Raw genomic sequence first — 57,914 nt, 5'->3', positions numbered from 1 at the left:
TTTATTTATTTATTTGAATTATTTGACAGGGACATTGTAGTTTACATAGTCACAAAAGTTAGTATCTGATGCCATGCAAACAGAGGTTTAAGCCAGAGTTAATTTTCAACTCTTGTCCCTGGTTGGGCCTTTCTACACTAAACTAAATTAAAATAAAATGATATATTACGAAATCTATATAAAACTCACCTATACATACAATACAAAATCTATAATTCATTCACACATACATACAGTGCTATTTATAAATGGGTAAAGTTTTGGTTTGTTTTCAGCCAAGACTTAAGCCTAGAGGTGACGGTTTTAAACTCAGATATGGTCTTGAGTTGATAATATAAATCAGAGTAATCTGTGTAGCTGTGATAAGCTGCATTTCTGCCATGTCTGATTTGACAAACAGGGAGTATTTGAACAGCAGCAGTCCTAGAATGAAGCCCTACTGGACAAAGCTCCATTATCATCACCATATAATATATCTGCCTTCAGGGGATGATCTGAACTAAATGACAACCAGAGCAAATGATTAAATCTAGTATAATGTAGTATTTTATAGTCCTGGAAACTGATGCTGTTTGTCCTAAAGTCCAGTTACATTTAAAAAGTGGTATCAAGACATCTTTCTCAATAGGCTTTTTCAGTTGAAACTACAGGATTAGAGGATCCAGGCTGTTTAGAGGGATTTGAACAGCAGCTTTTAGTGATTCTGGAAAAATGTCAGGTAGGAGTGAACCAAAGACAGCTGTCAGCATACTGTGTATTAATTATATTATATTGTATTAATTCATTCAGTGTGAGAAATATTGCGAACTGCATGTCAAAAGTTTCATTTAGGTTGAAATGGACTATAGAAATATAACAGATTTATCCCTATATTTAGTTACTGTGACAATTGATGATGTCTCAACATTTAAATGGCAATATTTGGTCAAGGTGGACTTATAGGCCTATGAACGTTTTGGATTCATAGACTCATTCTATTTGTTTTCTTTTTTACATGTGATTAAAAATATAAAAGAGTGTCTTTGTAACATTATAAGTCAAATTTGGCACCATTTTCCTCTCAAATGTTGTTGACTGAAACCAATAAATAAAATAAATATAAATACCTCTAAACAATACCTGAGTTAATTTATTACTCTAAATGACTAATATTAATATCTTTATTGGATATTGAGGGAAATGAGACTGTTCGTTCTGCAGAAGGAGGAGAGGGAGGAGACTGATTTGGCCAGATGAGATGGAGGAGGAGGAAGAGGAGTAGTGGGAGGAACTTGTAGAGTTGCCTGTAGATTTCATTGAGAAGTCGAAGGCAGCAGGTTAACATCTATGAACTGAGAGTCTTGTTGAAGACTTTCACTCTCTTCTATCGCTGCTGGATTTACCCTTTTCATTAAAACTAAGGATTTCTATTTCAAGCCAACATCTGGAGTTTCAAACTGCGGATCTATGCGAGTCAACCACATTTGTGAAGTTGAAGAGGAGGAATGTATCGTTTCTTAGTGAAACTAACATTTCTGATTCCAGCAATCGTCCTCTCACAAGGTAAATCATCTTAAATTATTAAATAGATAAAAAAAATGACTGGGGAAAATAGTAATGCAAGATTAACACAGGGAAACTTGAAAAATGACTTTACAGAACTGAATAAATAATTGGTAAAATCAAATAAAGCTGACTTATAGGACTCTTATAATATATTGGCATAATAATAAATGTAGTGGGTAGAGAGTCTTGAAGGTAGTTGCCTGGCAAATCTTGTTTGAAGACTCTTTCTTGATCGTGGGAAAGGCTACTCATAAAGCCACAAACTGCTGAGCTGCGCTGGCCTCTTGACTTCCCCTGTAGTCTCTGAAAGACATTAAACACAGCAAGCAGACCTGATTCTGGTGGAAAGTGACTCATCATTTTAGTGCAAAAATTTATTTACAGCTTAATTATTAACTACTAATAGAGTGTAATTTTTGTTGATATAATTTTTAAGTAACAAAAATGAAAGGACCTGTTTAAAATGGTCGTGCCAGTTGGTTTTAAACAAGATCAGAGATAATGGAAGTTTGGTGCCTGTGTAAACGCAGGGGGACGCGAAGTGGGGTGGAAGGGGGAGGGGGTCCAACTTTTGTCTGCAAGTGTGGGAGTGTTGTGTGTGCCGGGGGGGCTGTGTTATCCCCGTCTGCCGGTAAACAATGCCTGAGGAGAGTGTTTTATGGCTCGTGCTGCCCTCTGATTTCTTTTGTTCCGCATCTGAGCCCCGCAGCTGCCGCGCTCTCCCCACGCAAAAGCGTGCGCCCCCAAAGCCACGCACCACGCGCTCTGGCCTCACCAGTGTCCACAACAGGCTCCACAAGAGTATCCCCCACGGACAGTCGTATAAAAAAATTAAATAAAAGATCAGAATATGCAAGATTAAAGATGTATGCAATGTCTAAGATGAATAACGTCTCACTAATAATTTCAACACAGCCTAATCCTTGGTGATACCAAGAGTTTATGTTGAGTTGAGAATGTGTTAAATGTTTTTTCCTGCACTCCACAGGTCTAAAATGCTCCCTGCCCACTGAGTCGTGCCTAAATGGAGGAAGGTGTGAATCTACTCTAAATGGCAATGGAGAATGCAAGTAAGTAACAACATAAAAGAAGTGTAAAAAGCAGCAACAAGTGATGCACCAGATGTTGCACTGCATACCAAACCAACACACTAATATTAGCTACTACTTTTGTGTGTTATATGAAATGTGTATAGTCTTAGCAGTGGGACCTTTTGGTCCTTAAAAGTGCTTTTGGGTTGGAAAGAAAAGGGGCCACATATCCTCCCCCTTTCATTCCAGCCTTTTGAGCGGGTCTTGTGCCCAGCAACCAGAGGCCCTTAAGTTTCTTCTGGGCTGGTGTGCTTCTGTCTCCTTCCAGGAGCCACATTGCTCCACTTTTACATTCTCTAAAATGAGAAGACTTTTTAGAAGTGGAGAAATAAAAAAAGAGTATAGACCCAGAATGTTGGAGAGGTGATGGAGGGGTAGCTGGACAAAAGCCCACCTCCCAACAGCAGCCCGTTAATGAATGCAAGACCCCCTCGCCAGCGAAATGAGAGGACGCGTCCAGTCCTAAATCTTGTTGTTCTGCTCTTTCATGGACGACAGCTGGGGCTCGCCCGCCGCCCGTCACCCATTGTCCAGCAGTCAGAATAATGCTGTGTGACTAATCTGAGTGGGGCTTCCCATCATGCCACAGCCACCACAACACACACCAAACCCCTGCCATAACCCCCTAAAAAAAGGCTTGTCTCCTTCATTTTGAATGGAAACCCCCCCTTTCAATCACAACCCCCCCCCCACCTTACTGCTTGTGATTCTCATTTGAAAGCCAGATGGCTGTGAAATGTAATTGGATTGGATGTCGAGAGTGAGATTAATTGGAATAAAGTGCAGAAATTTGGGGGCAAACAAGTGGGAACAGACACACAGAAGCAGAGTGTGGGCTGTTTGGGTAGACTGTGGAGTGAAGTTAAGTTTAGGTATGAGACACCGAATATCCCACATACCCTCATGTCAGTCTGAGTTTTCTGATTCAGTCTTGAATTTTTTTTGTAAGATGACAAAAGAAAAGAGAAGATGATTTGGGTTTTACCCTGAGGCTGAAATAGATGCTGAAACAGATGCATTCTGAATGTGGTAAATTTGTATTGTGCTTTCCAGTTGTGGCATCATTTTTGTCTCCATCTGTAGAGAAACTCAGAGGTGGCCTGGTTTACCCTGAAGGCATGTAGTCATGGCAGGCGCTTCTCTGGTCTGTGGGGACAAGGGGGTGCTATTGAAGAGCCTATGCTACTAGCCCAGGGCCACCAATCCACAATCTGCACACTTTATACACATACACACACATACATAGACCTCAGCACGTGTGGACACACTGGCACACAGAAACACTCCCCCCCACCCCCACAAAGCTCTTTTTGTGGTCCCCATCTCTGCTTAGTCCAATTAAAAACAGACAGGATGAGGGCATCACTTCACCCACCCACACTCTCTCTCTTCCTCCTTGCTTTCCTCTCATTAATCATTCATTCTTGCCAAGCCAAGCAGCTCTTAGTCCTGGGGTGCGCAGGGAGAATCAGGGGTCGGGGTGCAGCGTCTGCAGCAGGGAGGGGTTTCCAACAATGGTCCAAACAGTCTTAGTAATGTCACAAATTTGTAATTTCGTGCCTGCTTCATCACTGGCAGGTTAGTTTTCAGTTCGTATTGATGACATTATGGGAAAGTCCACCTGTGGTTAAGAAAGACAGAGACAGGAACAATGAAGGCAGCACTCTAGATTCATATGAAGGTTGATGTGTACAGTTCCCATCACACCATGTTAAAAAAAGTCTTAAGACGTTTTCAAAACCCCCACTCACTTAACTTTTTATATAATGTGTGACTTGTGTTGTGCATTATGGTTATGCTGCTATGTGTAAGCATATGGTGACACAGATTTAAGTGGTAAGATAGATTTAAATTCTCCTCCAGCACAGTTCCCACGGGTGCAGGAGTCATGTCACATGTTGGCATAGAGAATAAGGTTAGGATTGGTGTAAACTGTGATAATCAGATACTATATGCATGGATTTGCAAGGATATTGTTGAGACAAACTTGGTACCCCCTCAGTGCTTTCCTCACTTTCTGGTTAAACTTAAAACTTTTAGTAGCCTACCATTACTTTTTTTTTTAAGAAACAAGCACGGTACTTGACCTATTTATTTTTTGTTGTTGTTTTCAACCTTTGTTTACAGCTGCTTTCATTATTTACAAAGCAATAATAGCAGTGCTTGCCAAAGTTATCAAGAAAAATACAACTCATATTGTCTTCATGCTGTGCAAGACAACCGGAAAGTTATGTACATACCTCATATAAATACACGATGCAAATAAATACGCGACTCAGCCACAAATCAAGAATTCCTCTACGTCAGAAGCTCAGGACATAGATCTGACAGCTGCACTTTTACTTTCTGTGGTTGGGTGTAAGCACTGTCTTATTTATATATGAAGTAAAACAAATTGAGTGACTGATTTATTACAAGGTTAAGTTAGCTTTTTGCCAAAAGTAGCAATGACCAGCTCAACCGGTCTCTGACAATATACATTAAAGTTTGGTTTGGCTTAAATTTACAATGTTTTAGTCATTTAAATATGTACTGTATGTACCAACACCACATTTTTGGCCACTTTATGGGGCAGCATTCTAAGAAATTTGTAGAGAAAATAGAAATACTCAGAAGGTTCAGACAGTGAACATTAGCACAGTTTAAATTCCCCAAACTTGAATGGGAAAACTAACTTTATTTCCTTAGTGTAACACCCTTCTTACAGTTGCAAATTGAGTAAAGAAAATCTTCAAGAAGGGATGGTTTAAATATTGTCTGTACAAAAACATTTTGTGGTGGTAGACTACCAGACCCACACACAACAAGAAGCATCTGTAATGGAAAAGCACTTGGTAAGGACTCTGTGAAGTTAGAGGTTATCTGAAGGTCTGGGGCTTCTTGTTTCCCATGAAGCTGTAGCTGCCTTCTTATGTGGGCAGCTAGAAAGCATGCAAGGAAGGGCGCACTGTCGTGTGAGTCAAATTTAGTTCCATTTGTGGGACAGTAATGAGGGCATAGTCAGGTTGAAAGGTTGATGACCTGAAATGAGCTTTTGCATGACTGATGCTGCTTTGGTAAGAGCTAACTGTTAATAATAAACTCAGGAAACATCTTAACTCTCTCCCTACATGTCTCAAGTACTGCAAAATGTCTTACAGAAATAGACTAGAAAGAGAGAATTGGCTTAAAGTCTGTAGTGGTTGGTGTGATCAGACCTCTGTGACCTTACACAGAGCTGTCTGGTGTGGCATATCAATGATAAAATGTCTCACCCAAAAAGTCCAGTTAAAAGCGATGAAACACTCTCCCTCAAGGAATGCTGCTCTTCATTTGTCCTCCTATAGGATTACCAGACAGGTTTCTTTAGAGGGTCAGGCTAAGCGAATCAGAAGCATGTAAGTGCATGACAGGGTTAAGTGTGCCTGCTGATGTTGGGCTTAAAGCTGAGGCTGCCACTCCCCTGGTTGGGCTCATTCCCCAGATGCCAGGGCTCCTCAGATCCAGCCTGGAACAAGGCTTTTGATATGCTGTGGTGAAATTCCAATCCTCTTTACCCTACTTGGAAGCAAATCAATATGACACAATACTTGTGAAGATACTGTAAAGATACTTATTCAAGTGTGCAGTCACATATTTCCCACATTTTTGGTTGGGGTGGCCTCTGGGTAGACTCATCTGGAGATCCTCAAAGTGGAACAATCAAAACTGTGCTGTCAGAGCAAACAGATAAGAGGCTATTTTGCTGTAGTGGGTGCTGAAAGTTCACATTCACCAGCACAAGTCGTCAAATGTTTTTGATTATTTTCATGAGCATTTAGATTCCAGCTATAAATGTGATTGGATAGGACTATTACTTACCTCTCATCATCGCTTATGTCAATACACGAATTGGTATTTCTGTTAAAAGACACAAGAAAGACAGGGAAGAACCATTAAATGCTTCCAGATTGAGGATGTATCCCCACCTGGATGATGGTAATCTGACTAATGGACTTTAGGTTACAGGTTATCTGATAACTGTCATAACAGTAGCAGTAGCGGTCAGGTGTATATCCTGTTTTTATTGGAAAAAAGATGTGTTCACAGATGTGTTTTGTAGATGAACACATGCTCAGTTTTGCTCCAGGAGCTATAAATGAAATAGCTAAATTCTGGGCTTTTTAGTTTCATAAACCTGCAAGAAAAGATACATTTAAAACACATCTCTGTGCGTTTGCTAGTTTTAGATGTACAACGTGTTATTGATGAAGTTTTTCTTACTGTTGATTCTAATATTGTGAGGTAAAGTCATTGTAGTTAAGAGTTTAAAGCCCTCCAGATCCCGTTCATTTCTCATTTTCCTTTGCTAAGCTACATTGTTCTGTTCTTGGTCTTAGTAACAGATGTGGACCGCAGGGGTCAGATCTTGGCTAATGATTAGACAAATTTAAGAGAACACAAGTTAACCCAACAAAATGAATAAAGATGAGAGGACAGAAACAAATATATAAGAAAGAAAAAGAGGGAGAATGAGAGTTAGGAATGGAAGATTAAAAAAAATAAAACTATATATATATATATATATATATATATATATATATATATTGTGATACTTTTCAAGGGGCATGAAGGGAAACACCAAAAGTGTAAACCTTGTGCACATATGCCTGGTTACTGTATGTCACCCCCAATCTTTTCATGTAACTTTTTCCACAGCGGTGGCATTTCCACTGCACAGTAGGGTTGGTTTTATGTTGGAGGTTAAAGTCGCCCCCAGAGTGACAGATGGTAGATCAGGCTCAGTGGGGAGAGAGGAGAGAGGGGAAAGAAGGCAAAGAGGCCGTCCCACAGTCACAAAAGTGTTTAGGGTCAGAGGTCAGGGAAGCATCTGCTCTGGCCTGAGGGGACATTGCATTGCTGGGAGAGACCTGTTGCCGTGGTGTGTGCTGCTGGTCTTTTCAGCATGTGAGTGCATCTTTATCTCAAAATTGACCGACTTTAGCACAAAAAGAATTAGTGTGGCGGACATACACAGTTTTAAAACATCTTTGTTTTTTTTTTAGACCAAGTGACATATTGATATCACAACAGTGGTTTCTTTTTTATGATTATTCTGCATGTTTTCATAGTAAAGCAAAATAAGAAGCAGAGAAACTTCAAATCCCCCCCTCCAAAAAAAAAAAAAAGCCTTTACAAACTGCCAATTGCAACTGTATGGACTCCCTGTAGGGGCACATGGTACTGTTAAAACCCCATCGACTGGTCTCACCTAACTAAGTCAACAACTGAGTTTTCAGCAGTCCTGTGTGACATACAGGGAACGCTGTAAAAAGCAAACTGCTGGTAGCTGTAAAACATCCTCACAGAAGAAAAATGAGCAAACAGAGCACTGAAGAGCTGACCACTATCAGAAGCAGAGATACAGAGAAAGCTAGATGGAAAGAGGATGTGTTGAAACAAAACAGGAACAGGTAGGGAAGAGAGGAATTAACAATTGATGGGGGAGTTGAAGAGACAGAAGTTGCTACAGCTGACTTCACATGGGTTCTTTATGTCCCTAGAGGAGAGGTTGGCTTTTCAGCACCCCCATCTGAGAAGGGGACAGAAGGGGGGTTTGGGGGGGGGGGGGGGGGGGGGGGGGGGGTGAGGAAAGGAAGAAGAAGAAGGATAAGGCCAGAGGAGGAGGAGAAGGGAGGATGGGGGAGGAGGAGCCCTGCATAACAGCTGCCTTCATTAACATGCGCACCTGCTCCCTGTGGAACTACTCAGAGGCCAACAGATGCCCTTTCTTACACATAAACACTCATAGGCTTATGTGCACAACTGCACACTGTCACACAAGCCCCAATTCAAACATAAACACTTTTTTGCTGACTTTAAAGGCTCCTTTGCATGACAGATGGGACCTCACTGATACGTGTATGCTGCATGTCAAAAGAAGTCAGAAAAAGTCAGAAATCAAAATTGCTGAATTCTTTTTAATTGTCTTTTTCTAATCTAATTGTGATGCCAATTCTTCATCTATGTTCTGGCTTAAACTGCATTATACTAATACGCTTGTTGGAGCTATGCAACTGTAGCAGTAACTGTCCTTGTCTGGAGGGAAGGGTAACAACGGAGAGCTTAGGGCCTGAATGCACAGCTTCATATGGGGCATCCATAGGCGGCACAGTCCCCTTGATCTCTACCATCATTCAGGATGAATGTGGACAGCGTGGGGGCAAAAGGTAGATGGGAACAGGCTGTTACGGCTAGACTATTTTGTGGTGTCTGTTGTTCCAGCAGAATGTGTTTTCAAGGTTCTGAGAGAGTCTAATCCAGAGAGACACACTAGAACAACATACTGTCCCTGTCCCACTGCAGTGGGACTTTACTGGGCGGGAAAATTTCAGTCCCCTTCCACTCCCCCTATCTCCCTACTCCTGTTATTCTTCTTTTGTTTCTATAATTGCTCCCATGATTTAGAGAAACATAGACCATGGCTTTCTAATCATCACAGCTCCATCTCTTGATTGTCTTTTCCCAGGTGTCCCAGTGATTATGTAGGCAACCGGTGCCAGTATCCTAGCCCATGTAGTCCTTCACCCTGCCGCAACGATGGCGAATGTCGTGCCATTTCCCATGGCAACACATTTGAGTTCCACTGTGTGTGCCGCCCGGGCTTCACTGACAGACTATGCCTGACCCCGACCAACCATGCCTGCATGAGCTCCCCATGTCGCAATGGAGGAACGTGTGATCTGATTACTCTCAATTTTTTCCGCTGCCACTGTCCTCCAGGATGGTCAGGTATGTAGTTTTAACAGCCTCAGACTTTGACATGTTTATACTTATTCTCTTTCCAGTTTCACCAATAACCATTCTGATTAACTTTATTTTTTATGTAATTTTGCAGGCCAAACCTGCCAGATACCTAACCCATGTGCTTCCAATCCATGTGCAAATGGTGGCCAGTGCTCAGCCTTAGATTCCACGTATAAGTGCACCTGCCCGCCCAACTTCCACGGTCAAACATGCAAGCAAGACGTAAACGAGTGTGCCCAGACTCCCTCTCTATGTCTTAATGGTGGTGTATGCGTGAATGAGGTTGGCTCGTATCATTGCCGCTGTCCTCAAGACTTTACTGGCCATCACTGTGAGACCCCTTACATGCCATGCAGCCCCTCACCATGCCAAAATGGAGGTACCTGTGTCCAGAAGGGAGATACCACCTACGACTGTAGCTGCCTTCTAGGTAACATACAAACATGGATTTAAACACATAGCAGACTGAACTCTTTAAGTCTTTTTATACCACATGTGCAAGTTGTAGACAGCTGTCGTAGGGATAATTTTTTTTGTTTTCTTATTATATCAGTTGTTTTTGTGGTAAAATCTGCTTGGGAGGAGGAGGTAATATTCTCTGGTTACCCCACTCCCTTTTTGTTGCCAGCTTCCACTGGCAGGATGCAGTCACACAGACGTTTCCTCCTGATAATCACCATTGAGTCCACAAAGGGGCAGAGATACACACATAAACATAGATGTATAGATATACACACCCCATTTGTTAAGTCACAGACTCACAAAAATATCTTGTTTTCCCCCCAAATAACAGCCAGTTTGTCTATCTTTATTGTGTTGGTACACAAAGCTCCTTTTGCAGTGCTGCTGCTACTGCTGTTACAGCCAGAACACCAGCTTTACAGAAACCTTTCCCTTTCAAACCACTAAAAACTTTACTGTTTCTCAGTTTAAAAAAGGTTAAATAAGAAGGATTAAATGAAACAAATCTTTCAGTTGCTTGAGTTTTTGTATGATTGTCTGTTTATGTTCTCTGCAAAGCATATTTTTAAGATTTCCAGCTGAATGAGGGATATTGAGGGGCTGTGTGTTAAAGTTTAATCCATGCTGTGTGTCTCTCGTGGGTGTCTGCTGTGGAATGCGTTTAGATAGCGAAGCTGCACGAGCACCTGCAGAGCCCCGAGTTGATTGTTAATCACACTATCATGCTTGTAAAACACCCACTCAAGCCTTTGATGTTTGAGGAGGAGAAAGGCTGCACGGCCATGTACAAGGCATAAAAACAGTTTGCCACGAGGATATACAGACCTTATCGTTTTATGTGCACAGTGATAACACAAGGAAGGAAAGGTCTGATTATTAACGGAATCCAAGTGTTGCCAAATCTTTATCTTTATCTTTCTTACTACACTCTTTTTCAAATCTTATGGACTTGTTCTGTCTGTTCATCAGGCTTCACAGGCCAGCATTGTGAGCACAACATCGATGATTGTCCAAGTCACAACTGTCAGAATGGTGGTGTGTGCGTGGATGGGGTGAACACCTACAATTGCCAGTGCCCACCTCATTACACAGGTGATCTTTCACTTGGGGTTTTTCTTATAATTAACTTGATAGTTAAAAAAATAAAAATAAATAAAAACAGAAAAGAGACTAATTACTCCAAGTGTGATCATGCCCTTTTCTTTAAATTCTCTTCTAGGTCAATACTGCACAGAAAATGTGGATGAGTGTGAATTGATGCCCAATGCATGTCAGAATGGAGGAACATGCCACGACACACATGGCAGCTACCACTGTGTCTGTGTCAACGGGTGGACCGGAGACGACTGCAGTGAGAACATTGATGACTGTGCCAGTGCAGCTTGCTATCATGGCGCTACCTGCCACGACCGTGTGGCCTCATTCTTCTGCGAGTGCCCTCATGGACGCACAGGTACAACTATTTGCAGTTCCTCCAGAGACATTGTGTGAACAAATTATTTTCTTAAAGAAGAAACTAAATGTGGTATATTTGCAACTACAGGTTTACTTTGCCACCTTGATGATGCCTGCATCAGCAACCCATGTCAAAAGGGCTCTAACTGTGACACCAACCCAGTCAATGGAAAGGCAATATGCACCTGTCCCCCAGGTTACACAGGATCAGCCTGCAACTTGGATATTGATGAGTGCTCCCTTGGTAAGTTATCGAGTCAGCTCTTTTTTTAGGTTACAAGTAAAATCTTTCACATTTGTGAAAAATATTACCACACAGATATACGACAAGTTGTACATTTACTGTTGTAGGTGCCAACCCCTGTGAGCATGGTGGTCGCTGTCTCAACACAAAAGGCTCTTTCCAGTGCAAGTGTCTTCAAGGATATGAAGGTCCACGTTGCGAGATGGATGTAAATGAATGCATGTCCAATCCCTGCCATAATGATGCAACCTGTCTTGACCAGATTGGAGGGTTCCACTGCATCTGTATGCCAGGTCAGACAACTACACTAAAATAGATAATGGTCAAATACATGTAACCTTATTCATTTTTTTAACTATTTGAGATTTAGTTAAGGAGTTAAGTTTACATATTCATGTATTTTTTATTTTTGAGGGTCTCTGGGAATAGATTTCAGTGCTACAATGATGAAAAACACAAGGCATAGTCTGCCCTAAATGATCAATAATGGTGTGGTGCAGAAAGTTGCTCATTCTTTGAGTTGCTCCAAGCTGTTCAGTGGGCAGACTTATGTAAATGTATGACATGATGATGTCAACAAATACAGGAAGAGAGGTTAGACTATAAACGAGGCACTTTGTGTACTTCTCTATTACTGTCTTTTTTGGGAGAGAATAAAACTCTTTGTTTTTTAATTTGAAATATTGCAACCATTTTCTGTAGACAGAAATATTTGGAGCACAGTGAAGGAAGAAACCCAAAAAGCACTTTATAGTAATAGTATGTCACACTGAAGTCTTATGTCAGAGTGCAAAAAGAGAAGGTTGACTGTTTTTCTCCTATTTCAGGATATGAAGGTGTGTTCTGCCACATCAACACAGATGAGTGTGCCAGTCAGCCTTGTCTCAATAATGGCAAGTGCATAGACAAGATCAACTCCTTCCACTGCGAGTGCCCCAAAGGTGAGAGAATATCTGGAAATCTTTTGAATGATATAGCAAAAAGATTATTTTGAGGACCATTTGAACTCATTCAAACTCTTTTCAGCCAGACAATTGAAGCAGAGAAGGCTTGATAAAAGAGTAGATCATTAACCAATCTGTCAATGAGTATAGCACACATGGTTCACAGACTGAATAGTAATGATTTACCTCTTCTAGAATGTTTTAATGGGTGAACTAAACTAAAAAATGGACCAGGCTGCAGAAGCATTAGCATATTTGGCGGGCATGTGAAGTTTGTGTTAGAGCTTAGCGCCAAAATTGGGGGCAGGGATTGGTTTATAGCCGGTAAGCTGGAGGCCATTGTGTTGTGATTTGAAAGGAAGATTTCACTGAACAGTAAAAGCTGAGAAGGGGTGAGGCTGGAGGTAGTGTAGTGGAATGGTTTTGTAAGGACTTTCAGCGTCCTGTGGCCCCACTTCAAATGCAAATTAGTTTGCCTGTTCTCCAGGTTTGCATTATGCACACTGTAGATATGATCCACAGAATATCTTGAGCTGGGTCGATTTAGACACTTTAAAATATTTAATCTTCATTTTAAAGAAAGAAAGTTTTAATCTTTTTATTTTATCCTTTTATTGAATGCATCTGCAGGATTTTCAGGAAGCCTGTGTCAGGTTGATATTGATGAGTGTGCCAGCACCCCCTGCAAGAATGGAGCTAAATGTACTGATGGACCCAACAAGTATACTTGTGAATGTGCTGAAGGTATACTATAATGCAATTTCTAGAAATTTTAAATGTAATCTTTTGTGTTCCTTTCTTTATAAATGTGGCAGCTGCTGAATCTTTTCTCTTTCCTTCCAGGCTACACAGGGCAGCACTGTGAAATTGACATTAATGAGTGCTACTCTGATCCCTGCCACTATGGCACATGTAAAGATGGCCTGGCATCCTTCACCTGCTATTGCCGCCCTGGCTACACTGGTCGCTTGTGTGAGACCAACATCAATGAGTGTCTGAGCCAGCCTTGTAAGAACGGTGGCACTTGCCAGGACAGGGAGAACTCCTACATCTGCTCCTGCCCTGCAGGCACTGCTGGTGAGACTGGAGTTATCCTTGAAAACTCAGATTTTCCTCCCGAGAGGCTGTCTACATTTTTTCACATCTTCTTTTACTTATATTTGAATCAACAGGCTTTAACTGTGAGATTAACCTGGATGACTGCAAGAGCAAGCCCTGCGACTATGGGAGATGCATCGACAAAATCAATGGCTATGAGTGTGCATGTGAGCCCGGTTACACAGGTGAGCACTAGGAGGAGTTTACAGGTGCAGGGGAATGGTCCCCTGAGCTTTGGGAGGGGCAGGTAGGACAGGTGGCCAGCGGGTCCGCTTCTCCCGAACAGTGGTGTCAGATTCCCTGTGTGGGACAGGGAGGGCAGATAGAAAGAAACACAGCCCCCAAACCTGATACACACAAACACACACAAAGAACAGACTTTGTTTGCCTTTTGAAAAGACTGTGACGTTGAGCATGGAAAGACTCTGTAAGGTGATCCTTTAAAAGAAAACAAGACTGGCCTTTAATCACATATCAGATGTTTATTGGTGTGTAACTGCATGACAAATCCCACTGATAATCCAGATTTAAATCTTTTCATTCCACAACTTTCCAGGCATTTGTGTCCTTGTCATGTTTTAGAATGTAGAACTTTGCTGGTAAATTCTTATCTCTGCAAGTGGGCTTTTCTCATGTTTGTCCCTTTCATGGCTCAACAGAGCCAGTTCTAGCTGGTAGTTGCTGTGTGATTATTTCACAAAGGAAGCAGGAGCAAGGGAACAAGTGTGTGTGTGCAGGCTGCTGTGCATCCCCCCTCCTCTTCCTCCCCACCATCTTTTTGTGCTCATGGGGTTAGAGTGGAGGGAACAGCAGGACTGAGACACAGAGGGACAGAGGACTATTGTGACTGAAGATCAGGCAGTTGGGACCTCCCCTCCTGATTGATGAGGAGCATAGGAGGAGGGAGGTGGGTAGGAGATCAGAAGGGGGTTTGAATTGTTACTCGGCCGTGTGTGAAATGGGTCTGGCCTTCTGTCCCTGTAAACAGTCTTGGGTGAGGTTAGCTCTGGCAAGGGGGGTGGTGTGTGTGAATAGGGAGAGTAGCCACAACCCTTCTCCTCCCTCTCTCCTGGCAGCACCTCCCTTTCTCAGATCCAGCTGAAACTCTTCTTCTGCCTATTCAACAAGGCCCCATTGAATCTGTGGAGGTGAGGTAAAAGGGCCTCAAGGGGCCACCAGACCAGGCTCATATTAGAGCTGCACAGAGCACATCAGGTAGCTGTTTAAAAAGACTTAAACAATACAAAACCAGAGAGCAGCTATTTGGCTCCTATAATGGGTAGTGTAGATGTTTATCAAGGCACAGCTTTCAAAAGGAATGTTTGCTACACCGTCCTAAAATCCTTTTTCATTGTCTTGCAGGCACAATGTGTAACATTAACATCGACGACTGTGCCATCAATCCGTGTCATAATGGAGGAACATGTGTTGATGGCATCAACAGCTTCACATGCCTCTGCCCAGAGGGCTACAATGATGCCACCTGTTTGTCACAGGTGGACGAGTGTGGCAGCAACCCCTGTATCCATGGCCGATGTCAGGATCTCATTAATGGGTGAGCACCACACCAGCTTTAAGACAAAAGATTTGTTAAAATTACATAAAAAAAAAAAATCACTAATGTGTCTACAATTTCTTCCACAGCTACAAATGTACTTGTGACTCAGGCTGGAGCGGCCAAAACTGTGACATCAATAACAATGAATGTGAATCCAACCCCTGCATGAATGGGGGAACCTGCAAGGACATGACTAGTGGATACCACTGCACATGCAGAGCTGGCTTTACTGGTCAGTTCCATCCCTTCCTGTTGCTTTCTTTTTTATTGGCACAGAGTTTGACCTTTTGGCCTTATATCTAACCCAAGTGTGCTTTCTAATTTTGTGGCTGTAGGGCCTAACTGCCAAACTAACATCAATGAGTGTGCCTCCAACCCCTGCCTCAACCAGGGAACCTGCATCGATGATGTTGCTGGATACAAGTGCAACTGTTTGCTGCCTTACACTGGTAGGACATGACTTACTTAGATAATCAAACTATTCTCTGTATAGTTAATGTAGTTTGCTGCTGTCTCAGCTTTGCACACAGATCTAAAAAAATGCAAATACAGTTTTTCTGTTTACACATGAAAAGATTATCCTATCATGTCCTGTGTTGTTTGAGAAAACATCACCCAGCAACAACTAACAGGAGTGCTTGTTTTTGGCATCTCAGTGTGGAAAGATCTGCTTGGCTGTTTTGTGAGGATAACATACTATGTGTGTTTTGGAATAACATGCCACAGAGGCTAATAGAAGCTGTGGAGGTAGTTACTACTCCAAGCCCTATTCCCTCTTCCGCCATGTCCTGTTTCCTGTCTATGATCACACAATAGCAGGAAACTGGAAGGCCCTTCCTGTTTGGTTAACTGGTCATGGAAATGGATAAGGAAGTGAAGTGGAAAATGGGATTTAGAAGTTGATATTAACTAAAAAAGTATTGTAAAATGAGTGAAATAGGATTGATGTTAATGTTGTGAGGCTGAAAGAGTTGCTGAATGTTGTTAAACAAATGCTAACACTGATGTTCTGTTGTAAGGTGAAAACTGTGAGACCCTCTTGGCCCCCTGCAGCCCCCGACCCTGTAAAAATGGTGGAATATGTAAGGAGGCTGAAGATTATCAGAGCTTCTCCTGTATTTGCCCTGAGGGTTGGCAAGGTATGCATATGTGCATGGTTTCACTTGTGTTTACCTGTCCATTATTCTCTCAATCCTCTAGACTTTGAGAAAACTTTTCTGTGTCTTTTTCCTTAACAAAAGGCCAGACATGTGAGATTGATATCAATGAATGTGTGAAAAGCCCATGCCGCAACGGTGCCCTTTGCCTCAACACTATGGGTGGCTACCAGTGCAAGTGCCAACCAGGTTACACTGGCCAGAAGTGTGAGACAGACATTGATGACTGCAAACCAAGTAAGCAAAGATTTAAAGTCATGTCAGTTCCCATTTATAGTTTGAAACATTACTAGTTAACTATAATTTTACATTCTCTTTTTTGTGTTTCAGATCCATGCAGTAATGGAGGTTTGTGCCATGATGACATCAACAGTTTCAAATGTACCTGTCTACCTGGGTTTAGTGGCCGCAGGTGTGAGCAGGACATAAATGAGTGTGAGAGTAACCCTTGTAAGAATGGGGCCAACTGCACTGACTGCGTCAACAGCTACACCTGCACCTGCCCACCTGGTTTCAGTGGTATTAACTGTGAGATCAACACCAATGACTGCACTGAGAGGTGGTTTTATACTTCATTATTTTATATTTAACTCAGTTGCAATTATCAACCTGAAAGTAAACATAGTGACCACTAACTTTTTTGTCTTGTATTTCTGAAGCTCTTGCTTGAATGGCGGCACATGTGTGGATGGAATCAACGCCTTCACTTGCCTGTGTTTAACTGGATTCACTGGCAGCTACTGCCAATATGATATAAATGAGTGTGACTCCAAGCCATGCCTCAATGGAGGCACCTGCCTGGATGGTTATGGAACATACAAGTGCACCTGTCCCCACGGCTACACAGGAGTCAATTGTCAGGTAGGGGATTCACATGATCATGTAGGACATTGTAAGTCATGTACATGTCATGCAGGGCCTCTCGTTTATAGTCTTTGTCTTTGTTTCCTTTTTAGAATCTTGTGCGCTGGTGTGATTCTTCCCCCTGTAAAAATGGAGGGTCTTGCTGGCAGCAGGGTGCCTCTTACACCTGCCAGTGTCAGACTGGGTGGACTGGCCTGTACTGTGACATCCCAAGTGTGTCTTGTGAGGTTGCAGCCAAACAGCAAGGTACAACATCTTACATATTGTGCTGCAGCATGAATTTCTGAATACACTCAATCTAAGTCTGGTTTTGGATTGGTTTATTCCACATGCTTTCCTTTGTCATTGATTTCAGGTGTTGAAGTGGCTCAGTTGTGTAGGAATTCAGGCCAGTGTCTGGATGCTGGAAACACACATTACTGCCGCTGCCAAGCTGGATACACCGGAAGTTACTGCCAGGAACAGGTGGACGAGTGTTCACCCAATCCTTGCCAGAATGGAGCGACCTGCACTGACTATCTAGGAGGTTACAGTTGCGAGGTAAGATGAATTTGGTTCAGAAGTGTTAGCACTGTTATTGATTATTTTCCACCATGTAGACAACTGAATACATATTGTAAAGTTGTATATCAGGAGGCAGTTTATTTCTGTCTTTAAAGACTCTCTTATGTTTTACTAACACTCATTAATTCTGAAACCTCTATAAAATTTGAGTCATTACAAAATATATTTATGTTTTTCATCCCTCAGTGTGTCCCTGGTTACCATGGTGTGAACTGTTCAAAAGAGATCAATGAATGTCAGTCTCAGCCTTGCCAGAACGGAGGCACCTGCATCGACCTCATCAACACCTACAAATGCTCCTGTCCCAGAGGAACACAAGGTACAAACCTGCATATCAAATATCTGTTAATCAAATATGTAAAATACTGAAATAAAATGTGATATACATGTTGTCTAAGCCAATGCTTCTGCCTCCTGTAGGTGTGCACTGTGAGATTAATTTAGATGACTGCAACCCCTTCAGCGACCCACTAACCAATGAGCCCAAGTGCTTCAACAATGGCAAGTGTGTGGATCGCATTGGAGGCTACCAGTGTGTGTGTCCACCAGGTTACGTGGGCGAACGCTGTGAAGGTGATGTCAATGAGTGTTTGTCAGATCCATGTGACCCCAGAGGGTCCTACAACTGCATCCAGCTGACCAACAGCTATCGCTGTGAATGCCGTACTGGATATACAGGTACTGATGTACATCCAGTAGCAAATAAGAAGAGTCTAAATGTCCAAAAGAGTACTTACTTAATGCTTTTGCTCCACAGGTCAGCGCTGTGACAAGGTGTTTGATGGCTGCAAAGGAAGCCCCTGCAGAAATGGAGGGACGTGTGCTGTTGCTAGTAACACACCTCATGGCTTCATCTGTAAATGTCCACCTGTGAGTCTTGTTGCAAAACCGACTTAATTATAAAAAATAATTTATTGCCTCTGTTCATAACCACCAACATCACTAATAATTACTCATTTGTATGTCTCCAGGGCTTCACTGGCTCGTCTTGCGAGTATGATTCTCATTCCTGTGGAAGTCTGAATTGTAGGAATGGTGGTACATGTGTCTCAGGGCATCTGGGCCCACGCTGCCTGTGTCCCTCTGCCTTTACTGGGCCTGAGTGTCAAACCCCGACTGACAGCCTCTGCATCTCCAATCCCTGTTACAATGGTGGGACTTGCCACATCACTCCTGATGCTCCATTCTTCCAGTGTAGCTGTCCTAGCAACTTCAATGGCCTACTTTGCCACATACTGGACTACTCCTTTGTAGGGGGTTTTGGTCGAGACATCACTCCACCTCCAGAAGTGGAGGTGAGCTGTGAGCTTCCTCAGTGTGATGAGTGGGCGGGAAACCACATCTGCGACTCTCTGTGCAACAACCACGCCTGTGGTTGGGATGGAGGAGACTGCTCGCTTAATTTTGATGATCCCTGGCAAAACTGCTCTGCTGCTCTGCAGTGCTGGCGTTACTTCAATGATGGAAAGTGTGACGGCCAATGTAACAGCCCAGGGTGTCTCTATGATGGCTTTGACTGCCAAGGACAGGAAGGACAGTGCAAGTAAGTCAGGAGAAAATAACTTTTTGGGGGTCATTGTGTTTTTGTATCAGAATACTAATACAAATTTCTCCTCTCCTTTTTTTTCTCCCAGTCCTCTATATGATCAGTATTGTAAGGACCATTATGCTGATGGCCACTGCGACCAAGGCTGCAACAATGCAGAGTGTGAATGGGATGGCCTGGATTGTGCCAACAACATGCCAGAGAAGCTTGCAGACGGACATCTTGTGCTGGTGGTCCACATTCCCCCAGAGGAGCTTAAAAACCGTTCCTCATCCTTCCTCAGAGAGCTCAGCAGTGTTCTCCACACTAATGTGGTGTTCCGCCGTGATGCCAAAGGAGAGCCCATGATCCTTCCTTACTATGGCAATGAACAAGACTTGGTCAAACATAACGTGCTTAAACGATCTGCAGACAGCTGGCCCGAGTGGGCTTCGATGCCGGCCAATGTTTTTGACCAGGTGAAGGAGAGTGTGTCCTCCATGGTCAGCTCACGGAAACGCAGAGAGCTGGATTCTGTGCAAGTTAAAGGGTAAGATAGTATATCTTTTAACATTTTAAGCAATTACATTATTTAAAATAGAATTAATAGAAAAGTGTACAATTATAATGTTTCTACCCATTTCTGCTTATAGGTCTATTGTGTACCTGGAGATTGACAACCGTCAGTGTTACCAGCAGTCTACTGAATGCTTCCAGAGTGCTACAGATGTTGCTGCATTCCTTGGAGCACTGGCCAGCAGTGGGAATCTCAATGTCCCCTATATTGAAGCTGTCACAAGTAAGTCATCATATGCAGTGTTCTTTTGTATACACTATATATAAATAATCTAAAAAATACCTATCTCATTAAAATCATACATAATACTGTACATGGTGATTTTAACTATTTTTACCAGGTGTGAGACCACCTCCTCCCACTCAAGAGCTCTACCCTATGTATGTGGTCTTCCTGGGTTTGGCTGCCTTGGGATTTGTTTGCCTGGGTGTCCTGGTGTCTCGTAAGCGGCGACGGGAGCATGGTCAACTTTGGTTTCCCGAAGGATTCAAAGTGTCAGAGCCCAGTAAAAAGAAACGTAGAGAACCGTTGGGAGAGGATTCAGTGGGATTGAAGTGAGCAGACTTCAAATATGGAACCTTAAGGCAGCAATGCCTAAATTCTTTACACTATTTATGTATTGACTGTAGTAAAGGTGGTCTAATTAGCCTCCTGTTTTCATCTTTTCATCAGACCAATGAAAAACTCTGACATTAACCTAATGGATGACAATCAAAATGAATGGGGTGATGATGATCCTGAATGTAGGCGTTTTAGGGTAAGAAAAACTATTTGTTTCCCATTGTTGTGATAAATTAAATGTAACTATGTAATATGTCGTATGTGCCACTGATACTGACACTAGTTCATTTTGTATCCATCAGCTTGAGGAACAGGCCATGTTGGATTTGAGCGATCACACTGACCAGAGGAAATGGACCCAGCAACACCTGGATGCAGCTGACCTGAGGATTGCATCCATAGCGCCTACACCTCCTCAAGGAGAGATAGAGAATGACTGCATGGATGTCAATGTTAGAGGACCAGGTATGTGCACAAACAAAGTGTTACTAAGCATTGGATATTTTTTTTCCAAAATTATATTTTCTTTTTGTGTTTTGAAAACACAGATTGTGTAATTTCTTTTAAGTGGTTTCTCACTGTCTTCTGCTTTCTTTTTAGATGGTTTCACCCCCCTGATGATAGCCTCCTGCAGTGGCGGAGGCCTGGAGACTGGTAACAGTGAAGAAGAAGAGGACCCATCAGCAGAAATTATCTCTGACTTCATTTATCAGGGTGCCAACCTCCATAACCAGACTGATCGCACAGGTGAGACTGCCCTCCACCTGGCCGCCCGTTATGCCCGCTCAGATGCCGCCAAGCGTCTCCTAGAATCCAGCGCTGATGCCAATGTTCAGGACAACATGGGTCGCACTCCACTTCATGCTGCTGTCGCTGCAGATGCACAGGGAGTGTTTCAGGTATTTTCTCACACTTCTGGAGTCTCGCATCTGTTTTGCCCAGCATCTTTGGATAATTTAACTAAACAAGTTTGTCTCCTCACAGATCTTAATCCGAAATCGCGCCACTGATCTTGATGCCCGAATGCATGATGGAACAACGCCGCTAATCCTGGCTGCCCGATTGGCGGTTGAAGGCATGGTTGAAGAGCTTATCAACTGTCACGCTGATGCTAATGCCACTGATGATTCTGGTAGCTAACATTTAATCAATCTATCATCTTCACACATCCTAACACATGCCTCGTTGTACTGAGAGTTTAATAAACCTTTTCAATATGCAATCTCTGCAGGTAAATCTGCTCTTCACTGGGCTGCAGCTGTAAATAATGTGGAGGCTGCTGTGGTGCTGCTGAAAAATGGCGCCAACAAAGACATGCAAGATAACAAAGTATGTGAAAGGATCACTGTGATAACGCTAGGTGAGGAGGGTTATTGTATATTTTATTAACGTTGTCTTTTTGGGTTGTTCGTTTTCAGGAGGAGACACCACTGTTCCTTGCTGCCCGTGAAGGAAGTTTTGAGACTGCAAAGGTTCTTCTGGAGCACTTTGCCAACCGTGAGATCACCGACCATCTTGACCAGCTGCCCAGAGATATTGCCCAGGAACGTATGCATCATGATATTGTTCGGCTTCTGGATGAGTATAACGTGGTTAGAAGTCCTGGACTCCACAGTACCCCACTCAGCACGTCCACCCTTTCCCCTCCCCTCTGCTCCCCTAATGACTATCTCAGCAACCTCAAACCCAGTCACTCTGTCAAGAAGGTTCGAAAACTTAGCTCTGGTGGGAAAGGAGGCAAGGATGGTGCCAAAGACAACAGGATGAAGAAGAAAAAGTCTCTAGATGGAAAGAGTAACTTGTTAGACACATCAGCTGTTCTCTCTCCAGTTGATTCCCTCGAGTCACCCCATGGCTACCTTTCCGATGTGGCATCTCCTCCCATGCCTTCACCCTTCCAGCAGTCCCCGCCTATGTCTCTAAATCACTTACAAGGCAGTGGAGACTCCCATACGATCCAGATTAATATGGGTAAGGATATGAGCTGCATGGCTTTTGACCCTAACCCGCCTCGTCTTTCTCACCTGCCTGTGTCCAGTCCGAGCACTCAGGGGACGACATCCCTAGGTGGCAGCAGAGGAGGTCAATGCGACTGGGTCTCCAGAATGCATCCCAGTGTAGGCCAGCAAGGAAGCTTTACTCAAGGGCCACCTATGACACACAATATGATGGGTCCCCTACATGGTGTCAGTACTGCCACTTTGTCTCAGATAATGGGCTACCAGAACCTGCAGACCAGCCACCTTGGCTCATCTGCACACATGATGCAAGCTCACTCACGGCAGCTCCAGCACCAGAACTCCAACTCCACCACAGCTGGTCAAACCCTCAGCCAGAGTTTCCCAAATATTGAGCTGAATGGCTCTGACATGCAGCAAAACAGCGGCTCAGGTCGCTCTGTGACCATCCACACAGTGATGCCGCAGGAGACGCAGATGCTCGGCACCCAGTTTCTGACCCCTCCCTCCCAGCATAGCTATTCAGGCCCCATGGACAACACACCTAGTCATCAGCTACAGGTGCCTGACCACCCTTTTCTAACCCCCTCTCCTGGCTCCCCTGACCAGTGGTCCAGCTCATCCCCACATTCCAACATGTCTGATTGGTCAGAGGGCATCTCCAGCCCTCCTACAAGTATCCACTCACAAATGAATCTGATCCCAGACCAGTTTAAATAAAGACTTGTAACATCCACCGTACCCTCACATCGAACAGATATACAGTAAACACAAACTCTTATCACAAAGATGGTGACAAACTTGTCTCAAGACTGAAGATGGTCCTTTTTCTATCAGTTTTTAATACTAATAAGAGCAGTTTTAGTTATTTTGTATTTATTTATGTACCTTTTTTTACCTGAAAGAAAAAGATTATTTTATATTTATGCTTTAATTTTTTTGTTTTGTTTTGTTTTTGTTGTGTTGTGTATAAGAGCATTAGAAACTGTTGAAAAGGAGTGTGTATCAAAAAGAAAGCCTCCTTGATGTGTACACTGGTTATTTATTTGTCTTGTGTTGATATATTCACTGGATTTATTTTAATCTTTTGTCGCATCAGTTTTCACAAATTTGTTATTCTGCCGTTTTACGTTGCTTTATATTTGTACAGATTTTTTTTTTACTTTCATAGAATATTTTAAATGTTCAGTATTAAGTAATTATAATTTAACCTCCTTTTTTCTTTTTAAGTGACAAATTTTGTCACCGAACTACATTTCACTAAGTCTTATCACTGATTCTTTAGACATTGATTTAATATATTTATAAAAAGTGTCACCTTACAGAATATCACTTGTTACGCTGTCTTCTCTGAACAAAATGAAATAAACAGTAACTAAGAAAAGGTAGAACTGGAGATTTTGGACCTTAAAGCACAGAACAAATATCCCTTATATACTTTTTAGAGTTGAAAATCATCTATATAAAGCTGAGCCTGTTTTTAATTAATGAATTATGGTCTGGGCTGGTGCTGAGTAATCTGATTTGTGATCATTTGTGATGCAAGGATTGCCTCTTTGTTTCAGATTTCTTTACAAATCACTGATAATGGTTACTGTGTTTAACCTGTTAAGTGTTAAATTGCAGACATGTTGTGGAATGTTTGAATGTTACATTTGCCAGTTTTAAGACGTGCCAGTGTGATTTTTGTTTTTCTCATGAAAAGCAATACATTTCTGAGATTTCTTGTAAAAATGTCTTCACAGAGGAAAGCATTGTTTGTAAAAGAAATGGGGACCTTCATGTTTTTAAAGACATCACCTGCACTTTGTAAAGGAGTGTGGTTTAAGGTGTCAAAATGTCATGTTTTATAAACTAATCCAGAAGTAAAAATATGTTTTTAAGAAGTTAAAAAAGAGGATTTGAATTTTTCATGCACAGTTGTAGTTTGCAAAGAAATATTTCCTGATTAAAATGTTTTGTAAAGTTGTCATGATTCAATAAACAGCTACTGTTAAGCCTTACAATGCTTGTTTTCTTTCTTCATTTTAATTTTTTTTCTTTTGAGGTGTTGTGTTGACACAACAGTTTCCTCACTGAGGAACTAATAAAGGTTTTCTTGTGACCGCACAAATAATGCAACAATATTAGACAGGAATAAGTTGTGATGGCCTGAACTTTAGGTTAAAAACAAATGTATCAATGCCATCATCACTGTTTATGCCGAGTGTCTCAGTGATTCTGGTGAAGAAAATTCTGAAAAAGCAAATTCGACAAAGAAGTTCTACTTCCGCTCAATTCTGTGCATTACATGGCATTTTAAATGATTGCCAACAATATATTTCACTTTGATTCAATGCAGCTTTGTCCTTTATGGTTTTACATCACTTTGACTGAAAACAGGTTAAATCAAAACATAAGCTGTCTTGAATCTGTTTAGAGCCACTGTTTATTACACCGGTAAACTTTCCTTGGCTTTTTTTCTGACAGAAATCTGATAAATAAAAATAAGTCTCATGCAGTAAGTGCTCTTTGATGTTACTTGTCTGGTGGAAGCAACAAGAGCTGCATTAAATCAAACAAATTAATTAACCACTTATTTCTATTTATTTTAGCACTTAGTTAAAATTACAGTAACAATAATTGCCTGGCAAAAAGAAGTATCTGGTGAGATATTATAAGTACACAGCACCTTTACGGGGATCAACATGACAGCACAAGAATTTTCTGTTTAAATGTTGACTTTTCTTCTGTTTAAAAAAAATGCCATCATAGATATGAGTAGCATCATTACTCATATCTGCTGTTAGATGGTCAACATTAAAACTAATAGAAAATAATAAACCATAGGTAGTTTCCAACAAGGTGGGACATGTACAATGTTTGGACAAGGTACAAGGTAGTAATAGTGATTATTATCAGAGGTATCTGTTAATATAGACAAGTCATAACTTGTTTTTTGCATCTTTCCAAATGTGGAAAGTCTTACAGAATACGTTGAGGTTAGAAAGTATATTTAGTTTTTTTTTATATATATATATAAAATGAGATTTCCCTGTATTTCTGATCACCTGTCAAAAATAGGGGGATTAATCTGGCACCTGTGTGGCACCTGCAGATGTAAATTTAGAAATGTGCAATCAGAGTCCACTTTTATCAAGGAAAGGCTATAATGTTAGATGTAACTCAAAACATTCATCATCTCAAATCATTGCCTCGGATTCACCTTGTACCTTTTTAAGACAAGCTGAAGTTGTTTGTAGGTTTATGCAATTTTCACCAAGAAAAAACAAACAGCTTAGAAAACACCAGAGAAGATTCAAAGGGCTTCAGTTTTTCCTCGCTTTGTTGTCATTGGGGCATATATCTGTCAAATATGTGGTTTGTTCAGTTGATTTAGTAAAAAGTTCCTGCAGGACCAGTTGAAATGAAAACATTCACTTTCTTCTTTAGCACATAAGATATTACCCATTATTAACATGCTGTGTGAATTATCTGTTAACAGAACAATATCGCCCCATAGTGGTTATTTACTCTCAATGACAAACATTTGTCTCAGACAACAGACACCCTATTAAATTTTGTTTTATGCAGATTTGGTACCGTAGAAGTCTTCGTCCTAGTTTGGGATCTTATCTCACTGCCTTCTGTTTAAAAACAAAAAAGTTGAATATGATCTTCCAAAAACTGGCTCCACCTCAACCATCTATGTCTTCGACCATCACTATCAACAATCTGATCAGCTACAATCAGCCATGACCTTTTTCTACAGACTTGTGCATGGGTTTCATTGTCTTGCACTTATGAAGGTGTAAAAAAAGCAAGCCTGGTGTGCCTAGCAGAGAAATCACCACTTTCGCTGCTGCACACTGTGCTCTTTGTTATATTGCTTTGCTCAGATTTTTTCACCAAAGCTCAAGTCTCGATTTTATGTTGCAGCCTCAAAAACCCTCTACATTTGCAGTTGTCGAGCATCTTATTATATAAGATTTGAATAATCATATGACAACCTCTTAAAGGTATTCTTTAAATATTTGAAAAGATAGAAAGGGTCTTCTTTGTAGCTTAAGGATGGCTCTGTTTCACTTGCACTAATTGCTGCAGACTGTGGGTTTAAAAAAAAACTTCCAAACTGTATGTCACCTCTAAAACCTTTACCTGCTTATCAGATGGAAATGTAAATTAATATAAAAAAATAACAGCCCACATCTTTTTAAGAAACAACTTTTAGGTCAATTACCCAAGCCCTTACAAAGGTTTCATATGTTAAAAAGCTTTATGAATACAATCTGAAGGTCCAAACTTCATTTGCAAATCATGTCTTTCCTTTTATTTAAATTTTACACAGAGATCCATTCTTTTTCTGCAAGGCTTCACAAGGACAAAAATCTATCTAAACTGATTACCTAAATGTGCCTACTCATGTTATCGGCACTTGCATGCTTGTTTCTAAGGTCTAACAAGGAATGAATCATCCTGTGATGTCACTGTACGGACCACCAGCGCCCCCAGCAGGTTGACAGGTGTATTGCAGTCTAGATGACTAAAGATAACACCCGCCGTCCCCATAGAGACAGGCTCCTACAACAGCGCTGCAGACACACCGATCCCCTACACCTCATGTCAGAAGCGTTGACAGCTTTATTATGATACAGTCGCATTCGGCCTTTAATAATTTCCACGAAAACAGAATTCCGGATGGTTGCCAATCAGGTTTTTTATTATTGGATTAACGAGCATCAGCCGCCAGCCACCGCGTTATCCTGACAGGCCAGAGATTTGTGTAGCTGGACAGGGAGGAGTCTCCGTTATTCCTCCGTTAGCTGAAGCCAAGCCAGCATGTTGGCGTTTTAACAAAATACTCCAAGCTGTAGCTGCCGACAGGACCCAAATGTGCTCTTAGAGGTGAGTTTTTGTTATATTTGCTGTCTTACATTTCGAGGTGTGTGTGCTCAGTTTAGCTAGCTGACCTGCCGTCATTACGATGAACTTACGGTGCTACGTTAATGTTAGGTCCATCATTGTTCCTTCTGTCAAGCCTGCACTTGCTATAAAATGACAAACCGCAGCTGACAGTATATTGCAAATATTTTTTTTTAGTTACGGAGGTTTAGTTAGAAAACTATAGTGTTGTTTATGTTTAACACTGCTCAACACATAATCAGCTGAAAACCATGCAAGTAAATAGTGTCAGGGTGGGATTTAAAAGTGCATACATGGACGTGGCGTGTGAATCATGACTGGCACCAGGGACACATGAAGCTGTAGCAGGGTAGACCAAATGTGCCCATGTGTGTGATTTAATACATCACCAAAGCAGATGAGCCAGGCCCTGGTTGTTTTGTTCCTAATATCGATGATGTAATGCTGTTTGCTTCCACTAGCAGTAATATATTTGTGTCTCTCTGTGCAGGATGGATGTGAGTGCTGGTAGGGACAGCACCTGGAGGGGAGCAGCAGCAGCAGATGAAGATGATGGGGGAGGAGGAGGAGGCATGGAGGCTCAGGTTGTGCCGCTGGAGCTCTACGACTCTGCAAGGGCCAAAATAGACGCAAATCTCCGCTGGTTGTTTGCCAAAGCCTATGGTATAGGTAAGGCTTTCTCTTGAGTTTTCCTTGCACCACCGAGACTATGCTTTTACAAGGTAATTATATTTACCCTTATAGGATGTAAGCAGCCTCACACTGTATGTTATATTCTGTGGTGTATTAATACTATGACAGATTTGTGTGGTTTGACCTTAGAGACTTGCCGTACTTGTTGTTGAACCTCCTGCGCATGTCTTTGGACAACCCAGGAAGTGTTTTGCCCTCGTGGGAACATGGTAAAAGAGCTCCCAGTCCAATACTATATAAAGGTGGTTAAACGTGTGCATCGCCTCGTTATTTAAGTACACCACATAATTGGCGACGAGGAAATCGGTTTTTAGTTGGCAAAGAACAAGCAAGCTTTGCTCGTGAAGATGGCGCATTTTTCCCAAAGACCGGACGAGTTCAAGCCGGAGCAGGAAACGTGGTCTGCTTATGTTGAGCGCATGGAGTTGCTGTTTGAAGCTCATGATATAGCAGATGAGAAGAAGGTTCCCGTTTTGTTGAGCTCAGTCGGTGCGGCGACATATAGTCTTCTACGTAACCTGGTCCAGCCTGATAAACCTAAAGAGAAGACTTTTGACGAAATTGTGACCATTCTGAAGGATTACTATGAGCCAAAGCCGCTGGTCATAGCCGAGCGTTTCAGGTACCGTAAATGTGTGCAGAAGAGCAACCAGACGGTTACTGAATATGCCGCCGAGCTGCGCCAACTTGCCACAAAATGTGATTTCGGCGACAGGTTGGATGAGGCTCTACGTGACGGATTTGTCAGTGGAGTCGGTTCGGAGGCTTGCCAGCGGAAATTGCTCTCGGAGGATAGGCTAACTTTCGCAAGGGCTGTGGAGCTTGCAGTCAACATGGAGACAGCCCACCGAGATGCGCAACAGCTGAGGAAGGGCGAGGACGGCGCCGCATCAGTTCACAAAATGACGGAGAAGCAGATACGACGCCCGCTCTCAAAACAAGAGGGATGCTACAGATGTAAAGGCAAGAATCATAGCGCCAATGACTGTTACTATAAGTCTGTTAAATGCCATAAATGTGGCAAAATCGGACATGTTCAGAAAGCCTGCAGGGCTGGGGGACCGGTGCGAGAGAAACATAATAAAAAGGAGAAAACCGGTAAAAGTAAAGAAGGGAAGCTAACGGGCTACGTAAAGGCTGACGGCATAGAAGACGAAGTTCTCATGTATTCGGTCTTTACTGCTAGCGGCACGGGCCATCAGCCATACAAGGCCATGTTTGATGTAAATGGGACGAAAGTCCAGATGGAAATAGATACAGGAGCAGGAGTCAGCATAATCTCAGGAAGCGTGTATGAACAGTCATTCTCGCATGTACCACTAGAGGGCAGCAGCGTAACTCTAAAGGGCTACTCAGGAGAAACTATTCCGGTGAAAGGCCAGTTCATGGCTAAAGTGACATATGAAAATCAGACTGCTGACCTACCATTACTCGTGGTTGCTGGAGAAGGGCCTTCACTGTGTGGGCGAGAGTGGTTAAACCAGATCAGGCTGAACTGGAAAATGATCAAAAAAGTCACAGAAAAGGCAACACATCAGACAGCGCGGCCCAAGTCAATTCAAGATGTACTTGCTAAATATGATGATGTCTTCAGAAATGAATTGGGGACATTAAAGGACATTAAAGCAACCATTTCTGTAAAGCCTGATGCAGTGCCAAAGTTCCACAAAGCCCGTGTCCTGCCTTTTGCAATGAAGAAAAAGGTAGAAGAAGAACTGGAGCGCCTGGAAAAAGATGGCGTCATAAGCTCAGTGAAGCACAGCGAGTGGGCTGCTCCAGTAGTCCCCGTGTCCAAGCGGGATGGTGGACTCCGCCTATGTGGTGACTACAAGGTAACAGTGAACCAGGCTACAAATACAGAAACGTACCCACTACCACGCATTGAAGAGGTGCTGGCGGCGTTATGTGGTGGGAAGATATTCTCAAAAATAGACCTAGCAGCCGCATACCAACAGGTCCTCCTGGACGAAGAGTCAAAAAAATACACAACTGTGAACACACACAAAGGGCTGTTTGTGTACAATCGGCTTTGTTTTGGTATTAACTCGGCTGTCAGTATTTTCCAGAGGATCATGGAGAACTTGATGAAGGATCTCAATGTCGTGGTCTACCTGGATGACCTGCTCGTGATGGGCAAGGACGAAGCTGAGCATCTGATGAACCTGGAGAGAGTTCTGCGGCGGCTTCAAGAAAATGGCCTGAGAGTGAAAAAGTCAAAGTGTGACTTCGGTAAGACACAGATCGAATACCTAGGTCACGTGTTGGATGGCAGAGGAGTCTACCCCTCCAAGGACAAGGTCAGAGCCATACATGATGCTCCAGCCCCCATTAACGTCAAAGAGCTAAGGGCTTTTCTAGGGCTAGTGAACTACTATGGACGCTTTGTGCCACAACAAAGCACCGTGTTAGCCCCACTCTACAGACTTCTAAAGGGCCAAACAAAATGGAGATGGAGTAAAGTGGAGCAGAGCGCTTTTGATAAGTGCAAAGAGCTGTTAACAAGTGACAAGGTGTTAATTCACTATGATCCACGCCTGCCACTTTCTCTTGCATGTGACGCTTCAGCATACGGGATTGGAGCTGTTATTCAGCACACAACACCTGATGGATATGAGCATCCAATAGCTTATGCTTCGCGAACGCTCTCACCAGCGGAGAAGAACTACTCACAGATAGAGAAGGAGGCGTTAAGCCTGGTGTATGGAGTAAAGAAGTTCCATCAATACCTGTGGGGGCGTAAATTCAACTTGGTCACTGACCACAAGCCCCTGCTCACGCTATTTGGAGAACGTAAAGGGCTCCCTACAATGGCAGCAGCGCGCATTCAGAGATGGGCCATCACACTGTCTGCTTATGACTACTGCATAACCTACCGACAGTCAGAGGAGCACGGCAATGCTGATGGCCTGTCTCGTGTCCCACTGCCTGAAACCACAGACGCAGGAACAGGCACAATGACAGCTTGCCTAAATGCACTGATCTGTGAACACCTCGACGGGGCACCACTGAATGCAAAACAGATTTCCAGAGCAACTCGTAAAGACATGGAACTCTCAAGGCTGCACAGATACATCATGGAAGGATGGCCAAAGGAAATACCCGAAGAGCTGAGAGTGTATTTCAAAAAGAGAGAGGAACTGTCCGTTGAGCAGGGCTGTGTGCTATGGGGAACAAGAGTAGTAGTCCCTACAAAACTGAGGAATGCAGTGTTAAAAGAGATCCACAGCGGACACCCTGGCATTGTAAAAATGAAAACAGTTGCAAGACAATATGTCTGGTGGCCACATGTAGACTTCGATGTTGAAAAGGTCTGCAAGCAGTGTGAGACATGCCAGCTGGAACAACGCATGCCGCGGCAAGTCCCTCTGCACCCCTGGGAATTTCCGGGAGGGGCATGGAAGAGGCTTCATGTTGACTTTGCAGGCCCATTCATGGGTCATCAGTTCATGATAGTGGTTGACGCATATTCAAAGTGGTTGGAGGTTTTCAAGATGTCACAAATAACCTCTTCCTTAACCATTTCGAGGCTTAAGAGACTTTTTGCATCATACGGAATACCAGAGCAAATCGTCACTGACAACGGCACAACTTTCACATCAGATGAGTTTCAGCAGTTTATTAAAAGAAACGGCATTCTTCACACAACTGGTGCACCAAGGCATCCAGCTACAAATGGCCTAGCTGAAAGATACGTCGCTACATTCAAAGCAGGCATGAAGAAGCTTGCTGGGGAGGATTTGAGTGTGGAAGACAAAGTCCCACACTTCCTACTGCGGTATCGCACAACTCCCAACAGTGCAACCGGAGAGTCACCTGCGGACTTACACCTTAAGAGGCATGTACGCACGCGGTTGGACTTCCTGAAACCGAGCATCACAGAGAGGGTTAGGAGGAGACAATACCAGCAGAAGGACGAACACGACGGCCGAGCTACTGAGAGACAGTTTGATGTGGATGATCCTGTATATCTGCGCAACACTGCAGGGGAAAACCCCAAGTGGATTCCAGGAGTGGTGACACAACAGACTGGGCCGGTGTCGTACAGAGTTCAAGGAGAGAGAACTGACCAGGTGTACAGGCGTCACGGAGACCAGCTGAGACCGCGCTACCATAACGACGTTTTAGATCTAGATCCTGAAGATGCAGCACAGTCAGCTGAACAGGAGCACGGCTTAGGTGAACCGGAGCCTGCACCACCTGTGCCACAAGTTTTTGAGTCGAGGCAGCCTGAGCCGCCTGATCCAGAGACAGTGACTTTGAGGCGTTCAGGGCGTGCGACTAGGCCACCAGCACGCTACAGAGAATAACTGAGATGCTGGAAAATGTTTAGTTATTAACGAGGGTTAGTTATTTGTTTGAGTTATGTAAGAATTAATATGCAGTAGTGAACAGCTAACCAGGGAATGATACACTTAGAGAGAAATGTTGTGTAAAGAATGTGCTACTTTTAGTTGATGTTTTGCATTGGGCAAGTACAGTTACGGCACTGTGTTGAAGTTACTTTATTCTAAGGGGGGAGGTAATGTGGTGTATTAATACTATGACAGATTTGTGTGGTTTGACCTTAGAGACTTGCCGTACTTGTTGTTGAACCTCCTGCGCATGTCTTTGGACAACCCAGGAAGTGTTTTGCCCTCGTGGGAACATGGTAAAAGAGCTCCCAGTCCAATACTATATAAAGGTGGTTAAACGTGTGCATCGCCTCGTTATTTAAGTACACCACATATTCTATATTGTATTAGTAGATGAGCTATGTAAACCGTCTAATTTTAATCAGACAGTTAGGACAGTTTAATCTTCTGACACAAAAAGCAAAAACAACAGTCACATATAGAGATTATTTGTTTATTTCAGACTCAAGTATCAGATTTTTTCACCAATAGTTATTTCTATTACTCTTACCAAGCCTGGCAAGTATGATGTGACATATGTATCATTGGTTATTCCTAATAAATCAATTTGTTTTTAGTTCAGATAATTAGCAAAGATTATTAATGTGTGGGCTGTAACAGTTTGTAGATCATTTACAGTGGAAACAGGCTGTTATAACATGTAATAGTGATTAAATCAATTAAAACTGAATTGTGCACATTTACTGTCATTGTGAATTGGTAAAAGGAATCAGAAATAAGAGCTATTTAAAAAGGGCTATTTTTATTTTGGTCGACAGGAAATATTTTTGTTACAAGAATCTTGTGAATCTGAATCTTTTTATCAAAGTAAGTGATGATGCATTACTTAGTTGCAGCTGTATGGCAGACAAGTGAGATAACTACCATTTTACTACTAGCTGTTTAAATAAGCCACCCACCTCACTTTGCATCTTGCCAGAAGATCAGTTTAGTTAGCAGGTGACTAACTTTAGTAATCTAGAAATAAGTCATACTAATTAACTACAGTATATGTTTTTTTGCTCTGTGGAGGTGTTTATTTGCCTCTCTCTGATAAAAGTAAAAAGTTGATTACTTAAGTCACCTTAAAGTGTGCCAGTGTCAGCTGATTTCGACTCCAGTCCTCTTTTATTCCAAAAGGATGGAGAGGGTATGGCTTAGTTAGATGGATTAGTAGTAAAAATAGTGCAACTTGGTCCAAAATGACAAACATGACTTAATCAATCTCCAATTTTAACACGAAAGAGCTCATATTAAAGGGTTTACAGACCTATTAATGGACTGAATAATTTACAGACCAAATTAGAAATCTGTCATTGCCCTGTTTGTAATAATTTGTGCCACAAAAAATATTTGTATGAGTATATTTTTTCTGTGCCTTTCTGAGGAAAATATTACAAAACCACACCTGATGTTCCCCAGAACTTTATGCTTCTGAGTAGAAAACTTAGGCTGACATCTTGTAATCAGTCTTTAACACAGCCAGTTGCCTTGTCAGCTCTGAGGTCTGTTTAAAAAATTTGAAGTAATTGTGCTACATCACAAGTAGGTCCTCAAATATAGGTTTTTGTGTCACTCACTGGCTGCTCTCTAAGGAGTGTGAGCACTAGGTCAGATGTGCTGGTAATACAGCCCTGTGAGTTACTATCATTGTTATGAGCGTGACAATGAAGTATTTGGAAGGAGAGACTGAGGTAGCATTTTAGTAATGGAAGACTCACCGGTATCATATCCGTTTTATGAGTGACGGAAGTGTTCCCCTCCATGTGGTGCTGTTGGACTGGATGACTCAGTGAAATGATGTTGAGATGGGTGAAAAACCCTGTTCTATCCTCTTCTAAATACATTAAAACATAGCTTTTGTTCTTAAAGTGAAGTAAAAACGTTCCAAATTTGAAAAAAATACAAAAACAAAACAGTGTCATACCACAGTAGCATGACAAAAATCACAAGATCAGCTGGAGAACTTTATACTTTAGCATCAGTGTATTTAGTATTTTGGTCTTTGCTTTGCAGGCTGAATTAATTACTCTCAGCACTGTTGTTACTCAACACTGTGTTGTTCTAGGACAGAGATCAGCTGCCCATAATAAACACCAAATCATCACTAGCACCGTGCCAAGTTTCCTGCCTTCTTTAATCTGATCCAGTCCTTCTTACTTTGGTGTGGCGGGGACACTGAGAAGTATTTAAACAACAAACTGATTTCAAGCTCTAAGTGCACAACAACAAAGATAGAACATGTGTTTTTACTGACACCTTGAAATTACCATAACTTCAAAAGGTTCTGAAAGCACGTGATACCCAACCACAACAGAATGCAATGTTTAGCTAATTTCATGAACCAGTATTTTACTCACACTACAGCTTAAAAATATTGAGAATGACACATTTTACAATTTCATAAAACACATAAGTTCATCATGGGCCATGTTTACCACAGTTCAGCTCCCCTCCTCTTTTAACCCCTTAAAATCCTGCAATTTTTGGATAAAACAGGTTTTAATTGATACAAGACTTGTTGTGGACCAACTATTTTACTGGACTACTTTTACGGGATCATTGCTGATGTAACGGGACTGTTTTTGTTGCAGTATCATCTGCTACTGGAGTACTGTATGGCTTCAAATATAAAACTGCATTTGTGACTGGTTTAAAATAAGTGTTTACTGAATCAACGTTTCTGATTGTAGCCTGGAACGGTACAGATCATACAAATCTTAAGAGTCTTAGTTTTCCAATGGCGTATAACATGTAGAAGTACTTGGAAGGAATACTGAGTAAATTACATATTCATTTGTCATGTCCTGCCCACTGGACATGGTACCACTGGGTTAACAACAATCTGCAAACATCTGGGAAAAGAGAGAGCCAGTTACTGGACCTTCCTGGGTGGAGATTGTTTTCTTTGTCAGATTTTGTGTTTCATGATGCGACAGTTCCAGTTGGTGATAGATCTGGGTTCACATATGGCTTCTTCTTTGCTTTAAGGAGCTTTAACCTGGATGTGTGGATGACACAGCAAGCTGTGTTCCTAAACACAGTTTTCTCAAATAATTGTGATTACTAAAGATAATTGTGCTCCTTGCTATATTCTTTTTCGTATTAAAACAGCTGGGCGAAACTAACAGAAACGTCTTATTTCCAAATTGTTTTAAACCATTTGATACAGCTGACTGACTGAACAAGTTTATGCTCTTTTAAAGACGTCATCTTGCTCTCTTGACTGCTGTGGATGTGATGCATTTGTTGTTTGCAATTTTTATTGAAAACAAATGCAACCTATAAAAACAACCTATAAATGTTTGTTGTTCTTTGTTAAAGTTTGTGAATTAATAAATTATTTGTAGCCTCAAAATATAATAGAAAAAAAGAATTTCACAATTATGACAGACCTACTGACATTCATAACGTTATACTGTATATCTTATACTGACTCTCAGGAGAAATGTGTACACTACTCTCCAAAAAACATGTCAGAATCATGTTTTTTGTAGGGAGATGGCAAAAGCATAACTTCTTAAAATGATGGTCTGCTGTCACAAAATGTGCCCGTTTGCACACAAACCAGAACTTATTTACCCTTTTTTTTTGAAGATTAAATTTATCATAGTTGATACACTTTGTGTTTACAACAACCTTGTTAATCAGAATTGGTGCATCCTAGTCAAGCCTGGTAACTTTATTACTGTACTTAATCATACCTAATGTTACTGCGCTTGCAAAATACATTCACGCCCCCCTGGTTAATTGGTCAGCGTGTTGGGCTGCCATTCGACAGCAACTCACAAACACAGCAGGGCTGAGAGGTCTGTGTGCTGGTGTAAAAGCCAGCACAACCAGTCACATGTTTAAGTGTTTAATGGGATTGGACCTGAGGGCTTGCTTCATGTTCAACACAGCCTGTTTGTTTAGACTCATGACATCTTTATTAATGGCTCTGGAGAAACAAAACCATTGATAAATTTTGCACTGAAAACTGGAGAAAGCATTTATTTATTTATTGATATAAAAATAAATGGTGAGTATAACAGATTTGTCATTTGAAGTCATTTCAGCATTAAATGTCTCCGGGGTTTCACATATTTACTTTTTCAGCCTGTAGCCTGTCAGTTAATAAATAAATGCACAAATTCTTTATTTACTGCATACATAGAGGATGTAATCTTAATAGGTTATAATTTATACACTCGTGGACAAAATTGTTAGTACTCTTTGGTTACTAAAAGAAAAAATGAAAATGGTCACAGAAATAACTTGAATTTGACAAAAGTAATAATAAATAAAAATTCTATGAAATTTAACCAATGAAAGTAGAGATTGCTTATCCACCATGCTTCAATAGAATTATTTAAAAAAATAAACTAATGAAACAGGCCTGGACAAAAATGATGGTACCCTTAACTTAATATTTTGTTGCACAACCTTTTGAGGCAATAGGATTTAGGTCACGGCTCATAGAAGGCCACTTTAGAATAGTCCAATGTTTTCCTCTTAGCCATTCTTGGGTGATTTTAGCTGTGTTTTGGGCCATTGTCCTGTTGCAAAACCCTTGACCTGCGACTGAGACCAAGCTTTCTGACACTGGCCAGCACATTTCCCTCTAGAATCCCTCGATAGTCTTGAGATTTCATTGTACCTGCACAGATTCAAGACACCCTGTGCCAAATACAACAAAGCAGCCCCAGAACATAACAGAGCCTCCTCCATGTTTCACAGTAGGGACGGTGTTCTTTTCTGGATATGCTTCACTTATTCAGTCGGTAAACATGGAGCTGATGTGCCTTGGCAAAAAGTTTCATTTTTGTCTCATCTGTCCATCGGACATTCTCCCAGAAGCTTTGTGGCTTGTCAACATGTAGTTTGGCAAATTCCAATTCCAATCAGGCTTTTTTATGGTTTGTTTTCAACAATGGTGTCCTCCTTGGTCGTTACTTATTAAGTCTACTTTGGCTCAAACAACGACGGATGGTGCGATCTGACACTGATGTTCCTTGAGCTTGAAGTTCACCTTTAATCTCTTTAGAAGTTTTTCTGGGCTCTTTTGTTACCGTTCGTATTATCCGTCTCTTTGATTTGTCATCAATTTTCTTCCTGTGGCCACGTCCAGGGAGCTTGGCTACAGTCCCATGGATTTTAAATTTCTGAATAATATGTGCAACTGTAGTCTCAGGTACATCAAGCTGCTTGGAGATGGTCTTATAGCCTTTACCTTTAACATGCTTATCTATAACTTTCTTTCTGATCTCCTGAGACAACTCTTTCCTTTGCTTCCTCTTGAGTGCGGTACACACCATGTCACCAAACAGCACAGTGACTACCTGTAGCTTATATATAGGCCCACTGACTGATTACAAGGTTGTAGACACCTGTGATGCTAATTAGTGGACACACCTTGGATTAACATGTCCCTTTGGTCACATTATTTTCAGTCTTTTGTAGGGGTACCATCATTTTTGTCCAGGCCTGTTTCATGAGTTTATTTTTTTAAATAATTCTCTTGAAGCATGGCTGAAAAGCAATGTCTGACTTTCATTGGTTAAATTTCATAGAATTTTTTTTTTATTACTGCTTTTGTCAGATTCAAGTTATTTCTGTGACTATTTTGAGTTTTTCTTTCATTAACCGAAGGGTACTAACAATTTTGTCCACGTGTGTACAAAGGTGGATATTTAAAAAGTAAGTACTGAAATTTGTAAACTTAGCACAAAAAAAGAATGTTTTTGTCTGGATGATTATTTCTCTGCTCTAATAATACCGGATGGTGTTGTATTATACATTGTTGGAAAGTCTGATTAATTATCTTTACAACTATGAATAATCGATAAGGATCGTACTTCTGTGGAATGAGCAACACAGATAAATGTGTTGGTAGTGCCCCCAAAAATGTGCTGAAATCCCCTGCAATATTCTTCTGTCGATATTTACTCTTGTTTTTAATTTTGTCCACTATCAAATTCTGGAGGTACTCTGTGATGATGCTGGCTCTTTCCAGCATGGTCCTCCTGGAGGATATAATTTGGTCACAGATTCTGGAGATATGGGATCACAACTAGCTTCAGAATATCATTCTGACACGTCTGATACGCCAGTCATATACCTGGGACTGGCACAGCTGGTAGCACTTGCATCTCAAACAGTGAATACCAACAGGAGAATATTGCAGGGGATTTTAGTACACATTTAACTGTGTTGTTCTTTCTACAGGTGCATGATCCTTCACATTCTTTCATACCTCGTTGGAAAATTGACTCATCAGGCTTTCCAACAATGTATAATACAACACCAACTGGCATTATTAAAATATAAAAAATAATCAACTAGACACAAATTTCTTTACATTTTGTGCTAAGTTTATGTTATAGAAATCATACTGAAACAATAACAGAAACATATGAATCCCTGTAATTTCATTCATTCAAAAGCTGAATATTTTACATTTGAAAATAAATCTTGTCATATAATTGACAATTTAATCCTGACCAGTTTACTTTCACGCTACATAGACATTGATAAATATATGTAAAATGTTCATATTTACTAATTAAACAAATTGCTGTAAGATGCAAACACTTTATGTAAATGATTGATCCAAAACAGCAGCATATTATCATATTATCTCTAGATGTTGGCTCTGAATGTACAATAATTACATCACATAATTAATGCGCTAATGCTTTTAAATCTAACATGTATGAACACTGTTGTCTGAACACTGCCAGGTCATGTTTGTAAATGAGAACTAGTTCTCAAACATTTTTTTACCTGGTTAAATAAAGGTTAAATAAAATAAAATTGTGTGTGCTCATAATTTGTATCATTCCATATTATGTGAAAAGTGTGTTTTCTACAGCGATACATTTAAAGCTTAAGTTGCATTAAACCTAAAAACCTGATTGATTTGCTCCAGCCTTTCCATTATTTCCTGCAGGGTGGGACTCTTAGGTGTGTCTGTGGTCGATTCAGTATAGAGGCTGTGTTGTCTCAGTCTCAGGGAAACTCTTCCACCAAGCTGTCTTATTTGATGGGAGAGTTGTTTCTTTCCATTGCAGAGTCTGACAGCCCAGTGTCTGACAACCCTGCCTCGACTGCCAGCAAGATCTCTGCTGGTTGGTTTGACCTAGTGTCAGAAAGAATAGGAACAGAGACTTTACATACACATATCTCTTGTTAATTCCACTCATATTCTCACCAGGGTGGGTCTAAATGCTTGGAATAGGTGGATAATACATTTCTAAGGATTGTTTTCACCTAGGATTAGAGAACAGCACCTGCCTCGCCTTTCAGTTCTTCTTACCATACACACTCAGACAAACACCTCCTGGTGTCAGGGACCATTAACTGATCCAGTAAGCAGAAGATGGGACAGCATCCCTGCCCCCACCTTCAGCCATGCCAGCATTTCCCATCTCCACAGCAACCAGAAAGGACGAAAGGGCATTGTGGGACAGCTGAGGCTGAGGAGACGTTTAGGTAAAGAATAGTGAAAGGGTTGGAGAAAAACAAGGCAGATGAAATCAGACTTGACGTGGTGTAAAAGAGCGTTTTCTCACACGATCTGGATTCTCTTGTGCATGTGGCTGAGCTATATCAGCCGAGAGTGAAGAGGAAACTGTATGTAGACCAAGTGCTAAGCATGCAGTGTGCTTTGAAAGGCACAGCTGAGGTCTTCACGGTGTGTTGTAGTTTTTATCCAAGACTGCTGTGTGGTGTATTTTCACTTCCTCTAATATGAAGCAAAATAATATTAATGCTTTGGTTTATTTGTGCTTTAATGGCTTCAGAGCAACTAGATATTGATGGAAGAATACTGCAGTCTTGTTGTTCACCTTATTTATCTGGTTTTGACATTATAATGAGCATTAATACAAAATATGATATACTTCATTTCATTGCTAAAATTTGGATATTTGTGACTCGATAGATACACAAACAAAATTACCATTAAGACCTTCCATTGCATTATTACTGTGTATGAGCAACTACAGATTGATGGTGATGTTGAAAGCAGTTCATCACAATCTGGTGTGATCTATGTTAGGCCACCTAAGAGATTGGCACTAATGACAAAGGACTATTTTGCAGTTTTGCAGATATACACTTATTTACTTTCTGCTGAGATTTTTATAAATTATAAATTACCTCAGCAATTACCTTAGCTCTGCATTAGGACTGGAAACGGAAGCAAACTATCAGCCTTCTTCTACAAAGGTAAAATAACACTTGCATATCTATTCTGTTTTGTTTGTTTAAAAGAAAATGTAAAATATCAAAGCCACTCTGCTTATTGCTCAACGTTTTTCTTGGTGCTGATGAAGGAGATCATAGAAGAGAAGTTTACCACTAGTACTGGCATCTAGCCACTATTTATTGATAATAAGTAAAAATATATATATACTTTGTTAATTGATTAACTTGAGAGGTGCTTGTTGACAATTAGTATATTTAACAGGGACAATATACAGCAGCATTAATCACAGAAGAAAATACGCTTGTAACTGACTGTAGCTTAAACACAATATAGAGCACATATACAGTTAATAGTAAGGAAAAAAACTGCATTACATAGTAAAAAATACAGTAAAAAAGTAGACAGTTATTTTTAAACTCAGGACAACAGAGAAAGCAACTCATTTTAGTCTTGATGTCAAGTTAAATTTACCACATCCCTACTCCTGTTTCATAGTTGAACAAACATGAGTGCTATTGATCCTTTCATCTTTTTTTTTTTTTTTTTTTTTTTTTACTTGTCCTGTCCAGCATCATAGCAAGCAAAATGATAATCTGGTTGCTGTATCGTGCTGAACAAATTTGCTCTGCCAAGGGGAGGCCTATGGGTAAGGCTCCTCTTGATAATCTGATTCATCATTCAATGAATGAATTGATCCTTTCATCTGACTGACTGTAAGAAATAAGATGAGGTGGCTCAGGCATCACGTCAGGCTGCCCCCTGAGCGCTTCCTTGGTGGGGTACTCCAGGCACGTCCCACCGGGAGGATACCCCAGGAAAGACCTGATACGCTGGAGGGACTACATTTCTCAGCTGGCCTGGGAGTGCCTCGGGATCTCCCCGAGATGAGCTGGCAAATGTGGGTGGGGAGAGGGAAGTCTGGGGTTCCCTGCTTAGGCAGCTGCCCCTGTGATACGACCCCAGAAAAGCAGCAAGACAGTGGATGGATGGATAGTAATATCTAATCAGCCTTGACTGGTGTGATTTACATAAGCACAAAAATAAGAACCAGGGTGTAAAATAGTCTATTAATTCTGTTGTATTACAAAAAAACACAACCAGTTGTAAGTTTTGTCAGATGTTTTCTGGTACCTCGTTTTTCCCTGTGATCTCTTGCCTAAGGCTACAGAATGTGCTGGAAGGTTAAATTTGAAAGGGCTATAGGCCTTAACTCTGGATTAACATGTCCAAGGCATATAAAAATAGCTCTCCCACGTCTGTGTCCATGAGGAGGAAAACACCAGACAACACCATGAGCTTAAGTATAACCACTAAGTCTTGTTAGCGCCTCAGCATGCCTACCAAACATGCTGCTCTACCACTGACTTTGTCTCAGTGTCATGCTGCTTTAATCTAAGACAGTCTAATACATTTATTGTCTGCACACTAGGAGCTCCTCTGTTATGTAACATGGGGAGACAGTGGTGGTCACATGTTTGCATAAAAATAGTGTGGATGCATGGCATGATTTGCTACTTAATTTTTAAAAGGAAAAAAAAAACTTACTTGCTTCTTTTATCCAACAGTCTATAAACAATTCAGCAATTCAGTCATGCTCGTCTTTGTTCCTTTTTCCAGATCATATCCCTCCAGATCTACAAGACCCTTTCTATACAGACCAGTATGAGCAGGAACATATCAAGCCCCCTATCATCCGCCTGCTATTGTCTGGAGATCTCTACTGCCGTGTGTATGGACTCATCCTTCCTGCTGAGCAGGCTGCCTCTCTCCAAAGCAACCAGTCTGTCATCCAAGCACTGTCCAGGAAAGGCATCTATGTCCTGGAGAACAACAACACACCTGTTTCTGATCTGGATCTCAGCTCGTCCCCCATCAAAATGGTTTGTAATTCATCATGTCAGTCTTTAAAGTAGATTGAGCTGTGATGCTGGAGGTATTTGCTGTCTGTATTTCTGAATTCTTTTCCCTACCCTCATTTGTCCAGTCAGCATGTTTACAACCTGACTTTTCAAGTACATGTGAACATATCAGTCTGATTGAATGATAAAATAAAAGTAAAAATAATAAAATCAAAGTTCTCATTTGATGCACACAGGCAATAAGGCTGGAAGTCAAAACAAAAACATGTATACACTCAGCTCGACTCAAACTGGCCAAAGCACACTGCACATACAAAGTTTAATTTTTGCTTCTTTTGCATTGTTTTCTTTTAGATTTCTTGATTAATCTGTATCATCTGTGACTATTAGCATATAACTGATGTTAGCCTGTTTCCCTGCACAGTGATGCAAAACCTTTAGTTTACAGTTGAACTTTGTCTTTTCTTTCCTAGACAGAACATTGTACATACATCTAAACTGTATGACTAGTCAGTTTGAATCTAAATACCTGAAAGACAAGTTCAGTGGAGCATTCAGCAACTAAACATCCTTGACCCTCATCCATCAACTGTTCTTAAATATGTTAAAACATTTCCATGCAGTGTAGAATTTGCCAAGTGGTTTTTGTCATTTGGAACATGTATTAATATATGCATAGCTGTGCCCGTGATTATACACAGAATCTAGTGGTAACAGGAAAACTGCAAATAGCAGTTGTCACAAAATGTAAAATCCACACATGTTCTTTCTTTCCCAAAAATAATAATTACTTAGTAATTATGTTTCTTTTTAAACAGACATGTAGCCTCATTGGTGCCAAAACTAACAAAAGACAGATATTTGAAAACTTGTTGTTTACTCGGTGTGTCACGGTATAGTGGGGGTAAGGACCCAAATGCAGGACTCAGAGGCAGGAGGTAGATGGAATGCAGGAACAAATGTTTTAATCCAAACTCAGGAATCACAGGAACCACACAACAGGGAAAAAACACAGGGAAACAGGACAGATGATGTGAAAAAGGAAAACTGAAACCAAGGGGTATAAATACACAGTGGAACTCGTAGGGAACAGGCGAGCTAAGGAACAGGAAACAAAACACAAGACACAAGGGGGATTACCTACAAAATATAACAGGAAACCAGACAAGACAAAACTAAACCAAAACTAAACCAAAAACACACAGACCAAGACATGGTGGTATTATGATTCTAAGATTTTGCTATTTGTGTGTTCCACAATGAGCACATCTTCAATGTGACCTGATCCTGTTAAACATATGCTGTGATTTGGGACTGGTGTTGCAGAGAAGTACTAGGCACAAAATCTATTCAGGTGCACATTCAAGTGGAACAGAGGGTCACTGGCATGAGATGGGAGACATAATGGACATCTTTCAGCCCGTACTCAGCTGAATTCTGCCAACTGTGTCAGATTCTGTAATTTCTCTGGGCCCAAAATACATTTAGTTCCCCTTGGACAAATCCACACCACGCTGGAATAAAATGGGAAAGGACTGGATTTGCAATGATGCTGCATGTGTGCAAGTCAAGTCAAATAATATCACCTGTATTTATATAGCACATTTAAAAACAGCCAGTTACCCAAAATGTCTCAAAGAATTAAATATATCCTATTTGATACCAAATCATTTCTTTTCTAATTTTTTATATAGATCTTTCCTTCGTTCCTAAATCATTAACTGTACTTCTTTCTCTCATGGAGCTTTTAATCTCTTTTTTTTATCTCTCTATTATTATTGTCAGATAATACTTACCTTCTGCTCTTGCTCTTTTAGAAAAGGGCTTTAAATAAAATTTTGTTTTCATTTGTATAAAGGTTCTTGTGTGGTCTCATGCATGAAATGTGCCATATAAATGAATGTTAATGTGATTTTAGTGAGTGAACTGAATACAGTTAAGAGCATTGGCTTTCATTCATCAACACATCAGTCACAAGAATTCAAATGAATATTTATGTTCTTTTGTTTTCTATTTCAGTACTCCAAGGCCCTGATCTATTAACGCTTTGCGTGTACTAAAACAGGTGCAGACGGCTTTGCTCCGCTAAAATCGGCCCAAGCTTATCTATCAAAGCCGCAAACATGGAACTGCGTCAGTTATCCTGGCAAAACTGCGCCGCTCTCCACTTTGCGTTTCTGAAGCTACTGCATATGCATTATGGGCGTTCCGGCCAGAAAGTGCACATTAGTGGGAGGAGACTATGCAAATAAATCTGGTTTGCGCAGCAGTGGGATTCATGTAGCCCGCAAATAGTTTGCGGTGTTTATGTTTGCTCTAAAAATAGCGTTTCTGAAAAGCAGGTGCTAATTGGCACAACAGTATACGCGCAATGGCTGCAGTAATAATTTTAAGGAGGAGGCACAGACACCATGAAAGGCGACTAAGATAATGCATTTTTTTCTATTATATTAATATATTTAGAATGCCAGAGAAGAGGATTGTGGAGACGATCCAGCGTTGCAATATTAGAATTGCTGGATAAGTTTAAAGACTTTATCATGCCTGTCTTTTATTATTATTATTATTATTATTATTATTATTATTATTATTATTATTATTATTATTATTATTATTATTATTATTATTATTATTATTATTTCTTTATAGCTTTTAAACCTTTATTATTTCTTATTTGTTCCTTGCATGTTTTTATATGTACAATACCTTGGTTCCTAAAGGTTGTTGTTAGTGTGCCTTATAAATAAATTGAACTTGAATATGAAACTATATTGCAGCATTTCTGGTGACATTTAGATTTTTTTCCTCGACTTCCGCAATATTTTTATTTGTCTCCTTTATTTGTCTCAACTTCTATCGGATAAAAGTTAATTTTGCGTTTGCGGTTTCCTTGCTCTCCAGAACCTTACATGACGAAGCAACAGCTCCGCTAAATCCTCATTTAAATACTGCTGTTTGCTCCGCAAATGATAACAGGAGCAGTCTTAATAGATCAGGCGCTAATCGTAGAAACATAACCAGAGCAAAACTGCGCAGCAAATGTTAAATAGCGCAGCAGTTTTGCCCTCGTCATAACTCAGCCCCCAAATGTATACAGAATAACTTCTTCCCTTGCCCCAAGAAGCTAAAATTTTTTTAAATACTTCTTTAGAAAATAATAATTAGTCAGGACATGTTTCTGTATATATGGATACACTTTCTGCATATGTGTAATCTTGCTGTGAACTGGCAGCCCACACCCACCAATAATGAGCTCATTTGATTTTGCTTTCCAAACCAATTCTGAGCCAAGAGTAATGGAAAAAATAATGCACCAGATGGCAGTTTTGCAGGTTTTGGTGTGTGTAACCTAAATAATAATCAGGCAAAATGTGAAGTATTTTATGAATTAAAAATGAATTTCTAATTTTAATATAATGCTTATGCTCCAGAAATATTAGTTGTATTCTGTAGGTGTGAAAGCACAACATAACAACAACAAGCTGGTTGAGAAGCAATGTTTATGCTGTGTTACTCAGAATTGTGTTAGTGCATTAATAAATTATTGCTTTCTATTAAATTATTATGATTATTATTTTAAAGTGGTTGTGATGATGAGATGAGATGGACCATGCAAATATTTGCTATTGTTTACCTGTTTGTGATCAATAAACCCCTGATTGTGATTCAGGTTACACACAGTATTGCTTTAAAAGGGGCTGATAATCATAATATGCAGCAGAACATGTTATTTTAACTCAGTGCCTGTTAGATATGCATATCTAATATGTGTCTGCTGATACATTAAAAGATAACTCAGAATGTCTGTCCTTCTAGAGTTCTCACATCCACCTCATTGATGCTCTGATGATGGCCTACACAGTGGAGATGATCAGCATAGAGAAGGTGGTGTCCAGTGTGAAGCGCTTTTCAAACTTCAGTGCCTCCAAGGAGCTTCCTTATGACCTGGAAGATGCAATGACCTTTTGGATTAATAAAGTAATCACTAAATTTCAGTGTTCATTTTTGGATTGTTTGGACTGTTTTTGAGCTTCTCTATTGAATATTATGTTTGTTTTTGTAGGTGAACATGAAGATGAGAGAACTTACAGAGAAAGAGTGTAAAATGAAGCAACATCTACTTGAGTCACCCAGTCATCAAAAGGTAAAATATGTATTTTTTATTTTGTATGTTTTTCTATCTTATACTGTCTGTTACTTTGTTTTATTTTCTCTTTTTAAAATGATCTCTGTTTAAGGTGTACTTTCTTCATCAGTGTTGTTGTCTTTGCCTCTTGACTCTCTGGTTGTGATGTTACAAGCATGTACAGTCATGTGGAAAAGAAAATACATTCTCTATCATTGCAATGGTTTAACAGAAAGTCACTGTTTGTATTATGATTCTCACATCACCTTGTGATGGCAGGATGTGATCACAAGGTGTGTCAGTGTCTGACAGTGTTGGTCTCCAGGTTATGTAATATTGTGATCTGAAACTATAGCTCCCATTATTCCATTTATTTAGAAAGTGTAATGTTTCCATGGTTTCAAATTAACCAAACCAAACTGAATATGCTTTATTGTCCCCATAGAGACATTTTGCAGAAGCTTTTTGCAGAAGCTACAAAACTGCACATTGTGTAACAACCAAAAAGAACAGTAACCCAGAACAGGATGTGCCCTAAAATACTTTAGATAAAAAATAAAAACTTCAAATACTTATTAAGGCCATAAAACTTAGAAAAAAAGGTCAAGATGTGCCAAGTAACAGTGCTAAGGCGATGGAATTAGTAGCCAAATCATCAAATATTTTTATTTAGTAGTGTGATGGATGCAGGAATAAATAATTCTGGTTTACAACCAGAATATATTTGTCCATGTTTTTTTATGTTTTTATATGTGTGAAAACATCTTATGTCATGTTGAATTTTAAGATAATTGTATAATTTCTGTGTATTCAGATCAGATTAAGTTCTGACTCACAATTTGTACTAATTCTGATGCTAGCTAAGCTTAGCTAATGCTAAATCTCTTGTGGGGATACTTCTTTAAATATGTTTCAAAGTATTATGGAGGTGTTTTATGTTCTGTTTGCAAAAATAAGAAAGTCTTGATGCTTTTGTCAGTCTAATCCCTGTCCAGATCAGATTGGATCAGATTTCTCTCCTCTCTGATAGGAGAAAATCTGATTTCCTGTAGCTGTATCTGACCCTTGACCTGTCCACTGTTCTTCCTGTTTGGACCCCCCCCCCCAAATCCCTTCCCTATGTGCCTCTTGGACACTAGTCTCCCTCCAAATGGTACTGGAAACTTGTACCTGTAAGTGCAAACGCTTGCAATTTCCTGTGTGAGCGTATGTGAATGTGTGTGTGTCCTTTAAGTTGCATGTTTCTTGTGTCAGTCTCATTTTGGGCAGCACAGTTTCAGTTAGACTTTAGGTCAGAATTACTTTAAACAGGATTATAAAGAAAAGCCAGACATGAACTAATATCTGTTTTTTATATAGGTTATGTTGACATGGAAAAGTGTGTGTAGTGATGCTGGCTTCATACCCTTTAGTTGTAAAATAGGAAACATTATGTATATAAGGCTTGTTTCCTACTCATTTGCACTAATTTTTAAGCCCTTATTTAATTCTATTAACTATCTTCTGCCCCCTTCAAAACATCCACACAGAGGTGAAGTGCCCAGCAGAGATAATAACTGCCAGGCACTTGAAACTCATCATTAAATGGCTCCACATGTCCACTTATAGCTTGTCTCTTCATTAATAACATCCTCCCAATCATTTCTTTCTTCCCTCACCAGCCTGATTTATTGCATGCTCTGGCCCATTGCTTATTGGAGCCTGTGGAGTTCTCTCATGTGGTAATGTACTCATTATTCACCCTTTTTTGTATTTCATTCTGTTCTTTATTGTTTTTCATATTCACCAACCACTTAACCCACCTTATTCTAAGATAAACCTGAAAATCATTTACATCATCACCAGTTTTAATGAGTAAGCACAATGCACAAGGTGCTCTTCTCAAAGACAGTTACAACTGAGTGAATATGATTCCAGACAGAGACAGTAAAGCACTACCAACCAAATAAATACTGTGCATCTGCTCTGCATTTAATGTGTTAAAGTGAGGCAGGAATGAGTTACAAAGTAAGAAATGTTGTGATTGTGGGATGTGTGAGAATGTGACTCAGTTTATGATCACATATGTTTGTGTTCGTTGTGTAAACTTGGGCCTTTTCTGCTGTTCAGGTGCGCTACCGCAGAGATCACCTGTCAGGTCGAACGCTTCAGCACTTCCCACTGTTGGAAGACTTGTTGAAGGATGTGTGTGATGGCACAGCTCTGCTCGCTGTCATCCACTTCTACTGCCCAGAAGTCATTAGACTGGAAGGTACAATCATTTTTCAAGATTTTCAGATTTGTGGCTTAGCTTTTGATTTTGGACTGGAAACAAGAGAAAACAATATTACAGGTCAACAGCAATCCACCCGAATATGCTAAATTAGCCTTCTTTAAAATTTTGTGCAGAGCTTAGCTGTCTGCATTCTCATATGTCTCATACAAATATATGAGTAGTTGCAGTTTTCTCATTTAACAATCTGCAGTTAAGCAGATAAAAACATTTTCCTAGATGCCAAAGTCTCCAATAGAAACATGTGAAAATGTTTTTATATGCCACCTGAAATTAATCAGCTTAAGTCAGATAATACTGAACATTGTTGTCATGCTCTGTACAGATATCTGCTTGAAGGAGGTTCCTTCCATAGCAGACAGCGTGTACAACATACAGCTACTAACAGAGTTTTCAAATGAGTACCTGAACAAATGCTTCCATCTGAAGCCTGAGGACCTTCTGTACGCTCCACCAGTATTAAAGGTGAGACTCAAAATACTTCATTTTCACAAACTTTGCAAATAATTTATCACGAATGAAAAATGTGCTGCATATGGTTACCAGATCTAGCTAATGTTGGATATGAATTACCATTTTATTGAGAAAAGTAAGCTACATTCCTGACCTATAACTTATGACGTGTCAAAAAAGCAACTGAGTGAGGAAAATCTTAAGAAATCATATGTGCCATTGCTCTTTAACCATTTCATTTAAAGAAATGGATAGTAGGTTATATTGTCATGTCTTGCTCTCCACCCTGACCGTGTTAACTATGCCTTGCAGAATAATGTAATGGTCTTCATTGCTGAACTTTTCTGGTGGTTTGAGAATGTGAAGCCAGACTTTGTGCAGCCCAGAGACCTTCAGGATATGAAAGATGGTATAAAACACTTTTCGCTTCCATGTATTTTTGAAACTTGTAGTTGAAATGATTACATTAGAGAGGTACAAATTAAAAAATCTCAATATGCATTGAAACAGGTTTATGTGCCTATATGATACATTTTCTTTGCTTTCTATGTTCATAATCCCCTCTACTATTTTTATAGTGAGACTACTGCTTCAACCTAAAAGTTCTCGGTCCTATGTACCTGTCTCCAATGTCACCAAACGAAGCTTCCTGCCTTCATCAAACTCAGCTGACATCTTGACCACAACCCGAAGTCCTGAACTCAGGTATCAAGCTGTAATATAATATAATGCAGCATTTTCTAATGAGCGGTATATGTAATTAGATTATTTCAGACTATTTATTAACATAATTTACTGTAACTATAAAATCTACACTCTCCTACTCTAACAGCTCTAAACCAACCACAACAAGCCAATCTCACTCTTTGCTGCCACTGAGACAGAGGCAGCAGAAGGTGGCTCGGGAGAGCACTTCAGGTAATATATTAGTACATATTCACCCAAGTGTCTGGTGCTCGGTATGCTGCCATAAATCCCAATTAAAAAGACAGCAGCATCAGTTGACATGCTAATTAATTGTTTTGCAGAAGAGAGAGATAATAGAGAAAGTAAACAAATAAATGTGAAGGGTATAAAGACATTTGTGGATATATAGCAGGACTGTTCAAAGTGGTTCTGCTCCTGAACTTAAGCTAACTACTAAAGATAAAACATTAACCCATAAGAGCCCGACGTGACATATTTGTCACATAAAGTTTCTGAGACATTTTGCTTCAATTTATGGTATAAACTTTGCTCAAAATCCTGTTGAACACAATCTGATACTCGTCTTCTGTCCCCTAATAGACAACCAGAAGCAGAAAACCATATTATAATATTTTAAAATATCACATGGTAATAAATGTTAGATACACCAAATTGGACTTTTCTTACCATTTTTTCATGGGTCGGGCCTTAACAGGTTAAAGGGAATTTTGACATGATGGGGAAATATTCTGATCTTTTATGTGAATGTAAATGTACCTTGTATATATTTCCTTAATTGAATGTCAGTCCACTTTGACAAAACAACAACAAAAAAACACATACTTATTTCAATTAATTGTTTAGAACCATAACCTTCTGACGTGTCAGCTTATTATAACATCCAGGAAGTTCCTATGTAAAATTTAGTCTTTGGAAATCATTTTAGTCATTTGCATAACTGATAAAATATTTTACTAATATGTTTAATTTTTTTTCACAGAGTTGAGAAATAGGTCAAACTCTGTGACACAAACAGATGGACAATATCAAGGCTCCATACTGGCGTGGCCAGAGCGGAGGGCCAGGTAAATCCATGATTATAACCTGTCTGCACTGACAGAAAAGTACTCAGTTTTCATGTAGTTGCTCTATGATTCATCATAATTTGCTCATGTAACTCACATTTCTCATCTTCTCTCATTACTCCATTTAGGCCTTTGTCCCAGCCTGTGCCCTATACCCTGAACTTTGCCACAGAGGACAACGCAGACAGCATCAGCCTCGCTCGCTCCATGAGCAAAGACAGTTTAGCTTCTAACATCATGAGCATTACCCCCAAACACATGCTGGCTTCAGGTCATCCTCAGCACAGACTCAGTGGTCAAAGCTTGCTTAGTCACATGCGTATAGAAGATGAAGAAGAAGAAAGAGAGGAAGAGGAATTGGTTTCTGTCATCCATCCTTCTGCATTTTCTCGACATCGGCTTGGAAGTGACATGGAACAGGATGAGTTGGAAGTACAGATTGCAACTTCATCCTCAAGGGTTTCCAGTTCTTCCTGTGCTCTTGGGTATGGTGCAGATCCCCTTAGTTTGGACCAGCAGGCAGAAAGCTTCTATCTGGAGCCTTTGATGCCCACCGTCCCTAAGCCAGCCAAGGAAAAAAGCATCAGTCTGAGCAAACAGCAGGAAAGTGGTGAGAGTCGCAGTAGAATAGCTAAGAAAACAGCTACCAATATCCCAAGCACCTCTCAGAGAAAATCAGCACCTGTGGTAGAATCGCTTCGTAGCTCTCTCAGGCCATCCACGGACGGGACAACAGGTGTTACTCAGTCTGGGAAAAAACAAGCCCATGGTTTTTTCCTTCATTTGTCAGGGGAACTAGACCTCCACACTCCATTTTCCTCTATGTTGGAGGCAGGGCATGACTCTGACTCTGACATTGCAGACCTTGAGGAAGATGAGGAGGAGGACGATCAGATGGATCCAACAAAAGGAGTGAAAACAGGAAGGGGAAAGTTCTTTGAGGAAAGAGACATGACTGAATTTGGAGAAGCAGAAGGAGAGTCAGCCAAACTCAGAGAGGACTTGAAGGTGAGCGAGCGGGAGGATAAGGAAGACCTCAGTGGACGCTCAAGCCCTTGTCCCAGTACTGTATCATGGGCGAGCAGCTGTAGTGCTTCAGGCAGCACAAGTGTCAAGATGACCAGCTTTGCAGAGAGGAAACTCCTAAAACTTGGTCTCCGTGAAGGATACTCAAGTACCAGCAGCTCCCAAAAGACCACACCAGATGGCTCTGAGACTGCTCCTTTGTCATTAGTGAAGGAGCCTAGCTCTGTTTTTGGGAATAATATAATAGTTAGTCCTTCAGTTGTGCCTTCAGAGCTTCTTCAACTTCACATGAAGCTGGAAGAGCAAAGGCGTGCAATCGAGTATCAGAAAAAGAAGATGGAGACGCTGTCAGCAAGGCAGAGACTAAAGCTTGGGAAAGCTGCATTCTTCAACATTGTTAAGAAGGGTGGAGGGAAGAGTGACACACTTCCTTTACCACTTAAACACTCCCAGGAATCTACTGGACTAACATCTGCTGACAGGAGAAAAACAAAGACCCAGTCCTGCAAGGATGATTCCTGCCTTGATATGCTGAAAGGTCAAACAGAGGCAGGGCCGATGAACAGAGATAACAAGTGGTGCACTTTGTCTCAGGACAATTGCTCTGAACCCGATTTGAATGAATGCTCTCGCTCCATAGATCTACTCAACGAGGCCATTAGTTCTATTCAGCAACAGATGACGCAACTCTCCTTACAGCAAGACCTACTGATGAGGCAGGGTGTGACATCACCCCCAGAGCCCGTGAAAACTCACCTAAGCACAACCCCCAACACAACACAAGAAACATCCTCTACCTCAGATTCCAAATTGTATGCAGTTCACTTTGTCGATATCAGTGGCAGCAGTTCTTTCCCTGTCCGCCGTCCTCCCAAGCTAAGTTCAAGCCTGCGGAGCAAAGGATCAGAGCGGAAACAGAGTAAAGAAAACAGCAAGACGGCTTCTGTCAAGTCAAGCATCCCATCCGTAGACTTCACACTCTCTTCAAGAGAAGGTACACTTGGAGAGCTAGAAACAGGCAGTGTTGTTGAGAGCTCCAAAACTGAGAGAAATATTCAGAGAAATGCCACCTTTAGAGTCCATGAATGTACCGGAGATGGAAGTGGGCACTTCTCAGGTAAAATAAAACCACAGGAACCACCAGTTATCTGCAAGACATTTGAATCTCCATCACAGGATGGAGATCAACAGGAGATAAAAGCTGGAGGTGGTGATGAGAGCACCAGAATCAAGAGTCACCTGATTGAGGTTGACTTGTCAGAGCTGAAGGATCCAGTTGCAGACGACAGCGCAGATGTTACAGACTGCAGAGCAGAAGGCGAGCAGAAGAATGTGTTGGGCTTCTTCTTCAAGGTAAGATTCACGGGTTTGCATTTTTATTGTTGTTTGTGTAAACTGCAGTGTGACATATCACAAGTGTCTTTTTTATCTTCCAGGATGATGAGAAGGCAGAAGATGAAATGGCAAAACGACGTGCTGCCTTCCTCCTCAAACAGCAGCGAAAAGCTGAAGAGGCAAGACTACGGAAGCTGCAGCAGGAGGCAGAGAGCGAGCTCAAGCGGGATGAGGCTCGGTAAATTTTTATACAAACGTACACATAAACAAGAATGAAGAATTATCCAAGAAGGGTGGATATAGAGCATAAAAGGCTAAGTCTTAACTCTCCCTTTCGTTTGTTCAAGGCGTAAAGCAGAGGAGGAGCGTATTCGTAAGGAGGAAGAGAAGGCGCGCCGAGAGCTGATTAAACAGGAATACCTGCGAAGGAAGCAGCAAGCGCTGATGGAGGAGCAAGGTCTGGTCAAGCCTCGGACAAGAACTAAATCTCGCAGGAACAGGCCTAAATCACTTCACCGCGAAGAGTTCAACAGTCTGTCTAAAGGATCCACCACACGTAAGGACACTTCTTGTATTTAAACAGTGTTTATTTTTATCCAATGCTCCATCTTATCGTCAATACTATCTGTTTAGAACCATGTGTCTGTTATGGTGTGTGTTCACTGACTTGTGCATTTGTTGTCTAAGTGTGTGCATATGTATTGTACAGGTAATTCTCTGAAGGTGTCCATGTTAACTAAAGCCCAGAGCTCAGCAGCAGGCTGCAGGGGAGGTGAACACTCTAACCTGCTCTGCATGTTGTCATATTAAGTATGCATAGTGGATAGGAAAAGTTTAAGTAGCAAGCTCTTCATAAAACAATCAGTTTATGTTTTCTGTGTAGTTTTCTGTGATTTATTCCAAGTTCAAGAAGTAGGGACTGGACATTTAGCATAACTAAATATTGTCAATCCAAATCTCTGAAATGATGATACAGGAGCTCGGGTGTTTAAAATGTAAAACTGATACTAAATTATTCTGTTTTGTTTTTTTTAGCTGATCTGAGCTTTAGTCATCGAGGATCAACAGTCTCTTTGGTGACTGATGCAGACAGTGTCATCTCTGGAGGGGCAGAGTCAAACAGGTGAGAATTCCATCCACAGAAATGTTGATACATCTGTGCACACATGTTTTTACTGGACTGACATATTGATGTGTCCCCCTAGGGCTGGATCTGTGTGCTCTATGGAGTCGTTCCCCATGCTGAGCAGGGCATCCAGCAGGAACATGGAACGAGACTGGGAGAACGGCTCCATAGCCTCTTCCATCACTTCAGCTGAATACAATGGTAAGCAAATAATGACCTATATACAGATGAGTTAAAGGGAAAAAAGCATAAAAGCAACCAGAACAACATTAGAGTCCCTTAGCATTGATTCTGGAAGTCTCTGGAACGCGACTGAACAACACTTTTTCCAATTACCATTCCCTCCCTTGTACATCCCTGCTGTACATCTCCTTCAGGTTCTTTTCTTTCAATCTGTCTCTTGTAATTAAATGTTTTTGGTTAATGATTATAATCACAAAACAGTTATTGTCTTTTTAAAAATACAATGTCTTAAAATTGGTGTATTGGAGAGGGTTTCTCTTCTTAGTTTAAAGTAGGCCACTTTAATCATGACGTACACACATTTGTGCTTTAATACTGACTTTAAAGTTTGAATTTCCTTCTCTAGTTTTTAACAAGTTACAGATTGACATGAATATTTTAGCATATGTTTTGTTTGTCAAAAGGTCCAAAACTCTTCAAAGAGCCGAGCTCCAAATCCAACAAGCCAATCATCATCAATGCCATCGCACACTGCTGCCTGGCTGGAAAGGTTAATGAGGTCCAGAAGAATGTTATTCTTGAGGTCAGTTTTGATTATTATGTATATTTTAGAAGCTGTACCTATAAAGCAATCAGTGTTCTTTTGTCTTAGATGGAGTTGTTTTTCATTTGTTTCTCTCAGTCTAATTAGCTCATTTGAGCCAATTTTCAGTAAAAGACAATTGTTTCCATCTTCTTAGGAGTTAGAAAAATGTGAGTCCAACCACCTGATCATCCTCTTCCGTGATGGTGGGTGCCAGTTCCGCGCCATTTACTCTTACTCACCGGACACTGAGGAGATCATCAAGTTCACGGGCAACGGCCCACGAACCATCACACGCAAGATGGTCGACAAGCTCTATAAATACAGCTCAGACCGCAAGCAGTTCAACGTTATCCCTGCTAAGAGCGTGTCTGTTAGTGTGGACGCCCTTACCATCCACAATCACCTCTGGCAGGTCAAGAGACCAGGGAGTGCGCGTAGGAAATGAGCAAAAGAGACTCAGTTTCTATTCTATAAGCTACTGCTGGGCAGGACCCAAGACAGTCACGTCATTAGAGAGGGGATTAGAAGGTCTGTGCAGCGTACGTGTACAATGTGAAACACCTGCCAGTTCACTGTTCTTTTTATTTTGTTAGCTTTTTATTTTGCATGTCACACTTAGTATTTGAATTTGTATGTGTCTCATATCAATTAAACACCACTGATGATGGATATTTACTGTATGTGGCAGTGAAGAGAAACTGGACCCTGGCTTCAAACAGTGTTGAATCCCCCTACATTACCAAACACATTACTGATACCAAGTGTTAGGACTGGCAGGCAGTGGTTAAGATAGTGTATTGTAAAGTTTGCTTTACCAGCTTTGCAAAAAAATATACCCTTCTGCTGTGATTAATCCAGCCTGCACATACAGACTCTACTGCTGCTGCTGCTGGTACGTGCTGTCATGAAGGAGCTTTGAAGAGACATTTTTCATGTATGTGAGGAATGAATGCTAATATGTGGCAATGTCTAGTCCGGTTTTCTGTTGAGTGTGTTTTGAGGATGTGTGTGGTTCTTTGTGTTAGAGAGCTGAACGCACTGTGATAGCATTTGGTCCTGAATGCGTTTACTCTGTTATAATGCTTTCAAACTTTTGTCATGCAACTGCTGATATTTTTTTCCCTTTTTTGTTTGTTTGGAGCGCTTTGTTGCGGTTACAATGGAAGAAATATGTTTTTAAGTAAAAATATTATAGTTTATTATTTATCTCAGACAGCAGGTGCTTTTTTAGACTACAGTATATTAGTCATGCACCATGTTGTATTATCTTCACACTGATCTGAAATCACTGACTGGCTCATGCCACTGAACTGAACTGCTCCTAAATTGCTCACTGTATTCTGGCAACGTAAAATTTTTAATGTAGCCTTTGTGGCTCAATGCTAGTATTTACTGGTAACAACTGATTTTCAGTGGCCAATAAAATGTTTTTGGGAAACTGCACAATACTTGATATTTGTTTGCTGCATTTTGTACATTTTTAAGTAGTATTTTTTTGTACGTATTGTACAAGTTATGTTCACTAAAAAGCAAGCACTATTTTGAGGTTTATTCTGTTACAGAGATGTTATGTGTTATTTTACTGTTATATTTTATGTTTATTTATTTTAAAAAGATATAATAAAATGCAACTAGGTTTGTTTTCTTGCTAAAGTTGTAGCAGTTTGTATGTGTGTCACTTCGTCACTGGCTACCTTTAGAATATTTTCCTGATTTCTGTCTCTCTCCATTTATCTACTGTTCTCTGATCCAACTCATTCAGCCTATGTTGGATGTAGCAAAACATGCATTTATGAATGGCACCAAAACCTGCAGACACATTAATTACAAAGCCCTTAGCAGCTGGAAACAACAGACAAATTTATGCTATGGCAGTTTCATTAATATTGCACGTCATACAATGGATAAATTAAATTTCTTTATAGAATAATAAAACACTACAAGACAGAAAAAAACTATATAAATAGCTAAAGTAAAACATTAAAAAGCAAATAAAAATAGCACACATTCAGAAAAGAAGCACATAAAATAACAATATCATCATCATCCTCAGCAAAATTATTGCCTTTATTATCTGTTTTAAAGCATTAAAAATGAGGGGAAAATTAAAAAAATGTTTTCCTTAAATTTGTCAGTGTTGATGCCACAACTGGAAGATATTTCCAAGTCGCCTGCATAATTGCAAAAAACTGTTCAGTGCGGTTTTAACTCTTGTAAGTTACTGAATATCTAGACACAGAATAAATGTATATATATATATATATATATATATATATATATATATATATATATATATATATATATTTCTACATCACTTAGACAAAATTGCTGAAAGGGGCTGCAAGACAAGAGAGAGAGCTTTATTTTGAAATCCGGAAGTAGTCATTGGTGGCATTCGTTTTCACCATAAAGTAAATACGCACTTAAAATACAGCAGTGGCTGCTTTGACCACGGATGTGAGATTGGTGACTGGCTTGTCCGCAGTTACATTAGCTACAGAAAATGTTAGATAAGTTTGACAAATCTTTGAAACAATGAAACTGGTGTTCCAAAACACAATATTTCCTCCACATGAGCTATTAACTAAGATTGTTTGTGTTAACTTGTCATTCATTGAGGAAATCTAGAGC

At 40.6% G+C, this 57,914-nt stretch overlaps 2 protein-coding genes across 7 annotated transcripts; both read left to right on the top strand.

Moving 5' to 3' along the window:
• Nucleotides 1-1,321: 1,321 nt before the first annotated feature.
• notch1a (notch receptor 1a) lies at nucleotides 1,322-24,368 on the top strand. Its single transcript, XM_041970389.1, has 34 exons — nucleotides 1,322-1,542; nucleotides 2,534-2,615; nucleotides 9,124-9,386; nucleotides 9,493-9,831; nucleotides 10,833-10,955; nucleotides 11,083-11,316; nucleotides 11,407-11,562; nucleotides 11,670-11,855; nucleotides 12,390-12,503; nucleotides 13,137-13,250; nucleotides 13,350-13,583; nucleotides 13,679-13,789; nucleotides 14,967-15,159; nucleotides 15,249-15,394; nucleotides 15,498-15,611; nucleotides 16,182-16,301; nucleotides 16,404-16,556; nucleotides 16,650-16,878; nucleotides 16,979-17,180; nucleotides 17,276-17,429; nucleotides 17,539-17,723; nucleotides 17,934-18,066; nucleotides 18,168-18,425; nucleotides 18,505-18,617; nucleotides 18,719-19,290; nucleotides 19,382-19,822; nucleotides 19,926-20,071; nucleotides 20,190-20,403; nucleotides 20,522-20,606; nucleotides 20,713-20,875; nucleotides 21,011-21,309; nucleotides 21,395-21,542; nucleotides 21,642-21,739; nucleotides 21,829-24,368. The coding sequence occupies exons 1-34, from the start codon at nucleotides 1,485-1,487 to the stop codon at nucleotides 23,086-23,088; spliced, it is 7,440 nt and encodes a 2,479-aa protein (XP_041826323.1). The 5' UTR covers nucleotides 1,322-1,484; the 3' UTR covers nucleotides 23,089-24,368.
• A 2,543-nt stretch (nucleotides 24,369-26,911) lies between these two features.
• Nucleotides 26,912-56,918, top strand: LOC121630323 (calmodulin-regulated spectrin-associated protein 1-B-like). 6 transcript variants are annotated; one of them, XM_041970560.1, is made up of 20 exons: nucleotides 26,912-27,252; nucleotides 27,761-27,939; nucleotides 42,163-42,425; nucleotides 46,221-46,382; nucleotides 46,468-46,548; nucleotides 48,192-48,251; nucleotides 48,640-48,781; nucleotides 49,128-49,267; nucleotides 49,568-49,664; nucleotides 49,834-49,960; nucleotides 50,088-50,173; nucleotides 50,943-51,027; nucleotides 51,156-53,406; nucleotides 53,490-53,626; nucleotides 53,736-53,944; nucleotides 54,098-54,160; nucleotides 54,424-54,511; nucleotides 54,594-54,715; nucleotides 55,162-55,280; nucleotides 55,438-56,918. In XM_041970560.1, exons 2-20 carry the CDS (start codon nucleotides 27,762-27,764, stop codon nucleotides 55,726-55,728), a joined length of 4,701 nt encoding a protein of 1,566 aa, XP_041826494.1. In that variant the 5' UTR covers nucleotides 26,912-27,252; nucleotide 27,761; the 3' UTR covers nucleotides 55,729-56,918. The 6 variants fall into 6 exon arrangements, with proteins under 6 accessions (XP_041826494.1, XP_041826495.1, XP_041826496.1 ...); XM_041970561.1 differs by lacking the exon at nucleotides 48,192-48,251 and adding an exon at nucleotides 47,670-47,702; XM_041970562.1 differs by lacking the exon at nucleotides 48,192-48,251.
• The last annotated feature ends 996 nt before the right edge of the window (nucleotides 56,919-57,914 follow it).

The sequence above is a fragment of the Melanotaenia boesemani genome, chromosome 19 (genome assembly GCF_017639745.1).
Source record: "Melanotaenia boesemani isolate fMelBoe1 chromosome 19, fMelBoe1.pri, whole genome shotgun sequence".
In the NCBI taxonomy this organism is placed as follows: Eukaryota; Metazoa; Chordata; class Actinopteri; order Atheriniformes; family Melanotaeniidae; genus Melanotaenia; species Melanotaenia boesemani.
This window is presented reverse-complemented; position numbering and strand designations above follow the sequence as displayed.

Bases quoted from the DNA above. Each gene is read 5' to 3' on its own strand.
- LOC121630323 (XM_041970560.1), top strand. From the start codon at position 27,762: ATGGATGTGAGTGCTGGTAGGGACAGCACCTGGAGGGGAGCAGCAGCA. The intron at 48,252-48,639 runs GTAATGTACTCA...TCTGCTGTTCAG, and splicing joins CTGTGGAGTTCTCTCATGTG to GTGCGCTACCGCAGAGATCA. The intron at 50,174-50,942 runs GTAATATATTAG...TTTTTTTCACAG, and splicing joins GGCTCGGGAGAGCACTTCAG to AGTTGAGAAATAGGTCAAAC.
- notch1a (XM_041970389.1), top strand. From the start codon at position 1,485: ATGTATCGTTTCTTAGTGAAACTAACATTTCTGATTCCAGCAATCGTC. The intron at 13,584-13,678 runs GTGAGACTGGAG...TTGAATCAACAG, and splicing joins CTGCCCTGCAGGCACTGCTG to GCTTTAACTGTGAGATTAAC. The intron at 16,879-16,978 runs GTGGTTTTATAC...GTATTTCTGAAG, and splicing joins ACCAATGACTGCACTGAGAG to CTCTTGCTTGAATGGCGGCA.